The 72,089-nt window shown below is 41.1% G+C and overlaps 3 protein-coding genes and 1 long non-coding RNA gene across 5 annotated transcripts; 1 reads left to right on the top strand and 3 right to left on the bottom strand.

Annotated features, from left to right (window-relative positions):
• Nucleotides 1-21,822: 21,822 nt before the first annotated feature.
• LOC123723337 lies at nt 21,823-23,527 on the bottom strand. The gene is made up of 3 exons (XM_045685916.1): nt 23,372-23,527; nt 22,943-23,067; nt 21,823-22,633 (listed from the first exon to the last, which is right to left on the bottom strand). Exons 1-3 carry the CDS (start codon nt 23,525-23,527, stop codon nt 21,823-21,825), a joined length of 1,092 nt encoding a protein of 363 aa, XP_045541872.1.
• A 16,560-nt stretch (nt 23,528-40,087) lies between these two features.
• On the bottom strand, nt 40,088-40,501 carry LOC123723336. Its single transcript, XM_045685915.1, has one exon. It carries the CDS (start codon nt 40,499-40,501, stop codon nt 40,088-40,090), a length of 414 nt encoding a protein of 137 aa, XP_045541871.1.
• Nucleotides 40,502-41,023: 522 nt separating this feature from the next.
• Nucleotides 41,024-42,950, top strand: LOC123723267 (putative nuclease HARBI1). 2 transcript variants are annotated; one of them, XM_045685844.1, is made up of 6 exons: nt 41,024-41,358; nt 41,440-41,681; nt 41,812-41,996; nt 42,080-42,212; nt 42,284-42,404; nt 42,500-42,949. In XM_045685844.1, the coding sequence occupies exons 2-6, from the start codon at nt 41,442-41,444 to the stop codon at nt 42,628-42,630; spliced, it is 810 nt and encodes a 269-aa protein (XP_045541800.1). In that variant the 5' UTR covers nt 41,024-41,358; nt 41,440-41,441; the 3' UTR covers nt 42,631-42,949. The 2 variants fall into 2 exon arrangements, with proteins under 2 accessions (XP_045541800.1, XP_045541799.1); XM_045685843.1 differs by lacking the exon at nt 41,024-41,358 and having other exon boundaries at nt 41,365-41,681; nt 42,500-42,950.
• A 107-nt stretch (nt 42,951-43,057) lies between these two features.
• LOC123723317 lies at nt 43,058-44,209 on the bottom strand. Its single transcript, XR_006756713.1, has 3 exons — nt 43,750-44,209; nt 43,453-43,539; nt 43,058-43,206 (listed from the first exon to the last, which is right to left on the bottom strand). It is a non-coding gene; the product is annotated as an uncharacterized LOC123723317 (long non-coding RNA).
• Nucleotides 44,210-72,089: the final 27,880 nt, after the last annotated feature.

Genomic DNA, 72,089 nt, shown 5'->3' with positions numbered 1-72,089 from the left:
CGCGATGTTTTGACTGTATCGAATTTAAATCTACTATTTATACGAAAATGCGCTTTATAACTAATTAGTATGTAATATGTGCTCTGTTAACTTATTACGTTGCCTAAACTATGTTTGTATTGCTCTGTAAGCAATCGTAGTACGTTGACGTTTATCGTTGACTCCTACTTGGAGTGCACACTTGTTAAATAGGCTGCCGGTCTTCATTAAACCGATTGTTTATTTACTTTTTATCGTTTGCATTGTTATATCAGTCAGTCAGTCAGTCAGTCACTTTTTTTAGTAAGCATTACAATAAAATTTTATTTTATAGCGTCCTCAACGCATACATAATTTTATAAACGTGTTTATACCCTTACGTGCTAAGAGCGTACTTACCAAAAGTACTTAGTAGCTAAGTGATTTTAAGTTACAAATCGCCCACTTATCTCTATATATTGAGAAAATATACTTACATGTGCTCAGGCTGTCTTCTAATTGAAGATGGATGTCTATAATTGAGGATAGGTGAATTCTTATACAGGCTAGTAACGTCATACACATTATAAGTGTGATTTTCCTAAAATACCTTGAGAAAAAAGGAAAAAAAGTTACGTTTAGTTGTACATCTGCTACAATTTATAACCGTAAATCTATTCACACGAGACAGCATCAATTACTAACGATACAAACCCTACACCAATATTGAATTAGACTCATCATTATTACAAATGATTTTAACACTACAACATGTCCTTATGTCTCTGGTGGGCTCTCTTCTCTCGCTTTCTCTCTGCCTACGTCGTTACTGATGGGCTTACATATATTCAATAAACCAAAACGCCTGCAGAGCGATCCTCAATGAGAATAACGACTGCCAAAAACCTTACATCTCATACTTACAATGCATATTTTAACCCCTGGAAACACTTACTTAGCAACCAACGTTTGTTCACATTCCTGCAGTTATACAAATATTTATTAATAATATTATGAATATAACACATACAGTGACATGCATCTTACGAAGCACGTTTTAATACAGGTTAACCGAGCTAAGGAGCTAAGACAATGTTGATGCCGTAATCATTTTAAGTAAACAAAACCACTCTGTATTATTATTACTATTTTCATACTACACTTCAACTGTTGAACATTTTTAACACAATAAGCCCTTTTTCATGGTCTCCTTTGCATTATCATTTCCTCTTTTTTTTTTTTTTTTATTATTACCAAATACATATATACCAAACGAGGAGCCCTCTTTAATGAACTACATATATCGTTAAATCTAATACTCGTAGATACAATAGACCTATGTCACAAGACAAGCCAACTCAAGATAATTTGGAAATTATATTTGTAAAGGTAGACTGATATGTACTGTAACACTTCATATTAACATGTAAGCTGCGTGAGTATAAAATCCTTTATACCATACTAGTTATCGCCCGCGACAGTGTCCGCGCGAACACCTTAATAGGAGTATGAAAGAATGGATAGCAGCCGATTATAAGACCTACTGAATATGCATATAACATTTACTAAATAAATCGGTCAAGCCGCTTTTGAGAAATATTGTAACTAACATTATGATTCTAGAATTTTATATATAAGATGATAAAATGATGATCATCACCGACTTTAAGGACGGCTGGTAACTAGTTTCTTTATGCATCAATTATTAATTCATACTCGGTGCATATTTAACTCAATTAACCGAGTATATTCTGAATAAACATTTCTCATTGGTTTTGAGTCATAAAATTAGCTTAATTTTTTTTTTTTTTTTACCTTATATTCCTAATAAGCACTTTGATGGTACTTGAACGTAGTTTAGTATAACCAAGCGTCAACCTTACTAACCGTGACTATCCCCGCGCTCGGAATATGGCAACACATGGTTATTGTAAATTTATTATGTGTAGGCTTGCAAAATGCAACCTTGACCTATATATAGTAGTGTAAGTACTTTATACCAAGGGCAATGTGGCGATACATACTTATTGGTGAACCATAACAAGTACATTGATGACTATGATATCAATTAGTCCCAGAATAATTGTTTAGACACATGTTTGCTTAAATAGTGTCTCGTTGTCTTTTTTTTTTATCAGAAAAGGTATTTTACGTTTGAATATAATCATTTGATTAAAACACTGAGGTTGCAGTCGATCGACGTTTTATCTGACATAAGCAAATTTTTAACACAATTTGCTATATTATTTGCGCCTCAGCAAATTACCGCGCAAAGTACGTATATAATCTTAACCAATTACTCCATAAAGCAACTTATTTATTTATTTTCATTTATACATTATACTTCCAATACAGCTATAATGAAATAACTAATTTATAAGGTTTCTGCGATACTAAATTCTTTCAACTAATTAGTCATTTGTTGGGTCTTTAACAAAACGCCCATAATAACTACCCCCGAATATATTTCATGAGCAGTTATTACACGATTACAATATTATAAAGCAATTATTGCTGTGCACATGTATTATTAATATTACGACGCTAAACTTGGTCTAACATTATTTTTAATTGACCGAGGTGTTAGGTAATGTGTAAGGTACTTACCTCGACAATTCCGGTTGGCGTCGTCTTGCTTGCCTTATGGAATCTGCGACTGTACCTTGGACGCCGTTCGTTTTACTCGAAGGACCAACATGTACATCCTAAATCGGCCCCGGGTAGGGGACTGACTGCGGATATACAGCAACTCGCACGGGAGGTGCACCGGCAATAATCAACGGTGCACCCCCAATGCGGAGCACGGGGAAATAAAACCACCTAATGCTGGTAACGGAAGAGGTTTATTTGATGTGTATTTCGCCTTATATATGTTCTTAGATGCCTGACCAAGCATGAGCATTTACACGATCTTCATAGGTGTGTGTGTGTGTTACGTGCGCCCCAATCTTTTAGACTTCCTGCTACATATCACGTATGCTCTACATATTTTTATCGTTGCTGTGGAATCTTCCGTTACTATGGGCAGGCTCTGCTCTAGCCATGGTCGTTGATACGAACAAAAAGAAAATAAAACCTAAAGATCACTAATATAATTAAAACTAAGGACACGAAAAGTAATGTACATAAAAAAAAAAAATAATAAACAAATTATAACTAAGCGTTGCAATGCAGAACAGATAGGGCCTTTGCTCAGCTGTATGTTTCTTTGCCATGGGGGCAGAAACACTGATATTCTGCAAAAGCCTTGAACTCCGCAGCACGTCAGTTACAGCAGGTGATAAAATAAGTGAAGTATAAATATTCCTTTACAATTTAAAGAGCAGGCTAATGTTTTTAGGATAAATTCCGAGACCAACCTATAATCATGATAGTATGTACATCTGCTAATACTGCTAAATAAAATAATAATAAAAAAAAATAAAAAACAATATAATAACGTAAAAAAAATGTATTTCCATTTATCATAATAAAAATTGGAAGCAAAAAAAAATAAAAAAAGAGATTCCATGGAGGTTTTACAATAAGTACTCGTAATTTAGTTATCCGCATTTTAATTAATAAGTTATTGTTATTTACTTTTTTGTATCTCCATGAGAAAGCATTTAAATTTATTTTTAGCCGACTTCAAAAAGAAGGAGGTTATCAATTCGTCTGTATTTTTTTTTTTTTTATGTGTGTTACCGCGATACTCCGCCCCTGGTGGTCCGATTTTGATGAAAAATATTTTAATCGAAAGGAAGTGCTTGCAGGTGGGTCCCATTTTTTTGTTTTTTTTTTTAAATAACTATAAGACTAGTAGATTTTGAATATAGCTTCAAAATTTGTTGCGAAGATTAGGGACATTTTTGCTTTCAGCGCTTACGTAGGCTAAACTATAGGACCTACATAAAAATTATGTATGGCAAATTGTAGCTCTTTAAATGTGCTAAATAAAAGTCCGCGATAGCATATATCTATCTTTTATAGTTTTCTCACAATAACCATTTTTTTCTTCAGAAACATCAATTAAATTCATGCCCTATTTCCGACGCTATTATTCGAGTTCAGTATTAACCCTTACGTAAATAAACATGTTCATTATCAAGAGAATTTAATGTAGATTATATTTGCAATTGAAACTATATCATTCTGTCTAATAGTTTAGGAGATATCGTAAGAATAAAATTACGCGGAAACGAAAAATGCTACATGAAAAGCACAATTTTGCTTTCTGGGCTTACGTAGGTCAAACTATATGACTTACATAAAAATGATGTCTGGAGTAATTATAGATCCTTAAATTTGCTAAATAAAAGTCTTGGGTGGCATATATCTATCATCTATGGATGTCTCACAAAAACCATGTTATTGTGAACAAACTTCGATTAAAATGGACACGAAAAACAGCGCCGTAAGCTTACGACGCTATTATATTATATTCGATATGAATCCTTATCCAAATAAATATGTTTTATGGCAAGAGTATTAAATGCAGATTACATTAGCCTTTAAACTATGTAATTCTGATCAATAGTTTGGGAGATATTAAATAATTAAAAACTACGCGCATTCGAAAAATGCTAGTGCGGCGCGCGGCTGGACCAAATTAAAGGTACGCTACGATGTATTAGTTCGGTAATTTTCAATTTGTATACCGATTTTGATAATTATTTCATTGTTTAGAGGATAAGTGGTTATCTGCTGCATTCTAAATTAGTTTTTGAATTGAAGTACACACATATCAAATAGGAAAGTCCTTTTCTTTATTTGTCTTATTTATGTCTTTATACGTATTAACGAAATTTGTAATTGAACTTCAAATTCACTAAAAATTGTGAAATAAAACAAAAATTTTAAGAAAAAAAAATAGCCGACTTCAAAAAAAAACAATCTCAAACAAAATGCACTGAAAAGTAACCTAAAAAAACCAATTTCAAACAAAATACACTCAAAAGTAACATAAAAAAACAATTTCAAACAAAATGCACTCAAAAGTAACCTAAAAAAAACCAATTTCAAACAAAATGCATTCAAAAGTAACATAAAAAAACAATTTCAAACAAAATTCACTAAAAAGAAACAAAATAATGTCATGAAAACTCTCTAAACTCTAGTAGTTGCTCTCGTTGCGCTCTCTAATAGTAGGGGCTCAGTTTTCCGCAACTCCACGACAAGCGCGTATTTTGCGTGTCTCTAAACTCTAAAGAAAGTTCTCTTCTTTCTTGTAACATGTCTATATTGTATAATTATTGTTATTTTGGAGTCGGTTTCGGCCTAAGTAGGGACATAAACGTAAGTATGTCTCATACATCTCAAATATAAAATATATAATATTATATTTACTTTGGCCGACACCGACTGCGAAATAACAATAATTATACAATATAGACATGTTACAAGAAAGAAGAGAACTTTCTTTAGAGTTTAGAGACACGCAAAATACGCGCTTGTCGTGGAGTTGCGGAAAACTGAGCCCCTACTATTAGAGAGCGCAACGAGAGCAACTACTAGAGTTTAGAGAGTTTTCATGACATTATTTTGTTTCTTTTTAGTGAATTTTGTTTGAAATTGTTTTTTTATGTTACTTTTGAATGCATTTTGTTTGAAATTGGTTTTTTTTAGGTTACTTTTGAGTGCATTTTGTTTGAAATTGTTTTTTTATGTTACTTTTGAGTGTATTTTGTTTGAAATTGGTTTTTTTAGGTTACTTTTCAGTGCATTTTGTTTGAGATTGTTTTTTTTTTAAAAGTTAATTTTGTTTGCGCGCTCTTGACTGGCGGCGGAATGTTATTCCAGCACCGGGTAGCAGCGTAGCGGAAACTACCTCGGAACGCCGTAGATTTGTGTCGCTGCGTGCTGAGCTGCAGGAACCGCTGCTTTCGCTCAGCGCATCTACCTTTTGCCCACTTTAGTTTAGAGAACAGATATTTAGGGGCCTGCGACTTTATAACCTGAAAAAGTAGACACGCCAAGTGTAGTTTTCTGCGATATTCGATTTTTAGAATATTGTGCTCATTTAAAAAGGGCGTAACGTGACTTCTAGGCGGTATAGAAAAAAAAAACAATCTCAAACAAAATGCACTCAAAAGTAACCTAAAAAAACCAATTTCAAACAAAATGCACTCAAAAGTAACATAAAAAAACAATTTTAAACAAAATGCATTCAAAAGTACCATAAAAAACAATCTCAAACAAAATGCACTAAAAAGAAACAAAATAATGACATGAAAACTTCTTTCTTTCTTTCTTCTCTCTTTCAAAAACCCTCTAAACTCTAAAGAAAGTTCTCTTCTTTCTTGTAACATGTCTATATTGTATAATTATTGTTATTTCGCAGTCGGTGTCGGCCGAAGTAAATATAATATTATACATTTTATATTTGAGATGTATGAGACATACTTACGTTTATGTCCCTACTTAGGCCGAAACCGACTCCAAAATAACAATAATTATACAATATAGACATGTTACAAGAAAGAAGAGAACTTTCTTTAGAGTTTAGAGGGTTTTTGAAAGAGAGAAGAAAGAAAGAAAGAAGTTTTCATGTCATTATTTTGTTTCTTTTTAGTGCATTTTGTTTGAGATTGTTTTTTATGGTACTTTTGAATGCATTTTGTTTAAAATTGTTTTTTTATGTTACTTTTGAGTGCATTTTGTTTGAAATTGGTTTTTTTAGGTTACTTTTGAGTGCATTTTGTTTGAGATTGTTTTTTTTTTTGAAGTCGGCTATTTTTTTTTCTTAAAATTTTTGTTTTATTTCACAATTTTTAGTGAATTTGAAGTTCAATTACAAATTTCCTTAATACATACAAAGACATAAATAAGACAAATAAAGAAAAGGACTTTCCTATTTGATATGTGTGTACTTCAATTCAAAAACTAATTTAGAATGCAGCAGATAACCACTTATCCTTTAAACAATGAAATAATTATCAAAATCGGTATACAAATTGAAAATTAACGAACTAATACATCGTAGCGTGCCTTTAATTTTGTCCAGCCGCGCGCCGCACTAGCATTTTTCAAATGCGCGTAGTTTTTAATTATTTAATATCTCCCAAACTATTGATCAGAATTACATAGTTTAAAGGCTAATGTAATCTGCATTTAATACTCTAGCCATCAAACATATTTATTTGGATAAGGATTCATATCGAATGTAATATAATAGCGCCGTAAGCTTACGACGCTGTTTTTCGTGTGCATTTTAATCGAAGTTTGTTCACAATAACATGGTTTTTGTGAGACATCCATAGATGATAGATATATGCCACCTAAGACTGTTATTTAGCAAATTTAAGGATCTATAATTACTCCATACATGATTTTTATGTAAGTCATATAGTTTGATCTACGTAAGCCCAGAAAGCAAAATTGTGCTTTTCGTGTAGCATTTTTCGTTTCCGCGTAATTTTATTCTTACGATATCTCCTAAACTATTAGACAGAATGATATAGTTTCAATTGCAAATATAATCTACATTAAATTCTCTTGATAATGAACATGTTTATTTACATAAGGGTTAATACTGAACTCGAATAATAGCGTCGGAAATAGGGCATGAATTTAATTGATGTTTCTGAAGAAAAAAATGGTTATTGTGAGAAAACTATAAAAGATAGATATATGCTATCGCTGACTTTTATTTAGCACATTTAAAGAGCTACAATTCGCCATACATCATTTTTATGTAGGTCCTATAGTTTAGCCTACGTAAGCGCTGAAAGCAAAAATGTCCCTAATTTTCGCAACAAATTTTGAAGCTATATTCAAAATCTACTAGTCTTCTAGTTATTTAAAAAAAAAAACAAAAAAATGGGACCCACCTGCAAGCACTTCCTTTCGATTAAAATAATTTTCATCAAAATCGGACCACCAGGGGCGGAGTTTCGCGGTAACACACATAAAAAAAAAAAAAAAAAAATATACAGTCGAATTGATAACCTCCTTCTTTTTGAAGTCGGCTAAAAACCGGGCGCATGCTTTTTGTACCCTCTGAATTAACTTCCCGGTCTTAGCGTATAAACAAGGGCCGTACACTGTATCAGCATAATTCAGTTTAGACAGTACCAGCGATTCAACCAGTTGTATGCGAAGTTGTTCATTGAGGTATTTCCGAACTTTGTACAGCACTTTTAACCTATAGAAGCAGCTCCTAATGACTCCGGAAATATACTTTTCATAGCGCAGGTTTGGATCAAGGTACAATCCCAAGCTTCTGGCTTCGTAAACACGCTGGATGCTCTCGGACCCTAACTTAACCTGACAGTCTGTAGGTACACTATTTAACTGATACTTAGATCCAAAAACGATATATTTAGTCTTAGCGGGATTGAGGACGAGGCAGTTGTTTTGGGACCAGTTCTGTATTCTCTCAAGGTCTTCGTTAAGTGATCGTATGGTGGAGGCCCATTCGCTGGCTTTAAATGAAATATAAATTTGTAGATCGTCAGCGTATAGGTGATATTTACAATTTCGTATGCACTTAACTATGTCTGTTGTATATAAAGTAAAAAGAAGAGGAGAGAGGATTGTTCCCTGAGGTGCACCTCTTTCAAGGGTACTATGAGCAGAACGCTGCGTCCGACCCTCTTCCTGCACTATTTCGACGCACACACTACGGCCAGTGAGGAAGCTTTGGAACCAACTGACCGTATCTGGTTCGAATCCATAATAGGCCATTTTAGATAGAAGCAGGGATAAGTCTATACAATCAAAGGCCCTTGAAAAATCTAGAAGCACCAAGATTGTACACATTCCGTTATCCTGAGCAGTGATAATGTTGTCACTAACATCCAAGAGAGCCGTGGTTGTACTATGGCCTTTCCTAAACCCAGATTGGAGTTCAGGTAGTATATTTTTATTTTCTAAATATTCTGTAAGTTGAAACCAAACTACTTTTTCTACAATTTTTGATATACACGGCAGTACACTAATTGGACGAAGATCTTTAAATTCTTGCGGGTTGGGTATTTTGGGTAAAGGTCGGATTAGGGCGGTTTTCCAGAGTTTTGGAAAGGTGGATGTTGTTATTGAACAATTAACGATGGAAACTATTGCTTTAAGGGAGTGTGGCAATGTCATAAGTAACATTTTAAGCGAAATACCGTCAATGCCAAGTGCATTCGACTTAAGGTTAGTGATAATTTTGGAAATCATCAGCTCATTGACAGGTTGAAGGGAAAAGGATGCACCAATAGCGTAGCGATTTGCGTCGAAATAGTTCAGGTACGATTGATCAATACATGGATGCCCAGGCAAGTTTAAAAAATGTTTATTAATTTTATCGGGGTCTGTCAAATGCGAAGGTAAATAAGTATCTTGCCTCGGTGGCAGCACAGTCGACTTTAAAGTGTGCCATAATAATTTTGGTCTTTTAATATTATTATTAACGTTGTGATTGAAATATGCCGTTTTTTCATTGTGTATGGAGTGGGTAACTAAGGTTTTCAAGGTTTTATAATATGTTTTATGTGATTCTAACTTTGTTTTCAAATAACGTTTATGGGCCGCATTCCGAAGTCTCATCATTATTTTAATTGTATTGGTTATCCACGGCTGGTTTTGTTCTTTAAACACACAAGTCTTCGTTGGGGCGAATATATCAAAAACAGACGTGACGTAGGAATTGAAGAGACATACCTTATGATCTACGTCCGGAGTAAGGACTATTTTTTCCCAATTTACAGAATCTAAAAATAAATCAAGTTCTTGCAAGGGTATGTCTTTAAGAGGTCTGTAATTAATTTTTTTTGCATGTATTTTCGACTTTTCGCTTAGTAGTTCGCAAGTTAACAGGGCGTGATTGCTCAGGGGGGCGACCGGTTCTATCTCAATATGCCTTACTCTGATATTAGTACAGATAACATCTATAAGAGTTTGGCTATGATCCGTGAAGTGTGTCGGGAACGCTACCAATTGCACTAAGTCCAAACAGTTTAAAAATGTATTGAATTTGTTAACTTTCGCATCATTAGGACGGAGCATAATATCAATGTTAAAATCTCCAAGCAATATGATACTGTCACAAAACGCTAATGAGTTTATCGAAATGGTGACTGCGTCAAAAAATGAATCGACGTCAAGCCACGGTGGGCGGTATGCGATAGCAAGCATCTTGTTGTTCATCTTAAGCGTTAGCCACATTTGTTCTACGAAAATGAGCGATGGTTCGACGGGGTGAGCAAAGACGTGAGCGTTGATACCGCGCTTTATGTAAAAACCAACCCCCCACCCCGGCCTCCGCGCACAACGCGCGGGCGCGACGCGTGCAGCAACCGGTAGCCGGCGGGGCGCGGGGCGCTGCCCTCCTCACCCGCACGTAGCCACGTCTCGCCCACTGCCATAACATCTATATCATGGCGCTCCACGACCGCAACAAAATCTTCACAGTAGGTGTTCAGTGAGCCGAGGTTGAGAAAACCGAGCTTTAAAGATGACTTAAGGCCGACTAATACATTTGCTCAAATTTAATGTAAAATGGTAAAAGATAAACGAGAAAATCAATAAAACTATACCTAAAAATAATTAAAAAAAAAATAACGTTCATAATTCCAATTTGACTAGTATCATAAAATAATAAAGTTGTTCGCTCACTTAAATATTTATTTAAGTACTTACATAGATAGTACTTCAAATGAACAATGAAAACACAACAAAGACCCCACCGGACTGCATTGCCACAATAACACAAACTATAACATAACAGCGAGACCAAAATAAAGACAACATTAGCAATATACACATTATATGAAAGAAACCAGTAAAATTTGATTTTGAATAAATCGTCTTCACATAGATTAGTTAGGTTAATTTTGTGGTGGTTAGTATAATATTTCTCCACAATGCAACAATAACAATCAATATTAGGCCTTTGCAAATTAAAACGTATAGATGCATGAATAATTACATATGGATCGTCGGCGCTTACGTTGTTTAATATTACTATTATAATATTGCACCGTAGTAAAGAGTTGTGAAACAAAAATAAAATAAACTATAACTTATTAGTAAAATGAAAGACCAATGTATACTTGGTGAAAAATTTAGCAAGGAATAGGCAAAAATTAATTATGATTAAATCGGCGGCACGCAGACTAATCAGTTTAAAAAAATGATAATTAAAAAGAAAATTGAAATAGTATATAAGAAAAAATAAATCTATTGTAAGCCTAATATAATCTACGTATCTGAATAATGAGTAATAACTACTAGTTTTGAATAAATGTATAAAATAAATGTAATAAATGCCTGATAATTTATAAGAGATACGTGTTGTGATATTATAATTTATTATAGCGTTGCTTATAGCCAAACTAATTATTGAACAAAAATTTTGTTTATATCTCCTTCGGTGCGAATGCGTTCTACAACCTTACCATCCTTCCTTGTAAATACCTGTCCACCTTTTGTCCACACGTACCTCCATTGTGATAAAACTGTTTTAATTCACTTTAAGCAAATTGGGAAGATTAAAAAGCTTGAAAGGGGTACCTCACGAATTGACTGAAGCAAACCGGCAAACGCGCGTCGACTGTTGCGTTATATTACTAAACCGGCACAATAATGAAGGTATTTTAAACCGAATCATTACCTGTGATGAAAAATGGGTTCTTTACGATAATCGGAAGCGCTCAGCGCAATGGTTGGATCCTGGCCAGCCAGCCAAATCTTGCCCCAAGCGAAAATTAACCCCAAAAAAGTTACTTGTAAGCGTTTGGTGGACTAGTGCCGGTATTGTTCATTACAGTTTTCTCAAATCTGGCCAGACTATTACGGCTGATGTCTATTGTCAGCAATTGCAAACCATGATGGAAAAGCTAGCGGCTAAACAACCTAGGCTGGTCAATCGCTCCACGCCACTGCTGCTTCACGACAACGCTAGACCACACACTGCGCAACAGACGGCTACTAAATTAGAAGAGCTTCAATTGGAAAGTCTAAGACATCCTCCGTACTCCCCGGACCTTGCTCCAACAGATTCCTATTTTTTTCGAAATTTGGATAACTTCTTACAAGGGAAAAAATTCAACTCCGATGGGGCAGTCCAAATCGCCTTCAAAGATTTTATTGATTCCCGTCCGACTGGTTTTTTTAGTAAAGGGATCAATGAACTACCTATGAGATGGCAAAAGTGCATAGAAAATAATGGTTCATACTTTGATTAATTAAATATATTATATAAAAAAATATTCGACTTTTTGTTCTTCCCATACAAAACGCCAATTTCATATGTAAGGACCTAATATTTAGATTGCAATAATAATATAGATGAATAGTCAATCCCGTACTGGCCACCGAGAATCCCGTAGACAAGTATAAATAAAAATGTGAACACCGTCAGTTAAAAAAGTGCAAGATGTGAAGCAACAATGTAACAACGTTTTATAGTGATAATGCAATTTTGTTAACGATTATAAATAGTTAATTTGTTAACAACAATATAAAGAAGAATTTATCAATGATACTAGTTTACATTTAAACATGGTCCAAACGAGCCGGATTCGGTGAGAGCACTTTTTATTAAATAGTATCATCAGATGAGAAGCACCGTATAATCGGAAGAGTGTCATAACAAATTGCATTTAATAAAACGTCTTGGCTAATCAACCCGACATAATAAAAGAAAGAAGAAAGAAAGAAAGAAAGAAAGAAAGAAAGAAAGAAAGAAAGAAAGAAACTCGTTTATTACCACACAAGTACAAGAGAAAAAAAAAATTCACACCACATATTTATGAAAATAATTTAGTGAAATGTGGTAAAAGGGGCCAACTCAGCGTATGCAGAGACGGCCTAAAGCAGTCCCTGCGCTGGTTTTCAGTTGGCTCCTTTACATCCACCTGAATAATTACATAACATGGAGGGATAACTCAGTCTATTATATTATATAACATCTACTTCAATGACCATACAAAAGAACATGCAAATGACACGTAAAGAAAAACAAAAAAAAAATAATAATAAGGTAACCTAACATGAAAAATACACATTAAGAACTAGTAACATTTCATTTCATTTCATTTCAATGACAAGAACACACAATGAAAAAAAAAATCAACATTACATGATTGATTTGGTACTATTAAAACACCATATCTGAAGTATATTAAAACAAGTACTACTGTTAAATAATAATAAAAAGGATATAATGAGGTTAAAAAAAAAATTACGACAAACCGCTTTATGATATTAATATAAAACATGCATACTAAATTATTGATTTATTTGTGACTCTATTAAGTGTTTTTTGAACTTTTTAGCAAAAACTGGATGTGACGAAACTTGGTAAAGTGGTGGCGGGAGATCATTCCAAACTTTCGCGGCTGCGAATTTAAAACCACCTCTAACGCCGATAGTTTTATGCTTTGGGATGACCAATTTATTTTGTACGGTGGTTCTTGTAAAATGAGTCGTAGCGTCTTTCCTCCATTGTAATGTATCGAAAAGATATTTAGGGCGATGCGAGTTTACAACTTTATGCACCATATTAGTAAGGTGTAGTACGCGGCGCCCGGACATTTTCAATACACAATATTTATTATAATATGGAGTAATATGTTCATGGCGTGGTATATCAAAACAAAAAGGCAAGCATGCGTTTTGCATGCGTTGTATGGCCCGTTGAGTTTTTTAAAATAGACGGGGTCCGTAGACTACGTCACAGTAATTAAAACGCGACAATATTAAAGACTCTACAAGCCTCAGCCGGACATTTTCTGTCAGATACCGTCTTACCCCGTAGAGAACTTTCAGTCGATAGAAAGCGTTTCTTATAGCCATATTGATATGTTCACCAAAGCGCAGATCATTGTCCATGTGCAGACCTAGATTTTTAGCTACGGAGACCCTTTCCAAGCACTTGTTTTTGAGTATTAATTGTGGCTTATGACGTTCAACTACCTGAATTTGCTTTTTGGTGCCTACAATCATATATTTGCATTTTGAGGGGTTCAAAACTAAAGTATTCTTTTTTGCCCATTCTTCTATATTTTTCAAATCTATATTAATTTTTTGTATTGCTATGTTGGTTTCTTTAGGGTTAAACGAAAAATAAAGTTGTGTGTCATCGGCGTATAAGTGGACGTTACAATGTTGAATTTGATTTTTTAGGTCCGCAGTGTAAATCGCAAATAACATTGGGCTCAAAATTGACCCCTGAGGAGTTCCTGGGGGCACATCTTGCTCTTCTGAACGGACTGGTCTACCTTCATCATTTAAACACTCGACGAATTGTTTCCTACTTAAAAGAAAGGACGAGAACCATTGGCAAGCTTCTCTAGTAAATCCGTAGTAAGATAATTTGGCTAGTAATAACTTTTTATTAATACAATCAAAGGCCCTGGGGAAGTCGAGCAAGATAATAATACTGCCCTTTCCCTCCTCGCTAGCAGACAGGAGATCGTCGGTTACATGCGATAAGGCTGAGGCAGTACTGAATCCCTTTTGAAACCCTGACTGTATGTCTGGGAGTATAAGTTTTTCTTCGAGGTAAACCGTTACTTGATTGCAGACTATCTTCTCCAGAACCTTTGACAGAGTGGGTAAGACGCTAATGGGCCGTAAGTCTTTGTAGTCAAGTATTGTCGTTGATTTCGGTAAGGGTTTTACTTTAGCTATTTTCCAAGGGTCTGGGAAGGTGAAAGATGTAAATGACTTGTAAACTATATCTTTAATAATAGAAAAAGTGGCAGGTAATGTCATACGGATCATCTCTATAGTTAGTGTGTCGTTTCCAGCAGCATTGGTCTTAATATCCGTTAAAATTTTCAAAATTTGATTATCCGTTGGTGGTTTTAGTGTAAAAACATTTACAGGGTCATACTTATTGTTTTGAAAAAAGGTTAGAGTATCATTATCGCAATCTAAGTCACCGGGTAAGTTAAGAAAAAAGTCGTTTATATTATTTGGGTCATTTAAATTGGATGGTATGTCAGGAAGAACAGTGCTGCCGAAAACAGATGACCGTTTTAAATAATTCCACATCATTTTCGAGTCTTTAAAATTTTTATTTATGTAATATGTAAAAAACGCTACTTTTTCTCTATGAATTGCACCCGTTACTAAATTCTTTAGATTCTTATAATAAACATGGTGAGCTGCTAAGTTTGTTTTGCGAGCTCGTTTTAATGCAGCATTTCGAAGAGATATCATCCGTTTTACTGTATCTGTTAGCCATGGACGCTGTTTCGCCTTAACTTGTATTTTACGTAACGGGGCGTGTTTTTCGAAAGCCTTTAACATTATTGCAATTAATATGGACACTAATTCGTTAATATCTATTCTATGTGGGTCTGGTATATCTTTAAGCTCAATGAGGATGTCAAAACACAATTTATTGTTATCTACAGAATGCAATGATCGTCTTATAATAGATTTCGTAATTTCTTTATTGCGCTTTATTTTAAATTTAGAAATAATAACAGCGTGATCACTTAGCGAAGGATTGTGTTTAACCACTGTGCTATCATGGATCGCTGGGGTATCGGTAATAATTAAGTCAATGAGAGTTCTAGATACTTCGGTTGTACGCGTTGGTTCTTGAACCAATTGATACAAGTTACGCTGTTTTAAGAAGGTTAAAAATTTAGTTGTATTAGGTTTATTAGGTTGCAACAGGTCAACGTTAAAATCTGTCATAATTATAATGTATTTGCAATGATTAAACACATTAAATGATTCGCTCAGAGCATCTAGAGCTTTGTCCACCGTGAGTGCTGACTCGGCTCTGTATGCCGTTCCTACGGCTACTTTAATTCCACCTAATAAAGATATTTCGAGCCACATCTGTTCGAGCTCCGAGGTTGGGTGCGGACAGGTACGCGCGTTTATACCGGATCGTACATAAAATCCTACTCCACCCCCACGATGTCCGGTGCGTCTAGGAATATGTCGTAAATGGTAATTGGGTATATTAGGAATATAATTTTCTTGTCCTTCATGAATCCAAGTCTCGTTTAAAGCCAGTATGTCAGGTTTCTGTTCATGCATCAATATTAATAGTTCGTCAAATCCAGTATTAAGCGATCTAATATTTAAGAGTCCAAGTTTTAAATACTTAAATTTACAGTTAGCCATTGCCTAAAGTGAAATAGACAGTGTACACCGATTTAAATATAATAGTGTTTATGAGACATGTCATAATACTCATAAAGCAGCTTGATATGTGATAGTACCGAACAATACATGATAAAAACGCTAATTCTAAAATTAATGGTGTTTTAGAAGACGATAATACAAATAATATAAGGAAAAGATTGAAAAATAACGTACAAGGCGGCAAAAAATTAATAATTAAGACAAGTTTAGGTGGGATATTGCAGCAGAGACTGTTATTATGAATTGTTATCTTAAGAATATACATCGTATGAGGTTGAACTATACAGGATCCGTGTAAAAAATAAAAAATATACAACCTTGAGCCAGCACTTTTTAGTCTACTGCATTTGCGTCTAAAAAAAGTTTTGAAATATCACTTTCCCTTCTTATACGACGCACTGCACTGGAATCCTTCTTCCTTGCCAGGATATGGCCATTATTTATCCAGACGAACTTCCACTTGGCCTTTTTTGCTTCTTGCTTTGCAATATACAGTATATTTCTATTGTACTTTGTCAGCCTCTCATTAATATAAATAGGTTTCGAATGTCCTGAAATGTTTAAATCAGCCGCGGTAAGAGTTCTGCGCACTCTCACCGCTCGTAGTAGTCGGTCCCGTACAGTACGCCGCGCACATTGTACTATTATTGGACGAGCACGGTTCTCCCTGCCATCTTCGGAGGCAGCCCCTCCTGAATGTACTGGTTGAGTACGGCTAACTCGGTACGCCGCAACGATATCTTGTTGATCTAGTGACTCACCAATTTTAGATGCTATTAACTGTGTAATATGATGTATGTTCTCGCTCTTCTGCTCAGGTATACCAATAATCTCAATGTCATTCAGTAACGCGTCTTGTTCCTTTTCGTTTAATTCTTCCTTCAACTTTTCTATCTCTTTCGACATTTCTTGGCTGTCTCCATGAACACATTTTGTACTCTCCAGCGTTAGAATACGATCTTCGAGCTCCCCGATCCGGGTTGACATTTTTTCCATATTGTTTTTACAGTACTTCACTTCTTGTAGCAATTCCTTTATATCGTGGTGATACTTTGATATGTCTTCTTTAATTTCCTTCCGTATACTCTTCATCTCTAAAAACATTAAATCGACTTTGCCTGTTAAATCCAAGACCGTATCACTATTACTCGGGGATCCCTCGCTCTGTTCTGGAGTGGTGCACGGAGATGTGTCGCCACGCTCTTTTCCACGGCTGCCCGCACTATCATCTTGCTGAACCGTGATAGGTTTGCAACAGTTAATGCACAACCAGTTTTTTGGCACCGCGCACTTCCCTAACGATACACATTGTTTGTGGTATACACATTTGCACTTGGCGCACACCGCTCCGCTGCCGCCGGCCTGCGACATAAACTTGCCGCACCCGTTGCACTTACTCATTATTCTCACCAAAAAACTTATAAACTGTTAAAAAAAAAACAATTTAGATTTAAGTGTATGTCACTTGCGGGTAGTTCGGATGATTGTCAATATTGTTAATGTTTCACTTGAAAAACAGTCACTTTTTGCACTAAAACTTTGTTAATTTTCGAGACTTTATTTGTATAAGTACAGCAACTTCTCACGATACTATTAAACTATACACACCGGCACAATTAGCGGAACACAAAAAAAAGCAAGATTTTAAAATCTTTTACTTGAGGAACTGGCCAGTTATTATATTTTTTTAATTTATCGTCAAATTTGAAAATAGAAAATTAGATGACATCCACTTTTTCCATTCATTTGTTTTATTTTCCCGAACAATACGTTTTGTCAACTTGTTCGAGTAATAACTACGTAATTGTAATTTTTTTGAAAAATTGCACTTAATGGTTTTTTATAAATTTGTTATTCTATAGGCAATTTTGTTTATTAAAAGCTCTTTATTATGCCTGACTTAACATCACTGGAAATCATTAAGGCCGATGAAATGAGAAGAAATGGCCATACCTATAGATCGATTGCCTCAAGGCTTCGTCGACCAGTATCAACGATTCATCGCAGCATCCTGCGGTACAGATCGTCTAATTCTCTTGTGCGGAGGAGGGGTCAAGGTAGAAAAAGATGTACATCGAGGCGAGATGACAGTTTTTTACAACTTGGAGTTCGTAGGAATACGCGATTAACAGCTGTACAAGCTCGAAATGAACTGAAAGACGTTCGAGGAGTACGAGTAAGTGAGCGTACAGTTCGCAGGAGATTTGAAGAAGTTGGTTTAGGGTCGTATATACCTGCCAAAGGCCCAAAACTTGAGAGACGTCACCGCGTAAACCGATTAAGCTATGCGCGAGAACATCGTCATTGGGATTTGAACGAATGGCAGCAGGTTCTCTTTACTGATGAGTGCAGAGGTCTTTTAAAACAGATCGATGGGAGACACCGAATATGGAGACGCAAAGGAGAACGCCACATACAGTCTAATTTTGAACACACAGTGGCTTATGGTGGCGGCTCGATTATGGTTTGGGGAGGGATATGTTTCGGAGCTCGCACGGAGTTAGTGATAGTCACAGGAGGGACCATGACAGCAGATCGATACATCAGAGACATTTTAGAAGAACATGTTGTACCATTTGCCCCATTTATTGGTGACGACTTTATTCTAATGCAAGATAATGCTCGTGGTCATAGTGCACAATCGGTACAGGCATATCTAAGCCACGTAAGTATACCGGTGATGCAGTGGCCAGCAAATTCCCCCGATATGAATCCGATAGAGCATGTCTGGGACTTGCTAAAAAGAAGGGTTAAATCCAGAATGCCACCCCCCCAACAATCTGAATGAACTTGGAAACGCATTACTTGAGGAGTGGGAGCGGTTGCCTCAAGAAATCATCGATAACATAATCTGTAGCATGCCCAGACGAATGGAAACCGTAATCAGAGCAAGAGGGGGAAACACTCGTTATTAATTTTGCTTTAATTTTATTGTTAAATCATTTAATGCTTACTTTTTTTACTTTTTGTGATGGTTCATAATCATCTAAAAATTTCACTTATTTCAAATTTCTTTATTTTTCAATAAAAAATAACGAAGACTTTTCAAAGTCGTTGTTAAAAGATGTTAATCAATTTGTTATTTTGTGTCTAATTACATTTTCGTTAAATATATGCGTTATTATCTCATAATCTCACTTTTTTTTCTGTTCCGCTAATTGTGCCGGTGTGTATATAATCACTGCGTAAGTATAACAGTTTAATATTTTTTATTGACGAGAAACACGGAGCTGTTGTTGTCAGTTGCAGTTACCCTCCCACTCCTCAGAAGAAGAGAAGAAGAGTCAGGCGCATAGAAACAAATCGCTGCGCCATAATATCAATGGTCCGGGAGCCAGCGACAGATTTTCATGACCAATCCCCTCCCAATCGAAAATTCGTAAAATGCATAAAGGACTTATACTATGAATACTCGCGACCGTCAGCTGCGACTCCGTGGGTGGGGTGGGCAGTGGCAACCTCCCAAACATGGACAAAAAAAAATTTTTTTCAGTCATTTCCTCTCATTTGAAAATTTATCAGAGTATAGTTTATGTAGTATTTTGAAAGAAAAACATAGTCAGCTGACCATAACACGGTGGATTATACGTCAGCAGGCTCCTTAACATGAAAAAAAATTTTTTTTTCAGTGATTTCCTCTCAAATAAAAATTTACCTGGTGATCGTTTATATGCTACTATGAATGAAAATTAATGTCAGCTTGCTGTACCTCCGTGGAAAGTTTGTCAGCTGGCACCTTGAAATGGTCCGGAAGCCAGGCACAGATTTTTATGACCAAGTCCCTCCCAATCGAAAATTCGTAAATTGCATAAGGGACTTATACTATGAATACTCGCGACCGTCAGCTGCGACTCCGTGGGTGGGGTGGGCAGTGGCAGCCTCCCAAACATGCAGAAAAAAATTTTTTTTTCAGTCATTTCCTCTCATTTGAAAATTTATCAGAGTATAGTTTAAGTAGTATTTTGAAAGAAAAACATAGTCAGCTGACCATAACACGGTGGATTATACGTCAGCCGGCTCCTTAACATGAAAAAAAAATTTTTTTTCAGTGATTTCCTCTCAACTAAAAATTTACCTGGTGATCGTTTATATGCTACTATTAATGAAAATTAATGTCAGCTTGCTGTATCTCGGTGGAAAGTTTGTCAGCTGGCACCTTGAAAGGTGTAACGCAACAGCATCTATGACCCACTGAATCTTATTAGCTGACGACTTTTCCCTTGACTTACAGCTAGCTGATTTTTTTTATTATTTACTAGAGTATTTTAACAATTATATTTTAAAGGCAAAAGTGCAGACAACATTCCCTTAACAAAGAATTACAGATTATCTATAGCCATAAAAGATTTAATGTCTATGGCACACCGCGGGACCAGATGTTTTTAAGAAATTATATTATGCGTAATGTAGTGAAATTAATATGTAAATATGTGTCGTGTATCGCCAAAGTGTCCGTGCTAGTGCAATGTAAAGTGTGTCGTCACAATATCCGCGCTAGTATATACAATATACTTAAGAAACGTTATTTCCTCCTGGATGAAAATTTATCAGAGAATTGTTAAAATACTCTAGTAAATAATAAAAAAAATCAGCTAGCTGTAAGTCAAGGGAAAAGTCGTCAGCTGATAAGTTTCAGTAGGTCATAGATGCTGTTGCGTTCCACCTTTCAAGGTACCAGCTGACAAACTTTCTACCGAGGTACAGCAAGCTGACATTAATTTTCATTCATAATAGCATATAAACGATCACCAGGTAAATTTTTATTTGAGAGGAAATGACTGAAAAAATATTTTTTTTCCACATGTTTGGGAGACTGCCATTGCCCACCCCACCCACGTAGTCGCAGCTAACGGTCGCGAGTATTCATAGTATATGTCCCTTATGCAGTTTACGAAGTTTCGCTCGAGAGGAAATAATTGACCGAAAATGCACCTGGCTCCCGGACCATCAACGGGGTCTCGGGTCTCGGCGATCGCGAGGCACATCATCGGAGTCCATAAGGAGGCGAGGGAAGCGGAGGAGTACGGGCGACGCACGCAGCGCGTGTGACGTCATCAGAGCGTTCGCGCCGTTTTGTGTCAGAGAATTGTAAACGAATTTGAAAAACGTGAGTGATATAATTTTAGGATAACACATGAAAATCAGTTTTATTTTATTTGAACTTTAAGATTTAATTGAGTATAGTGTTTTAGTTTGTATTGTTTTGTTTATTGTATAATATATGAGCCGCTTATTTTGAAAGTAGCCTAACTCCATTTATCTTCAAATCGAGATATTGAAAGTTTTGCGTTTGTATGAATTTAAAAATATACGTATAAGATACTAAGGAGTCATACTGCTTAAGCGTATCTAAGGATGTTAAATTTAAATTTCCTGTTAAAATAGTGGCAATTATTAAGTAAATAACGTGCATTTTCTTATCAAGAATGGAGTTGGGCCACTTTCAAAATTAACAGCCAGATTAATTATAAAATTTGAAGGTGCCCAAGTCCATTCAACATAATTTAAGATGTTTCAAATTGAAAAAAAAAAAAGAATACGGAATTTTTTTTATTTTTTTTATTTATTTATTTATTTAAAAACAACTGCATAGCATCCTAACAGTACGCAACCAATTTGACACTATACATACTAGTTTACACGATAACATTTATAATAACAGTAAAAACACATAACAATGGCAAATAAAAAAACAAAAAAAATACATAGATCAACAGTGCAAGAATATATCAACGCGTAAGTAACTACACATCAATATTATTAATCAATAATCAATAAATTTAATATTCAGACGTCTTCCACACATCTGTAGGCAGCCTCTGTGAATTTCGGCTCGCTGCAACTAAATATATCTATATCCCTCGATACGATATTAAGAAGCCGTATAGCCCGCACTATAGGAGCATTTTCCAATAGATTCGTCCTAGCGGTGGGCTCGAGAAACAATGGCGGGCGGCGGCGCACCTGAACCACGCAGTCAGGGACACGCAGGCGCAGCGCTGCTAGCACGGCTGGCCGGCATACCGCGCCGCGCAGGACGCGCCACACGCTGCGCACGAGGGCCACGTCCCGACGCACTCGCAACGTGCTGTATCCGACCATACCATTCACAAATAAACTCGGATACATTTGCGGGAAGCAAGGATAAACTCCGTACTGCTTGTAATACAGGAACCGCGTAAACTTATTTTGAATTCTTTCTCCCATCAGACTGTATTTTTTTTCATGGGGACTCCAAATGGAACTACTCGTTTCTAGATGACTCCTAACTAATGCGTTATATAAAGTTTTTATTACCAGCGCATTTTCAAAATTCTTACATTGTCTAATAATAAAACCGAGATTTCTAAACGATTTCCTACAGATATTCGCAATGTGGTTTCGGAAGTTCAATTCCTCGACCATCTCGACTCCCAAATCACGGACGTGGGATACGCGCGGGACGAGGCTCGTATCCAGCACGTAGGGGTGGTGCAGTGGCGCACGCGCGCGGCTATACGATATCACACAGCACTTGTTCACGTTGAAGAACAACTTGTTGTCCTTACTCCATTGCAACACGCTGTCGATGTCCCGTTGCAATCGCAAGCAGTCGTCACTATTTTTTATAACTAAAAAAAGTTTTAAATCGTCCGCATACAATAAACATTGTGCGTGACTTACTATTGACGGAAGATCATTAATCATTAAAATAAACTCCAACGGCCCGAGATTACTGCCTTGACTTATTCCGGAATAAGTATAATATGGCGCAGAAACGTAACCCTCGTAATCGACGTACTGTCTGCGCTCTTTTAGGTAATTAGCAAAAAAGTTTAATAGACTGGGAGTGAACCCTAACGCAGCAAATTTAATTAATAATATGTCGTTGTCTACGGTATCAAAAGCGCGGCGAAAATCAAAATACGCAGTGTCGACCTGTCTTCCGGCGTCCACGGCAGGCGCTAGTTCCGATACGAAGGACAACAAGTTACTCTCCGTGTTTCGACCCTTACGGAAGCCGTGCTGCGCGTCAGAGAGCCGGGAATTGACCTGCGGACAAATGCTGCTGTGTATTACCGTCTCGAATACTTTGGCAACCGCCGATAGTATCGCTACAGGTCTATGATCGCTTAGTTCCGTTCCTGATCCTTTTTTTTGGAACCGGAATCACGCGGGTAATTTTCCATCTATCCGTATAACGTTCCTCTTTTAAGTATAAATTAAAAATATGCCAAAGGGGCATCTCAAATGCTACGCGACAATCTTTAATAATGAAAGGCGGAACGCCGTCCGGGCCTACTGATTGTTTGGGCTTGAGGCGGGCGAGCGCTGCGCGCACATCGCGCTCGCTCACCTGGCCTATATGCACGCGCGCCGAGTCCGCGCCGGACAGCACCCGCGCCGCCGTCCGCTCAGCCGATCGTGGGTCTAAGTTCGGCGGCTTGGAGCTATACACCGAAAGAAAGTACTCCGCAAAATATTCCGCACAGTCTTCTTTTTTCACTTCCATCCCCCCTTTAGTAACTCGACTGTTGATAGAATTAATCCGTTTATTTTTAACGAAGTTCCAAAACGATTTTGGATCATTTTTTAAATTTAGTTGCAGATTTTGCAGATATAATTTATACGCGCCTTCGATCATATTTTTTACTAAAGCCCGATAGTGCGAAAATACTCGATAGTCCGCTTGCGATTTAGTTCTTTTGTATATTTTATGTAACCTCCACTTTTTTTCAATATGTTTTATTAATTCGGCTGTGTACCATGTCGGATAATTAAATTTTGAATTTCTTTTACCCCGATTACAACGTTTTCTCGGTGTAGACGAGTCAATCATTTGGTTTACCACATTGTAGAAATATGTTAACGCGACGTCGGCATCGTTTATTTCATATAACGGACTCCAATCAAACTTTTCGAATAGACTATATAATTGAAAGAAATTACATTTATTAAAATTCCATCTAATATTTTCAACTGAACCGTTATTATTTGAATTGCATTCGGCGTCTCCAAGCCCAGGGCCAGAGCGGTGGGTGCGCTCCCCCCTCTGGCGCAATTCCAGCAGCAGAGAGGGGTGCTGCACGTCCACGTCTACCACGGGATCGTCGCACAAAAATACTTTCAAATCACATTCGGAAAGTGTCGTCAATACCAAATCCAAAGTTCTATCGTTAATGTTAATGAAATTATTTACCTGCCGGAATCCACAATAGGCTGCAACATACTCACAATGATGCTGTATTTCTTGTGTGGAAGACGGCATGTTAAAATCTCCAATCACTACCACTTTATCGTATTCCGAACATTTAGATTCAAGTATATGAAACAAATGACTATATTCTTGCACACTCGATTTAGGGGGAATATACACAACACAACACAAAAACAAAAATTTTTGACGATATGATACGGTAGCACAAACTATTTCAAATAAGGCCGTATCCACACTATCGACTTGAACACGTTTTAGTTCCAACCGCGACTGTAGTGTTTGTGTCTATGGAATAGATACAATTCACTGTCTCATGTACCACACTGGAGGGGACAGCTGTCTCTGGGTAGTTGAGTGACGAACGCGGTACGAAGCGGACGTGCGCCTGCGCTCCAGTGTGGTAGTGGTGAGCCAGTGTCTGTTCTTAATCATCTTTAGGGACCCTATGGTCCTACAAATGGCGACGAGGTGAAAAAAAAAAAAAAAAAAAACAAAATAGAAAATTGGTAACTATGTCCGTATTTTGCGCCCTAAGTAATAAAATACTTGTGTGTAAATTAAAACATTGCAATCAAGATATTTAATTTTATGCCTAAAAGTGGTGTACAATTATTATAGATTTCATAATAGAAGAAAGATGGAAAGATATGATATGGGGAACATTAGTTTACAGTATTTATTATCCGATTTTATAAGTTGTATACGTGTAAAATAGTAATGATGATTTATTGCAAGCATGCGATATCACTTCCGCCGTCGTTATCTATTTATTATGATGAGTAGGAATATTTGTCTATTAAAGTTTAGTTCACAAAAATTTTAATTGTCAATAATATTTACAAATTATTACAGCTAACTGTAAAAAATTAATTGTAAAAAAAAGCGATTGAAATTATTGTAAATTATTATACCTTCGAGTACTTACAATATCAATCTTCATAAGTGTAAGGAACGTCAATAAAAGGCGGGGTCAACGGGTGGCCTGATTTATTTGTAAAGATGTTTTAAATCTGTTATATTAATCTACTCACTATTTGGTCATCAAATATTCTCTGTAACGAGACACATCAAATGCTACAATAAGTATCAACTGACATATTTATTTTGTTCAGAAATAATTATATTTCTGGCAAAGGTATTTGTGAATCTTCTTCAACGAACCGTTCTAGGATCTAAGACAGTTGCATACGAAATATGGGTCTATTATCTATTAACTGCAACTAAGTAGTTCACGTAAAATGACAGGTACAGGCCGTATTTTGAAAATCGGCTATCATTTTAACTAAAACTAGCTTTTACCCGCGACTTTGTCCACGCGGAATAAAAGGATAGAAAACGGGGTAGAGGTAGTCCTATGTCCGTTTCCTGGTTCTGAGCTGCCTGCCCACCAATTTTCGGTCAAATCGATTCGGCCGTTCTTGAGTTGTAGATGGTGTAACAGATACGGCTTTCTTTTATATATATAGATAATACAGATATGTAGTGCTCTGGATTTCCATTAAATTGGAGATATATCTTCGTCTATTTTGGATATCCATTAAATTGGATATATGAATGCGTAAATAGGTAAACCTAATAAGGTACCTTCGGAGTATTGAAAAGTATACATTTATAATTTGGGTTTCTATTAAATTAGAGATATTCTAAACTATTTTATTACATTGTACAAAATGAAATTCATTAGATTGAATTTAATGTGTCTCGGACTTCTTTTAAATAAGAAGTATTAGTAAAAACAAAAGAACTTTCATTAAATTGAAGGTATTTTAGATTTTAGATTTAAATCGAACATTTTCAGTAGGAAGCAGCTGATATTGCAACGACTGCTAAAAAGAGAGGTACATTATTACAATAGCGAAGATAATTTGTTTGTTTACAAAAAAAAATATACGCTAAAACGAGAAAAAATGAAGAAAGAGATAGAATAATCGTGTTAGTGTAATTATGATTTTTGCGTATATTGAAAGATTGTTTTCAAATAAATCGAATGTCGTTGAAAATAAGTCAAAACATATTCTTACTAACTGACTATAACGATTTTATAGGTGATAAGAAAGATAGAAGACATCACCCGCAATCGGTTGTTTTCGTTATATCGTGGTCGTGTGACGTACACTCTGTACACTGAGAGCAATTTAACTTTATTTAACATATAACATTAGATCCGACGATATATCATTAGATGCTAGAAGTTATCGATGGCATCTCAGTTGTATAGTTTGATGTGTTGAGATGTATCACTGGATTGGTTATATAGTTTATTTATCAATGTTATAATAAGTTTCCTCTGATGTTAAGAAGTTTTATTGATAAACCTATGTTAATAAATAAAAAAGTAGTTAATACTAAAGTCTGTTCGTGGGTCCTTAGCAAATATATATATATATATTACCAAATTATACGTAAAATTAAATGTTCAATTGTGGGAGCATGAGCAAATGAATATACGTGTGCAAATAGTAACAGATACATGTAAATACTGCACAAAAGTTTTGATTGTTTTCTTTTGAATATTACCAGGTCTCACAGTTTAATAGAAAATTTGTGTTGTCTAAATTTAGTTAACTCTCTAATTCCGTGACGCCGGAATGTCGATAAAAAAAAAAATGACTGAAAAGGTCATTTGTCCATCATTGTCAGTGTAGTATACAAGTGTGTGTAACTAGTGCACGCTGTCATGTGTATTGTACAGGCAGTAGTACATCGGCCCAATCGTCTAAGTTTTATTTGAATTTAAAATATAACTAAACTATAGATAGGTTTAGCGTTCGTCCGTGATTTCGTAAGCGCGGAAAAAATATAGCCTAGGTTCTATTGATAGTCTCGACAAAATCGGTCCATGCGATTCGGAGATTATTCATATGGCCATTTGCCTGATTGTCCCTTATAATATTAACAAAAATTAACTTTAACTGTCAACTTTAACTTGCGTTAAATTTTCATTAATTAAAGGCTTTAACGAATAACGAAGTTACATTTTTATTTAACGAATTAAAGATTAATGAAGTTAACTTTTGATTAACTGTGCCCACCTGTGACCAGGACCATAACAGGTTCACAAATTATTAACATCCTGAAGGAACTCTTTAGTCGACTGGGCTATCCACATTCAATCACTGCAGATAATGGCCAGCAGTTTGTAAATGAAGAGTTTAAAACTTTTTGTGAAGATTGCAACATTAAACTTTTAGTACTGTTCCATATTGGCCGCAAATGAATGGGGAAGTTGAGCTTCAAAATAGGGATATCTTAAAGTGCCTTAGAATAAGTGCAAGCGAAAAAAGAGACACGAATATAAGAGAAACATTATATTAGTATTTTATGATGTATAACTCTACTCCTCACTCTGTAACAGGAAAGACCCCTTCAGAACTTTTCTTTAAACGAAAAAATAGGGATAAGATTCGATGCTACACGATATTATTATTATTCGGGTTAGTTTCGACATACAACATTTTTCAATTATTATTTAATTCAATACTTAATTTTGACATTAAGCTTGAGTGTTGTTGATACGCCGGCTTGATAATACATCATGGCGTCGGCCGGAACGCTGAGTGATTAGTGAATTGATACATATTTAAACCAATGATCTTATGACTTATGATAACATTGATACTTAGTAAAGCAACAACTGCAATTTTTTTTAAAAAAAAAAAAGGAAATGGATTAGCTAAGTGTGCATTTGAATAATGCATAATTATCGTGATTAAATAGTAAATACTTTATTGGCATAGCCGTTTGGTTTATATGAAATTTATGCATAATAATACAAATACAAATACAAATATACTTTATTGTGCACTATCATGGAGTTACAAAAAAGAAAGTACAACAGGATTTTCACAAAAGGCGGTCTTATCGCTAAGCAGCGATCTCTGCCAGACAACCTTAGACAAATAATGCATATTATTATGCAAAATAATGAAAAAAAATTTAGATTTCAACTTAATTTAAGGTTAATCTATATACTTTTCTTCGTACTATTCATGGCGATCATAGTATATCTTCGAGGGGGAGTTCATTGCAGCCACTGATAGTGACAATGACTCACACTTTTGTTTTGTTTTGTATTTTCTGTACTACAAAATATATCTAAATTATACGTAAAATGTTTGTTAGCAACAAGACCTACCGTTCTCCTATATCAGTTGTTAATTATTGCAGATATCCATGAAGTTGGTTGCACAGTCACATGCACGGAAATGTAAACATTGTTCTTGTTATGACGACATGACTTCTGATGGCGTTGTTCGATGTGTACATCATTTAATCAGATGATGTAAATTTCTTTTACTACCATTAGGTTTAGGTTTAAAGATCTTTATTTTTCAAAAAAAAAAAAAAAAAAAGGAGTAGATATGTTCGGAACCGTACCGCCGTGCGTAAACAACTTCTGTAAATCCGTGCTCGTAATTTTATTTTAAAAAATAGTTATGAGTAATTGCACTTATCTAAAGTAATAGATATATTTTTTCTGTGCGTTGTAAGGAAGGTGTAAGTTTAAAGTGTTTGCTATAAACAAATGTTATATTATAAACAAATGTTTTGTGAAGTTTTTAAATGTTATTAAACTATGCTGAACAATTATTGATATACCCGAAAAATAAATATGTATATCATACAGGCTTGCGGGTTAATACGTAATATAGATACAGAATACAGGATGAATATAAAGCAAAATAAACCTTAACACAACTATAGAAGAGAATCTAACTTGACAGAAATGACAAAGTTATATATGTAGAAAATATTGAGAGATTATTACAGTTCAGCGATGATATATGATTTAAGTTTATTTTTGAAAGCATTAATACTGTTACAATTCTTTATCTCGTCTGACAGTTGTTAAACATTTGAACGCCTTCGAACGAAATAGTTTTATTCCATAGATAGTTCGCGGAGTAATAGATTTTAATTTGTGTTTGTTACGTAAGTTATGTTTGTTATCTCTTTTTTCAAGTTTAATGTTAGACTTAATGTTTTTATTTGTTATGTTCATTATGAGAATACAAGTCTTAAATTTAAACATTTGAGTGACATTAAGTAATTTTGTTTGTTATAAAGTTCATTAGTTGGAGTTCGGTAATCAAAAAATTAAATTGGTGGTAATGATTTTCAGTAGATGTGAATACATTAAATTGGATTAATACAGTGTCAATGAACACAGAGAATTCCATTCAATTGGAATTGAGGTTACCATTAAATTGGAAACACTTAGGTTACCATTAAATTGGAACACAGAGAATTCCATTCAATTGGAATTGAGGTTACCATTAAATTGGAAACACTTAGGTTACCATTAAATTGGAAACACTTAGGTTACCATTAAATTGGAAACACTTAGGTTACCATTAAATTGGAAACACTTAGATTACCATTTAATTGGAAACAGTTAGGTTACCATTAAATTGGAAACAGTTAGGTTACCACTAAATTGGAAACACTTAGGTTACCATTAAATTGGAAACACTTAGATTACCATTAAATTGGAAACAGTTAGGTTACCATTAAATTGGAAACACTTAGATTACCATTAAATTGGAAACAGTTAGGTTACCATTAAATTGGAAACAGTTAGGTTACCATTAAATTGGAAACACTTAGATTACCATTAAATTGGAAACACTTAGATTACCATTAAATTGGAAACACTTAGATTACCATTTAATTGGAAACAGTTAGGTTACCATTAAATTGGAAACACTTAGGTTACCATTAAATTGGAAACACTTAGATTACCATTAAATTGGAAACAGTTAGGTTACCATTAAATTGGAAACACTTAGATTACCATTAAATTGGAAACACTTCGGTTACCATTAAATTGGAAACACTTAGATTACTATTAAATTGGAAACACTTAGATTACCATTAAATTGGAAACACTTAGATTACCATTAAATTGGAAACACTTAGATTACCATTAAATTGGAAACACTTAGGTTACCATATTTAATTGGAAACACTCAGGTTACCATTTAATTGGAAACACCTCGGTTACCATTAAATTGGAAACACTTCTATTGCTGACTACAGAGAATTCCATTCAATTGGAATTGAGGTTGCCCCAAAGGACTCGAAAATTATGTTAAAGAATTAGATACGACAAACAAACTTGCAAGTACATTTATCTCTACGCCTCATGTAGTCGGAAAAACTACATGTCAAGGTAAGGAATGAAGAAACTGGACAAATACTAAGAATGAACGTTACACATCTAAAAAGAGTGGAAGGGGAATGGAAATGTAATGGAAATTTAAATGAAGATACATCAAACATTAATGAATGAAACAATCTGGTTGGATATTATTAATTTATAATTACAGTAAAAAATATATATAAGATGTTGATTGAGTTGAAAATAATAATAAAATAAAACTTGTTAACAAGGAAGGGATGTAGTGTTTGTGTCTATGGAATAGATACAATTCACTGTCTCATGTACCACACTGGAGGGGACAGCTGTCTCTGGGTAGTTGAGTGACGAACGCGGTACGAAGCGGACGTGCGCCTGCGCTCCAGTGTGGTAGTGGTGAGCCAGTGTCTGTTCTTAATCATCTTTAGGGACCCTATGGTCCTACAGCGACGATGCAGCAATCAGGGTTCCTCCTTGTTTCCGACCATCGACTCGATCGCATCTTAACACTGTGTAACCTGCGGGAAAAATTTCTCCATCTGCTATGGAGCCATTTAGACCCGTCTCTGTTATAGTAAACAAGTCACACGAACTGTTCAAAATATTCGTGTAAAATGTTGACGTTTTCGTTCGGAGTCCTCTCACGTTTTGATAGTACAGGGTGGGCCATAAATTTTTGCACTTTTGAAACATGTGTAGAAATAAAAGTACAAATGCTATTTTGTTTATGATTTATTTACCGTAATTATCATTTATTAAAATTTATTTTTTAAAAATTACATCGTCAAGATGTGCTCCATCTCGCCGTTGGCACTCCTGTAATCGACTACGTAAACTTTGGAAAACTCGTTGACACATGCTGCGAGGAATCGCGGCTGTCTCCTCGTGGATGTTTTCTTTTAATTGGGATATGGTCGTCGCTTTATTAAGGTATACTCGACTCTTCTGATATCCCCACAAGAAAAAATCGCAAGTTGTAAGGTCCGGGCTTCTGGGAGGCCATGGGATATCACCTCTGCGAGAAATCAATTTGTTAGGAAACAATTCTACGTTGCGTTGAATGTAATCGTTTTGTTTCATCTCCTGTACAATTTGAAGCTTATATGGGTGTAGTTTAAGATCCAAATGCAAAATTCGACGCAGACTAGTTCTTGGTATAGCAAGAGCCGCCGACCGCTTACGCGTAGATGATTCTGGATCGTCCCTTACAGAAATTTCAACCTCCCGAATGTTCTCTTCGCTTCTTATTGAACGTGGTCGCCAAGTTTGTTTAATATTCGCTGTCGATCCCGTTAGCTCGAACTTCTTAGCCCAAGCTTTAATTAAATTAACACTTGGACACTCACTTACACGTTGTAATCCGTATTCAACTCTAAAGAGGCGTCGTACAGTAACGTAGGAATCGTTGTTTTTGTAAAATAGTTTTACGCAAAAAGCACGCTGTTGTCCCGTGAAGCGCTCCATCGTGACTAAAATTGCATTAAACGACGCACAATTCCCCGCCACCCGCGTGCCCCTTACTCTCACGGTTTTGGAGAAATCAAGTGTTGCTATTTGCAAAAATTTTTGGCCCACCCTGTATATTAATATCGAATTATTTTTGGTTACTCTCCTTTCCCGTAGATCTTTGTTGGTTTCGAAACCACACCCATTCATTGAACTTGGCATTAACTGGCCAGCAGTCACAACAATTGATTTTTCCGTACAATGATTCCGGAACTCCAACCTTGAAAGACGCATAATCTCTTTTAGTTCTTGGTATTATCTTCTCAACTTTTATATCTTTCGAGCCGCATACAGTTTCAACATGTTCGATTATGGCCTCACTCGTTGTGTCTGGATGAAGAGACCAGATATGCAAAAATTTCTTTTTTTCGACCGCTAGAATAGAAGACATCACTCTATTACCACCCTGTTGAACAATTTTGGTTTGCAAATTTTTTGATGATGTCTTCTTAGAAACTGTCTGCCATTCCGAAACTATTGGCGATTGATTACTATTTAATTCATCCGTAGATTTATCCTTGGGAGCATCCGCATTATTTAATCGCTTCGGCTCCTGCGCGCACGATGTGGTCAGGCCCTTAGATTCAATGCGCTGCGCAGCGCGGCGAGCGCGGGTTATCGGCCCCGCCTCCCCCGCGCCCGCAGCTGTCTCTGTTGCGCTCGGCGACGTTGTTGCACTGGACGGCGCTGCTGTCCCCTTCTTCGTGCCATCCGCGGCCGCAACAAGCTTGTCCACTTTAATTACTAAATTACCGATTACCCTCTTCTGTTCACTAATTATTACAATTTTTTTTTCGATCAGCTGGTTTTGATCGTCTATTTTCTTAGTTTGCGCTTTAATCACGACTGCTTGCTCGTTGATTTTTGTCACCAGCGTTGCCACTGTCTTCGATAAATCGCGTAAAGTAGCTTGCAAGTCGGAAGAAGACATTTTTCCTGAAAAACCGAATAAAATAAACGGACGCAAGTGAATCGTGCTTGCGCGCGCGCGGTAATTTGTTTTGCATATGTTGAAAACACTTCGGAAACATAATTTATGCGATTCAAAACATTTTTTAATTACAGAACATAGAAAATTACAAACATAAATTTATTACAAAACAATTTACTAGACTACCCCGACGTCAGATAAATTCAGAACTTTAAAATTTTCATTTTCATTTATGGATGTCTTATAAAAAAATTTATATGGTTTATTTCTGACAAAACGCATCCAACATATTCTTAACCAGTTTACTGATTCTCCATCAGAATTTTTTACTCTTTTAAAAATTGCGTCTTCTAATAATTTTGTTGCTACAAAATCTTCCTGTCTCATTTCATTTAGAATAAAATTATTACCCTTCCGACACTTTTTATTAATCTTGTAATAATCTTGGGGAACGTACAGTAAATTATTTTTTTAATGCCATTTCTACCACGGCAAAATCTCTATCAATTGGTAAAAACGAATGTCCTGATATTAAAAAATGATGATCTATAATTTCTACATTATTATCCAAAGCTTGGACAATTTTCAACCACAATATAGCTACTTTAATGTTTCTATTTTGCCCGGTGCACATGTCACTGTAAGCTATGATGTGTTTTTCACTTCTTAATTTTTTAGCCGACTTCAAAAAGAAGGAGGTTATCAATTCGACTGTATTTTTTTTTTTTTTTTTTTTTTTTTATGTGTGTTACCGCGAAACTCCGCCCCTGGTGGTCCGATTTTTATGAAAAATATTTTAATCGAAAGGAAGTGCTTGCAGGTGGGTCCCATTTTTTTGTTTTTTTTTTTAAATAACTAGAAGACTAGTAGATTTCGAATATAGCTTCAAAATTTGTTGCGAACGTTAGGGACATTTTTGCTTTCAGCGCTTACGTAGGCTAAACTATAGGACCTACATAAAAATGATGTATGGTGAATTGTAGCTCTTTAAATGTGCTAAATAAAAGTCCGCGATAGCATATATCTATCTTTTATAGTTTTTTCACAATAACCATTTTTTTCTTCAGAAACATCAAAATAAATTAATGCCCTATTTCCGACGCTATTATTCGAGTTCAGTATTAACCCTTATGTAAATAAACATGTTCATTATCAAGAGAATTTAATGTAGATTATATTTGCAATTGAAACTATATCATTCTGTCTAATAGTTTAGGAGATATCGTAAGAATAAAATTACGCGGAAACGAAAAATGCTACACGAAAAGCACAATTTTGCTTTCTGGGCTTACGTAGGTCAAACTATATGACTTACATAAAAATGATGTATGGAGTAATTATAGATCCTTAAATTTGCTAAATAAAAGTCTTCGGTGGCATATATCTATCATCTATGGATGTCTCACAAAAACCATGTTATTGTGAACAAACTTCGATTAAAATGCACACGAAAAACAGCGTCGTAAACTTACGGCGCTATTATATTATATTCGATATGAATCCTTATCCAAATAAATATGTTTTATGGCTAGAGTATTAAATGCAGATTACATTAGCCTTTAAACTATGTAATTCTGATCAATAGTTTGGAAGATATTAAATTATTAAAAACTACGCGCATTCGAAAAATGCTACTGCGGCGCGCGGCTGGACAAAATTAAAGGCACGCTACGATGTATTAGTTCGTTAATTTTCAATTTGTTTACCGATTTTGATAATTATTTCATTGATTAAAGGATAAGTGGTTATCTGGTGTATTCTAAATTAGTTTTTGAATTGAAGTACACACATATTAAATAGGAAAGTCCTTTTCTTTATTTGTCTTATTTATGTCCTTATACGTATTAAGGAAATTTGTAATTAAACTTCAAATTCACTAAAAATTGTGAAATAAAACAAACATTTTAAGAAAAAAAAATAGCCGACTTCAAAACAAAAACAATCTCAAACAAAATGCACTCAAAAGTAACCTAAAAAAACCAATTTCAAACAAAATGCACTCAAAAGTAACATAAAAATAAACAATTTCAAACAAAATGCACTCAAAAGTAACCTAAAAAAACCAATTTAGAACAAAATGCACTCAAAAGTAACATAAAAAAACAATTTCAAACAAAATGCACTAAAAAGAAACAAAATAATGTCATGAAAACTCTCTAAACTCTAGTAGTTAGAAGTAGGGGCTCAGTTTTCCGCAACTCCACGATAAGCGCGTATTTTGCGTGTCTCTAAACTCTAAAGAAAGTTCTCTTCTTTCTTGTAACATGTCTATATTGTATAATTATTGTTATTTTGGAGTCGGTTTCGGCCTAAGTAGGGACATAAACGTAAGTATGTCTAATACATCTCAAATATAAAATGTCACCTATTTACTTCGGCCGACACCGACTGCGAAATAACAATAATTATACAATATAGACATGTTACAAGAAAGAAGAGAACTTTCTTTAGAGTTTAGAGACACGCAAAATACGCGCTTATCGTGGAGTTGCGGAAAACTGAGCCCCTACTTCTAACTACTAGAGTTTAGAGAGTTTTCATGACATTATTTTGTTTCTTTTTAGTGCATTTTGTTTGAAATTGTTTTTTTATGTTACTTTTGAGTGCATTTTGTTCTAAATTGGTTTTTTTAGGTTACTTTTGAGTGCATTTTGTTTGAAATTGTTTATTTTTATGTTACTTTTGAGTGCATTTTGTTTGAAATTGGTTTTTTTAGGTTACTTTTGAGTGCATTTTGTTTGAGATTGTTTTTGTTTTTAATATGTTTTAAGATGCATGAAACAATAACTTGATATAACTATAAATGGAGTTGGGCCACTTTCAAACTACACGGCTCAGTTGTTCAATTAATTCGGAAAACTTATGCGTAAAAAATGTATCGTATTTTCTCTGAATATAAGCAATCTGAAGTGCTTCACTGATAAATAACATGAAGTTGTATATGTAACAATGGTAACCGGCAAAAAACTGAAAAACGGAGTTAGGTCACTTTCAAAATAAACGGCTCATATTATTCATAATGTTTTTACCTGCGTTGATAAGAATACAATTAAGCTATAAAGCTAGTATAGAAAAGGCATTTGATAAGTTTAAAAGGTCACCACAAGAACGTTTATGTAAAGAGTCATTTTTGCTTTGTATGTTAGATTTAATAAATGAAAAATGGCAGACATTTAATGACACACACAAAAAAATAGTAATAGATTTTTCTGATCAATATTTAGAAACCGAATACAATAAAGAAAATATTTTTGAGAATGTCCAGGAATTATATATTGACTTAAAATCGGATATACGCGAAGCATTATCTCAGGTAAAGGATTCTCATAGTGAAGGGAGTTCACAGTATCATATAACGCCAAAGGTAGAAGGTAATGTAAAGCTACCAAAGATAAGCATCCCTACGTTTTCAGGGTACTATGCAGAATGGACCACATTTAGAGAGTTATTTGTATCATTGATTCATAAAAATACTTCAATGGACGACATACAAAAGATGCACTATTTAAAGAGTTATCTTTCGGGAGAAGCAGAACAACTTCTTAGACATGTACCCATAACATCGGATAATTATCAAGAGTCGTGGTTGAAATTAAACAAGAGGTATAACAACAAGAAATATTTAGCAAATAGTCTATTGAAGCGTTTTATGAATCAACCTAGTGTAGTTAAGGAGTCGAGCAAAGCAATTCGAAACATGTTGGATGTTACCAATGATACTTTACATGGTTTGGAAAATTTAGAAGTAAATGCCGGTTCATGGGGTGCAATCATTATTTATGTAATTAGCTCTAAGTTAGATTCGGAATCTAGAAAGGGTTGGGAGTTTAAGATAAGTGCCAACATTAAATGACTTGCGCGAGTTTTTAGAAACACGATCCCGGTCACTTAAGTTTATTAGTCTAAGATCCCGCTGCAGGATTGGTGTGCTCATCGACTTTTTGTTTAAAACCAAATTTTATGTCTATTTATAGTTAAGAGAATATATATTTACTAGGGTGCCTATCAAAATTTGGCCGCCATTATTTTTTTTTAAATTATTTTTAATTGATTTTTGGTAAAAAATTTCGTTTATTTATTTTTTAAATAAAATAACGTCTACATAACGGTAATTAATATCAAGATTCTAAAAAATCACGGTTGCCGTTTCGCACCTGGCCGCACCTCTTTGCAACCAGGTGTAAACAGGTATGATTTCGATAAATTTATACGTTTATAACCTATTTTTATTAATTATATGTCAAATTAAAGCTATTTTTTTTCTATTAATTATCATATAAAGTTGCTTAATTAAATCTGGCCGCAAATAAGGGTTACTGGCTGTTAAAGATAATAAATATTTAAGGTAGAGTGAAAGAGAGTTAGCGCGTAACATCATTTGTCAGACGAGGACAGCGATTGCCGGCTGTGCGACGCTTTTAAGCCATTGCACATGCGTCGAACGTTAGTGTTCTCAACCACCGGGGAGTAATAGAGACGACTTATAATAAATACTCCAAAAATATGTAATTTTTTTAAAAATGACAAATTTAAAAATTGCAACAATAAATTAATATTGATTTGATATATCGACGGTCTAGTTAGGAATTTGTCTAACTCTAATTTTTTAGAGGGTGATTTTTTTAACATTTTGATGAAGCAATAATCCAATTACAAATTATTTGAATGATTCAAACTTAAATATTATATCTCTATTAGATATAAATAATTTTAAATGGTTTTTTAAAATGATAATAAATTTTGAAGTAATTGTTTTTTTCGTACAAATAAAAGATTCTCTAAAAAGGAGTTAGATAATTTGCTAATTAGAACGTCGATATTTAATATTAATTTAAAAAATAAAACCAAGGTGACTTAAGTAAAAGAAAATTTTATTGGGAAAGTATTATTCAAAAATTTTATTAGATTTTATTCAAGTATTTAATTGTCCTTGTCCAGCGGCCGGCGCTTTGGCCGGCACTCCCCCGTGGGAGATAGAAGCGGGTGTGCTGGCCGAAGCGTACCGGAAGCGGGCCAAGCAAAGAGCTCGGGGCGAAGCCCCGGCTCCAGAGGAGCTCGCCCGCTCCCGGGCGAGGAGAAAGCGAACGACCATAGAGCTGTGGGCTGCTGGCCTAGCGGACGCGAAATACGGCGCCCGCACCATAGAGGCCATAAGCCCACGGCTCTCGGACTGGTGCGGGAGGCGCCACGGCGCAATAACATACAGAATTTCCCAAATACTTACAGGTCACGGGTGCTTCGCGCGATACCTTCATCGCATCAGAAGAGAGGAGACGACGTCGTGCCACGAGTGCGGCGCTGATGAGGACACCGCGCAACACACCCTTCAGGTTTGTACAGCGTGGTCCGAAGAGCGCCGCACTCTGGTAGCGGCGATTGGAGATGACCTCTCACTCCCAGGCGTAATTCGCGCCATGCTGGGCAGTGAGGGGTCATGGGAGGCGGTTTCCTCCTTCTGCGTAATTACTATTTCGCAGAAGGAGGAAAGGGAGCGAGAGCGCGAGGATAACCCCCTCGCGCCCCCGCTCAGACGCAGGAGAGTGGGGAGAAGGAGGCGGGATTTCGCCGCCGTACTTCTCCCCACAAACCATGCGTGAGAGGGAGGCCCCTTCAGGGCGATAACGCAGGTGGGGTCACGGAAGAAAGCTAAAGCGTTCCCGTGGCGCCCGCCATAATGCGTTAGAGGGCAGTCAGGTTTTAGTGGGTATCCCGGTCACCTTCTGTGGCCGGCGAGTCCCACACTCCCTACGCCATTGCACAGCCCGGCGTAGGCGTGCGTAAACGCATTTCCTGACTATAAAAAAAAAAAAAAGGTACGCCTTCGCCTCCTGCAGAAAACCGCTGTGGGCTCCGGGTCGCCTTATGCGGCCTCTTGTCGCCGTGGACACTTTGGTGACCGGGACCGCTGCCTCTCCCTCTTTCAGTGCCCTCTTTTTCCCTTTTCTCGCTGTCCCGATTGGGATTTTGAGGGCAATCCTCGGGGCTGTCGGGGCGGCTTTTTTGTCCGGCAATCCCTCCACCGTGCTCTCCGAGTCAGAGGTCGACATCTCCGACACTTGCTCCGCGTCGCTCTCACTGTCTGCCTGCGCTTCCCTACTCGTCAAATCCAGTCCGCTTGCCTCTTTCTTTATCCATTGTCCTTGCTGTGGTCGTTGATTGGCATTCTTTGGCCCCCCAGAGTACGTGGGCCGGCCAGAGGTCAAAATGACCTCTCGGAGGGATTCTCCACTGGTATGACCAGTGGTACACTCCTGGGGTAATAATTTCTTGAAGTCTGCCATTGTAATGTTATCCAGTGTTGTCGGACACCGGAAACCGTCTTTTTAATGCAGGGTAAGGTCCCCTAGCCATGAAGCGCGGCCTTGAAGGCCGCCATACACCGACCGAAGTCCACTGCCTTTTTTCGTGCTGCCTCACGCCCTCAACCCTGACCCTACAGGTCACCAATGTTCCGCGGGCCTGCCCGGTATGGGTAGCCCTATCCGGTATAGCCCCGCGAAACATCCCCGGGTGATTTTTTATAGAGGTTTTCTTCCTCACGGCCCCACGCTAGGCGCAGAGCCCCCGCTTCCGCTCAGTGCGGACTTACGGGTTTCCCGACGGTGGCCGAAGCCAGCGCCCACCGACCATGAAGGCCGGCAGGTCCGCCGCGTTGGTGTTTGGTTCGCGGGGCAAAAAAAAAAAAAGCCCTACCCCAGCAATATGCCGGGGCGTTCCCCTATCCACCACCCGGGGACGCGCCACGTCGGAGTTCACCTCTCCGCCCACTCGGACAATCGAGCAGGTCTGTGGGACCCGGCGTGACCAGGCCAAACATTGAATAATATATGCGAACAACACCGCCGTCGCGGTGCAGCCACGCGCAACACGACCTCCGACATCTTCTTTCTTATTGGGGTCGCTAGCCGCCAACCCAGCCTAACCTCGCCGTTTTCATTTAGTTAAGTCCGCACCCTGGGAGCCCTGACCACGTCATACTAATTACTTGTAACGTCCGTGTGACAGACCTACCAAGTAGGCGTTGGACCCACGCCTACCCACTAAAACCCCTCGGGCCCTCCACGTCGCCTTGCGGCTGGGACACGGGAACACCCGCGCAATCTTCCGCGACCCAGCCGGCGACCGTCCGCTACCGCAGACTCACATCCTCACGGGGGCAGGGAGTACCCCCCACAACGCGCGTCATAAGGCGCACCCATAACACCGGGAGCGCCTAGCACCCAAAAAGGTATGCGGCGGACGATGGGGCAACGGGCCGCCCATCGCCCGGAGCTCTCCGCTAAGGAGGTAGACGGCGGGTGTGCGCCTGCCGCCTGCGTCCATCGCGACGTCGGCGAAGAGGGTCCGCGGCTGCGTCCTCCTCTCGCCATCGTTCTGCCGCCTCCTTCAGCGCCATCACCTCCTCGCAAAAGGAGGCGACAGCGTTCCAGGAACTCTCGCTACCCACCATCGCGTTGACGACAGCGGGCAGCGAGAGGTCCCTCCCTATTTCTGCCGCGAGTGCGGCGCGCTGGTCCGACCAGTGCCCACAGAACTCCAGCGTGTGCTGGGCCGTGTCCTCAGCATGGCCACACTCGTGGCACCTCGCACTGGGCTCTCGCCGCGCAATCCGGCACAGATACGCCCCGAAACAACCGTGCCCCGAGAGTACCTGCACCAGACGGAACGTGAGAGCCCCGTGCTTCCGACCCATCCAGAGCTCGAGGACGGGCCGGATCGCCTCAATCGTGTGTTGGCCTGCGGACGCCGTGAGCAGCCGCTCCCGCCAGACAGCGATGAGCTGCGCCTCCGCCGCCCGCCGCCACGCACCCTCCTCGACCGCGGGAGGAGGCTCCCCACGGGTAAAAATACATGGCCTCAGACTTGTGCAATGCAACCTCCAAACCCAGACGGCGGATTCTGGCCACCATAATGGCCAAGCCAGCCGTAGCCCTGCATCGGGCCTCCCTGTGAGTGCTGCCCCGCGCCGTCACCAAGGTGTCGTCTGCGTAACACACGACTTCAACGCCACCCGGGAGGGGCAGGCGCAGCACCCAGTCGTACCCGATGTTCCAAGCAGCACGAGAACCGACCCCTGCGGAACACCACACGACGTTGCCCGCTGCGACCAGCCGACGCTGGTTGGGTACGCGACCGAGCGTACGGAGAGGTAGGCCGCGACAATCCTCCGAAGGTACGGCTGGAAACCGTGGTATCCCAGCGCCTCCCTCGGGGTTAGGCAGTAAAAAACAAAAACGAAACGAAAGCGACTGTCGTTCGATTGTGATTGGTTGAGAGACTGACGTCTGACGTCACGCGTTAAAACCGTAGGCAGTAACACGCACGAAAGACGAAAGACGAAGCGTCGTCTATCGTCTATCGTTTTTCGACCAATTCCTTTGAAATTCTTAGGCAGTAACACGAAATGACATTTCCAATCGTTTTAAAAGCGACACGATCGTTCGTTTTTGAGACGATCGACAAAGGTGTCTCGTTTTGCCGCGAAGTCAACCGAATCAACTTTAGTTAAATATCTTAAACTATTATTAAATATTAAATAAAACTTCTAAGGTGAGAAATCAATTTGGTATTATGTTATAAATGATTTGTTAGTTGAATAAAGTAAACAATTTATGATTTGGCATATTATAGATATGTCTCGCATGTGGACCGCCTTGATGTTAGAAGCTGCAGATGCCGAAGCTAAAAAGATGTCTCGGCAGCGTATGCTTCTACAAAGATTAAAGAATCGCGAACGGTTACTCCAAAAAATTCCGGAGTGGCAGTTAAGAGCTCATTACAGGCTGAATAAGGAAGAGTTCCACTCGTTGTGTGACGAGCTCATGCACAATACCAGTTTAAAAGGTTCGAAAACAACTTCACTGGAACTTAAGGTAAATTGATTTCTTATGATATATGTTTTTTTTTAATATATGTGTGTTAAAAGGTGATTATGTATTTAATATGATTAATGTTAACTTTAGTCACTTTGAGTCTTATACTGACACAATTATTATATTTTAGGTGCTGACAGCATTGAACTTTTATGCCATGGGTTCATATCAGAAAGGTGTTGCTAATGAGGTACATATGAATCAAAAAAGTGTAAGTCGGTGTATCAGAGAGGTGACAAAAGCTCTGAATGAGATTTCAAATAAATGGATACAATTCCCACAAACAAGCACACAAAGAACTAAAATTAAGCAAGGGTAGGGGTTACTATATATAACTTCCGTCATTTTATTTTTATTACCTTGAGCACATACAACTACTTACAAATATTATTTTACAGATTTTATACTAAGTTTAATTTTCCTGGTATAATTGGTGCCATTGATTGCACCCATGTGGCCATAGTTCGTCCAGCTGCAGATGTACCTTGTTTTTATAACAGAAAAGGCTTTCATTCTCTTAATGTCCAAATGGTATGAACCTTTTTATGTTTGTTATAATAATTATAAGATAATTAAAGATTAATCTCAATTAAATATTTTAGGTATGTGACAGTGATCTCAGAATCACTAATGTTAATGCCAAGTTTGGTGGTGCAAGTCACAACAGTCATATCTGGGCAAGTAGCAGACTGCAAAGCCATATGGAGGCTCTGCAACTATCTGGCAAGTGAATTGCATTTTTAGTAGAAAAATATTTAACAGGTGATGTTCTATGTTAAATATTATTTGTAACTTTAATATTACTTATAACATTTTAGGTGACAGTGGTTACCCTCAAAGGATCTACCTTATGACACCTATTCTGAATGCAGAACCAGGATCTAGAGGAGAGAACTACACTAGAGTGCATGTCAAGGCCCGAAACTGCATAGAAAGGGCATTTGGTTAAATATAGATTTTGATATTTGTTAGGTCAGCGTATCCTTTATTATCACCCTGATTATGCAGCAGAAATTGTTATTGCACGTGTGGTACTGCATAACATGCTCATAGATTCAAGAGGAACTCCTACAGATGATGCAGAAGTACTTTTGTCCACTGCTCTTACACAACCAACTGTTGTTGAAAACGGGCTGGATGTGATTGTGGGGCGGGCTGTTAGGAATAGACTAATTATTGGCAGTTTTTAGTTTGGTTGAAGAAGCCCACACAATAATGTCTAAAAGTGTATTTTTAAGAAGAAATATGATGAAGATGAATGTTTTACAAATTAAAAATAAACTTTATTTATATACAATTATTTTTTATTTCAATATTCACTTAAACATTAATTACACAAGTTACAACCAAGACCAATGTAAATGTTACATGTTTTTGCATTTGAGACTGCATCTCAAAGCATAAGCATTACATTAATAAGCCAGTGAGTGAGGGTCCTGGATGCCATTTCCCTCTCCTTTGAACTGATGATGGGGCAGCTATACTCTTGAAGAGGAGGCAACATATATATCATTTTGTTCATCATCTGAAATATCATGATAAAGTTAGTAAATATTAATGTTTAAACTGTATATAATAAGATAAAACTAAACATTAAATTGTATCAATTGATTTTAGTTAATTTATTTTACCCAAATGATTAAACAGAAACATGGGCAAATAAATTGAGGTAGGTACTAATTAAATATTTTTCTATTAATACAGTTACCAACTGAAGAATAGATTTGCATATCTGTTTTCTAAATGAAATAACAGGATTGTAATAAATTACTGTCAGTGATCTGCTCCAAAATTTGTATTTGGATAGATGGTTCCTCAACTGGAGGCTCCTCATTTGACTGTTCCTCTACTGGTAGTCCTAAAATATAAAGTTTGGGTGATGAAATGTGATATTCGTAGCTAGGAAAATGGCAACTACAAAACTATTGTTATTAAATACATGATTCAATAGCAAGGGCACTTGCAAAGAATAAGTAAAATAAAAAGGATGTGTCTGCCAGCATAACAAACATGCTTCAGAATGAATGTCTTGTTTTATGTTTACAATCATTATTACATTAGAACCAACCTTGATCCATTGCTCCATAGACTTGTCAGGATCACTACCTGCCTTACCCAGCAACATCTTTAATAGTTGGCAAAGTTCCTGGCGCCTCACTCTTCCCTGCGGGGTGTTTACCATTTTAAATACGTTATTGACGTACCTTTCCATAAATTCCACCATTATGGCGATTTGCTCATTGCTTGCGTTTTAAGAATTCATTTTACAAAACGTAAATTGAAACATAAACACTTCACTAAACTTTTGTATTTTTACCGCGAGAATATTTGACCTTTATACGTCAAATTCAAATGACACAATGTTGATCGTCAAGTATAGACAATAATTTGTTTTTTTTGACGATTCACCTTCGTCTGCACGAAAGCGACTGTCGTCTGTTACTGCCTAGCCTTACACGGAAAAACGAGAGACGCTATCGCTTAGACGAAACGATCGATCGTTTCGTTTTTAGTTTTTTACTGCCTAACCCCGCCTGATGGTTTCCCAGGTCAAGGTGTTGAAGGCGTTGGAGATGTCGAAAGACACCACCAACAGCACTTCGCCCCGGGACTCCGCATCTTCCGCAAGGTCCCTCACCCGCGCTATGGCGTCCAGGGTGGACCTGCCAGTGCGGAAGCCGAAATGGTTGGCGCTGAGATTAGGCCCCACACTCTCCAGGTGCTGGACGAGACGAGCGGCAATCACCCGCTCAAAGAGCTTGCTGATTTCGTCCAGCAGAACTATCGGTCGGTACGCCGACGGCTCGAGGGCCGGACGGCCGTCCTTTTTGAGAAGGACCAGTTTCCCCCTCTTCCACTCACTCGGGAACTGGCCCCGCTCCAAACAGACCTGGAATAATGCCCGTATCCACGGTCCGAGCGGCTCCAGCGCTAGGACCCAGGCGCGGCCGGGCACACCGTCGGGGCCGGGAGCAGTGTTTTTGGCGCGCATGTGCACCACCGCCGCCCTCAGCTCATCCTCCGTTACCGGCGGTGCTCCTGGATCTCCTCCCTCCCCAGTGGATTCAGCCATATCAGGCGCCTTGAAACCGGCAGCTGCCGGCGGGAACAGGCCGGCGACCACCGCGTCGACGTCATGTGGCTGAAGACTCTGGGTGATGGGAGGGCCCCTAGACCGGAGCTTTCGCCGCACGGCCTTGTAGGGCCTCCCGAATGGATCACTATCCAGAGCCCTCAGCATCTCATCGTCCGCCTGGTCCTTCGCCGCGCCGATAGCCACCCGAAGGGCCTTGACCGCACTCCTGTAGAGGGAGTAGAGCCGCTCTTCCTCCATAGCGTCCCGGCGCCTCCGCCGACGGCAGCGGGTATACCGGCGTCTCGCCGCCACGCAAGTACTGCGCAGCAGCGTGAGCTCGCCTGTCCACCAGTACACCGGCCGTCTGGAGGGGACGGATCGGACCCTGGGCATAGCCCCGTCACAAACCCGCGCCATGGCCGCACCCAATCGTGCCGCCTCTTCACCGACCTCGTCGACACGCTCCCGGGGCGAAGAAAACCACGCCTCGACGAGAGCGGCCTCGACCAAAAAGTCCCGGTCCATCCGTGACAAAGACCACCGTGGACCCTCCCCGCTCAGGGGCCGATCTGGGCCACTCAGGTTGGACGGGGACGCGGATATGCCGAACCTCACGTAACGGTGGTCCGAAAGCGTCTCCACGTCCTCGACCACGTGCCAGCCACAAACACGGCGTGCCAGGACGGCATCGGCGAAGGTGACATCAACAATGGAGCCGCCTTGACGCCGCACGCACGTGTTGACCGACCCCCGGTTGAGGACCATGAGTCCGGTCTCCGTCGCCCAATCTTCCAACTCCTTTTGATTGATTTGGCGTTGAGGTCCCCCGCGACGACCACTCGGGTGGATCGACTTCTGCCTATCAGGACGCCGATCTCAGAGATAAATGCCTCGAAGTCGGCGAGACTCCGATTCGGCGAGAAGTACACCCCGACCACCAAGATGTCCCCGACGAGGGCCGCCACGTATCCCTGACCTCGGACTACGTCCGCGAAGGCCGGAGAGCCTGTGACGGACTGGGACGTTAAGGCCACCAGCCCATCTGTGTCCCCCACCCAATCGTCCCCAGACGGGACCCGGTAGGGCTCGGCCACCACCGCCACATGTATTCTCCACTCCGCCATGCTCTGGAACAGAAGGTCCTGAGCTCTGGCGGAGTGATTGATATTGGCCTGGACCCACATTGGGTTGGACCCACGCCTGTCTTAAGTTTTTTACTATTCCGATGATTTATATTAACAGCAGGTTGTAATATTAGTAACCAGTTTATTATTATTATTATTTTTTTTTAATTATACATCATATGGTAACTGTTGTTGTTGTTTTTTTTTATGACATTTACCTAACAATTTCGGAATATTTTTTTATTTTTATTTTTTTTATTTTTGCACGGGCTTACCCCGTAGCAACACCTTCCAAAAGTGTTGTACTTTTTGAATACATTGTTTCCAGAAATTTAGTCTATTACAGTTTACTTGAGTGTAGTCCATCTCAGGAAATGAATTTAGTGGCCGCCTATTAAAAAGTGCCCAGGCGTCAAGCAAGTGAAGTCTAACGGGTCCTGTGTAACCGGGGTTAGCGGCCTTGAATTCAGGACACCCACTACCTGCGTTATGATTGTATTGAACTCTTCATAGGTAAAAACTGATCTTCCCATGACACGCTTGAAAAGATGTTACGCACTTTTTACTCCCGCTTCCCATAATCGACCAAAAGTGGGAGAGTAACTGGGAATGAAATTAAATTTTACACCTTGCATGGCAAAATAGTTAGTTACTTTAGAAATATGTTCGTTATTTTGATTAAATTTATACAAACTTTCAAGCTAGGTTTAAAGAATTTATTCTCAAAAAATGCACTCAAAAGTAACCTAAAAAAACCAATTTCAAACAAAATGCACTCAAAAGTAACATAAAAAACAATCTCAAACAAAATGCACTAAAAAGAAACAAAATAATGACATGAAAACTTCTTTCTTTCTTTCTTCTCTCTTTCAATAACCCTCTAAACTCTAAAGAAAGTTCTCTTCTTTCTTGTAACATGTCTATATTGTATAATTATTGTTATTTCGCAGTCGGTGTCGGCCGAAGTAAATATAATATTATACATTTTATATTTGAGATGTATGAGACATACTTACGTTTATGTCCCTACTTAGGCCGAAACCGACTCCAAAATAACAATAATTATACAATATAGACATGTTACAAGAAAGAAGAGAACTTTCTTTAGAGTTTAGAGGGTTATTGAAAGAGAGAAGAAAGAAAGAAAGAAGTTTTCATGTCATTATTTTGTTTCTTTTTAGTGCATTTTGTTTGAGATTGTTTTTTATGTTACTTTTGAGTGCATTTTGTTTGAAATTGGTTTTTTTAGGTTACTTTTGAGTGCATTTTGTTTGAAATTGTTTTTTTTTAGGTTACTTTTGAATGCATTTTGTTTGAGATTTTTTTTTTTTTTTGAAGTCGGCTATTTTTTTTTCTTAAAATTTTTGTTTTATTTCTCAATTTTTAGTGAATTTGAAGTTCAATTACAAATTTCCTTAATACATATAAAGACATAATTAAGACAAATAAAGAAAAGGACTTTCCTATTTGATATGTGTGTACTTCAATTCAAAAACTAATTTAGAATGCAGCAGATAACCACTTATCCTTTAAACAATGAAATAATTATCAAAATCGGTATACAAATTGAATATTAACGAACTAATACATCGTAGCGTGCCTTTAATTTTGTCCAGCCGCGCGCCGCACTAGCATTTTTCGAATGCGCGTAGTTTTTAATTATTTAATATCTACCAAACTATTGATCAGAATTACATAGTTTAAAGGCTAATGTAATCTGCATTTAATACTCTAGCCATCAAACATATTTATTTGGATAAGGATTCATATCGAATATAATATAATAGCGCCGTAAGCTTACGACGCTGTTTTTCGTGTGCATTTTAATCGAAGTTTGTTCACAATAACATGGTTTTTGTGAGACATCCATAGATGATAGATATATGCCACCGAAGACTGTTATTTAGCAAATTTAAGGATCTATAATTACTCCATACATCATTTTTATTTAAGTCATATAGTTTGACCTACGTAAGCCCAGAAAGCAAAATTGTGCTTTTCGTGTAGCAGTTTTCGTTTCCGCGTAATTTTATTCTTACGATATCTCCTAAACTATTAGACAGAATGATATAGTTTCGATTGCAAATATAATCTACATTAAATTCTCTTGATAATGAGCATGTTTATTTACATAAGGGTTAATACTGAACTCGAATAATAGCGTCGGAAATAGGGCATGAATTTAATTGATGTTTCTGAAGAAAAAAAATGGTTATTGTGAGAAAACTATAAAAGATAGATATATGCTATTGCTGACTTTTATTTAGCACATTTAAAGAGCTACAATTCGCCATACATCATTTTTATGTAGGTCCTATAGTTTAGCCTACGTAAGCGCTGAAAGCAAAAATGTCCCTAATTTTGGCAACAAATTTTGAAGCTATATTCAAAATCTACTAGTCTTCTAGTTATTTAAAAAAAAAACAAAAAATGGGACCCACCTGCAAGCACTTCCTTTCGATTAAAATATTTTTCATCAAAATCGGACCACCAGGGGCGGAGATTCGCGGTAACACACATAAAAAAAAAAAAAAATACAGTCGAATTGATAACCTCCTTCTTTTTGAAGTCGGCTAAAAAGCTGATTACAGGCACTGTTCCGTACTACTTCACCGCCGGCGGATGAGCCGCGCGGGGGGCCCTTTCAGACCTCACCCGCCGCCCCGTGCGCCCTCGCACCGTGCCCTTCAGTTGCGCTTCAGCACTCCGCGCGTCGACATACTTATCATCTTTGACATATATTTTGTACCAACTTTCTTATTAAAAGTCATCATCATCAAACCAGTCTTTCATTCATTCAACATACAGTCCACACGCTCAACATATGGTCCATCAACCGGCAAAAAAGGAATCATCATCATAATCAAAGAAGAAGGCAACATTAATTGTGAGTCCGTTCCATATTCCTTTCTTTTTATTTCCGTTTTTTTGGCACCTTTGTACGAGACAAACATTTTCATGTTCATTTTTTACATTCCGTGTTATAATTTTTTTTTTGCATGCGGTAGTTATTGTCGCATAGTCGGCGCGCGCGCACCCATTGCTCATTCATGCGACCTTTGGACCCTTGCAATATTTCAATATACCGAACCCAAGGTATTTTTTTAGATAACATCTTCTTTTCCCTTTATTACAAAGACACGAAACAAATATTAAATAAACATTTAAATTCAATGAAACCCATTTTTACAAAATTTAATCTTATTTACATAACATACATAGTCTACATAATGTTTTTTCATAACTTTCAGACGGAGCTGGAAATGTTGTCTGACGATCCCGATCAATTGATTTCGGAACTTGGAGGATTCAAAAACAAATATTTCTCATTAGTACCCAATGCGACAGCGCGCGATGTCCATGTCCGAGTCGAGCGATGGGGGCGTAGGCAGAGAGGTGACAAGTCGCGACTTCGTATTGCTTCCCAAGATTGTCATCTCGCAATTTTCAGAGAAGTTTCGAGAAAAGCTTATCTATAAAGCTAGCTATAAAGTCATACTTACATTTTCATCAAACATTTTTCAACAAACACATATTTATACAATATACATATATACATTCTTACATTTTCATCATACATCAGTTACACAATTATTCAATATCAACAGACATATCTACAACCTTATATTTCCATCACACATTATTTCAAACTTACAATTATTTTGGTTAATCAACATTGAATGTCTTATTAAATTCTGAGATTAATCAAAACAAGTTTTGTCATGCTTTAAAAATTTAGTAACATAAATACAAAGTCCATACAACCGCCTCTTAGAGCGGTCAGCCGACCTCTTCTCACATTTCGACACCGCTATTCATATTAGTCGGTGCGGATGTGTCCTGGGATGTCGTATTCCAGGTTGGGTGAGCAACATCAAGTTGCAACATATTTCTCGGTTGGCTTGTATCTGGTACGGTTATGGATCATAATACTTCTGCCTCTTAGATCGGTTAGCCGACCTCTTCTCACATTTCGACACCGCTATTCAGATTAGTTGGTGCGGATGTGTCCTGGGATGTCATCTATTCCAGGTTGGGTGAGCAACATCAAGTTGCAACATATTTCTCGGTTAGCTTGTATCTGACACAGTTTTTACATACACATAAACATACATACATACAAACATACAACACACAAACATACAATACATCATACATATTCATACATAAAATCACTCTTATTATCAATACAAATTCACAAACAGAAATCATCTTTCATACATACAAAAAACTACCTATTATCTAGTATTTACAAATGACATAATTTAAAATAAAATGCTTCTTACAAAAAAAATCTTATCTTACATTTAACATCTCATTAATCTCATTTTTTGTTAAACACATATACATAGCGGAGGGGGGAGGAACCTCGCTACAAGCGTGGTGCATATCTTCTGCCTGAAACTTGTCACCTTTCTTCTACTTTTCCAAGAATTGCCTACATCGGTGACGTCAGACAATATGCCCATCTTATGTAGAACATTTTAACTATAGATCTATTTGTACCGTACAAAGGTTTTCCTTAACTCCTATCTTTAAATTTCATTGTCCACGTACTCCTCTCACCTCTCCTTTCTTAAAACCCATCACTTCCTAGATGGACGATAACTCACTTAAAGAAGCATTATTGGACTTGATTTTTCCCTTATTCATTTCAACATCAAAGCAACGAACGCCTGCTCTTGAGATCTTGACGATATGCAAGTGGAACCAGCCGCCAGTCTGCACCCATGACTAGATGACATCGTTCAAATGACTAACATCAAGGTGCAAAAGGACAATCTTTGCGGGGCGTACATCAACATCTATAATCTTCAGATCCAGATCTTCAGCCTGGCCCTGGCAGTATGTTCCGTACTACTTCACCGCCGGCGGATGAGCCGCGCGGGGGGCCCTTTCAGACCTCACCCGCCGCCCCGTGCGCCCTCGCACCGTGCCCTTCAGTTGCGCTTCAGCACTCCGCGCGTCGACATACTTATCATCTTTGACATATATTTTGTATCAACTTTTTTATTACAAGTCATCATCATCAAACCAGTCTTTCATTCATTCAACATACAGTCCACACGCTCAACAGGCACCTTTGAAAGTAGTGGCATTGTCACAATATATCTGATCTGGTAGGCCTCTTAGTGAAATAAAGCGTTTTAACGCGGCTAAGAAGGTATCTGTGCTCATATCGGAAACAAGCTCCATGTGTATGGCTTTCGTTAAAAAGCATACAAACAATGCAACATATCCTTTTGTTATTAAAGGCTTTCGTATCCTACTTTGCTTTATGTCAAATGGACCACAATAGTCTATGCCTACTGTTTGGAAAAGAGATCCTGCTTGCAGTCTACTTGTGGGGAGAGACCCCATCATTTGTGTAGCCGCTTCAGCCTTGAGTTTAAAGCATTGAATACATTTATGAATGTTTTTCTTTACCTCACGTATACCATTGATCAGCCAGTATTTTTGTGATAAACTGAACAATGTAAGTTTGGGCCCAGCATGTAGCAAGTTTAAATGCTCACGCTGTATAATGAGATTGGTTATGTGACATGATTTTGGAAGCAACAGTGGGTGCTTTTGATTGTATGGCACATTGGCATTATTGATTCTGCCACCTACTCTTAGGGACCCATGTCCATCAATGAAAGGACTAAGTGACAAAATGTGAGACTTGATAGGTAAATTATTTTTTAAACAATGTATTTCTTTTTGAAAGTAAATAGATTGAATGCAGTTTATAATTTTTACTAGCTGTGCCCGCGACTTCGTCCGCGTGAAATACTATTTTGGGTAGCATTTTTTTTGGGCTAATTATTTTATTTAACCAACGTGCTATGCTTTGATGTATGTAGAAGAACATAGAAAGAGGTATGCCCGGACCGCGCCAAATGTAGGTCCTGGGTCTCTGCCTACCCCTCTGGGTTACGGGTCGTGAATTATGTTGTTGTTGTGGTTTTTACTTAAACTTATAAAAAATGCCAAAAAATATTAAACTTACAAAATATTCACATAAACATCTTCCCATACCAACTTTAATCCCCTATTCCGTTTTGTTACATTGCAACCTTGAGGGTAAAACTTTTACAAATTTCAAATGTCATATTTATTTATATCAAATCAGCCTAAAAAATAAGTTTAAAGCTTCTAACTGTAAAAATGACGATACTTCCATATAAATTTCCACCCTTACTTTCAGCCTCTTATAACCCTTTTTTCGCGTTAAAAAGTAGGCTTTGTCCTTCCTCAGGCTCTAGACTAAATATTGGTAAGGGTAACATCAAAACATATTAAACAAAACATTCACCAAAACCTTACATATTACGTAACAAAATTTCATCCCTTATTGTTATTTAGCACTCTTGGGGGCAAAATTTTAACAAAAGTTTAATTTCCTTTTTATTTATATAGAATTAGCAACCTCAAAAATAAGTTTCAAGCTTCTAACTGTAAAAATGACGATACTTTCATACAAATTTCCACCCTAACTTTCAACCCCTTACAAACCCTTTTTCGCGTTGTAAAGTAGTCTTTATCCTTTCTGGGGCTCTAAACTAAATATTTGTAAAGGTAACAGCAAAACATATTGAACAAAACATTCAACAAAATCTAAAATATTCCCAAACAAAATTTCATCCCTAATTGTTATTTAGCACCCTTAAGAGTAAACTTTTTTCAAATATTGAATATTAATTTCTTTATATCAAATTAGCAGCCACAAAAATAAGTTTCAAGCTTCTAACCATAAAAAAGACGATACTTCCATACAATTTTCCACCCCCTTTTTTTTTTTTTTCCAAGGAGGAATGCTTAATGCATACTCCGTGCCTCGGGGAAGACACGCGAGTTATGTGAGATTCTCTCCCCGAATGGGAGCATACCCACTAAACCTCCTTGTTCCCTCATGGCCATAATGTGGGGCGCCACGGGATCGCGTGAGCTTGCCACCGCGACGCCCCACTGACCGCCCCGGGAGGGGCCCTCTCTGCGCCCCCAAAGGGGCGCTGCACCCTTAGGCGCTCCTTGAAGACGACACCGTGCAATGCAGGTTCGGAATCCCCGCCTCCCCCGCTGGTGCCGCCTAGGGTTTATAGAGACCCCGCCTCTTGGCCCCCGTCTTGATCAAGACAGGGGCCCGCGGTCCCGGTGATGGCCACCGGGATTACGCGATGGGACGCAGGATCACACGCCATCGCATAACAGCTCAGCAACTCCACCTCATCGTTGACCGCCTCTCCTTCCTCCTCCGCCGGCAAGGCAGACCCTACCCGGTGCGGAAAGAGAGCCCCGACGACCTCCTCTGCCAACTGTGGCTCCATCGTAGTTGTTATGGGTGGAGCCCAGGGTCGAAGCTTCTTCCGCACCGCTCGGTACGGCCTGCCCCACGGGTCCTCCTCCAGCGTTTGGAGCCACTCCTCCCACACTCCCTGCTTGGCCTTCGTAATGGCGACCTGGAGAGCGAGGCAGTCGGCTCTATACGCCTGGTACAGCTCCTCCTCCATCCTCTGATCCCGGACTCGACGCCTTCGGCAGCGAGTGTATCGGCGGCGCGACGCCACACACGCCCGTCGCAACTCGCGTAGCTCGGGACGCCACCAGTACGCCCGCCGACGCGGACGGAACGGTTGGGCCCTCGGCATGGACGAGTCACAGACGTTGGCCAGCAATTCGCCCAGCCTGTCCGCTTCCGCGTCCACGTCCTCGGCGGAATCAACGGGATCAGAGTCGGCCGTCCAGCTTGCGACTATGGCCGCCTCCTTTGCCATCTCTCGATCCAGGCGCCCCAGCACCCAGCGCGGGCCGTCCCCGGCCGTGGTGCGTGGCGAGTTCGTCGTGACCGAGGCGGAAGTGGAGAGATCGAATCGAATATAACGATGATCCGACAACGTCTCCACATCCACCTCGACCTTCCATCCACAGATTTTGGGCACCAAGACCGAGGACGCAAAGGAGAGGTCCACGATGGACCCCCCCTGTTGGCGCACGCAGGTCAGCTCCCTTCCTCGGTTGAGGAGCATCAGCCCCGACGCGGCCGCCCAGTCCTCCAGCTCTTCCCCCCTCGGGCTCGTCGCGGGGGATCCCCAAGCCGTTGATTTGGCGTTGAAGTCCCCCGCGACGATCACGGGGAGGTGGGAGACCCGCGCCGTGAGCGCCTGCACCTCTGCGAGGGCGCGCTCGAAGTCGGCGAGGGGCCAGCTGGGTGGGAAATACACCCCCACTATGGCCACTCCCCCGACGACCACGAGCACGCTTCCCGTGCCTCTCGCCACCTTTCGGAGAGGGGGGGAACCGTCGCGGGCCGGAGCGGAGATGGCCACCAGGTTGCCGACATCACCCGCCCAGTCGTCCCGAGAGGGGATGACGTACGGGTCGGCAACCACCACTACATTTATCAACCACTGCGCCATGGTTTGGGCCAGCAGGTCCTGAGCTCGGGCGCAGTGGTTGATGTTACATTGTAGGATTCGAATGGTGTCCATTTACGAACTGGTGTCCATCCGCTCCACTCCGGCCTTCTTGGCCTTGCGCCGAGGCCATCGCTTAGGCGCACCTCTCTCTTTTCTCTTCGCCGGCTTCTGCCCGGCGGTGACGCAGCCGTCGCCGCCGATCGTGTGGCCCGCCGGTTTGCCCGCCGCCTCACAGACGGGGCAGTTCGGGTCTGCCAAACAGTCCCGTGCCCGGTTATCTGGCTTTCCGCAGCGGAAGCATAGCTTGCTGCGGTCGACCTCACACTGGCACTTGGCACCCATGTGCCCCGTCTCGAGGCAGTGGAAGCACCGCATCGGCCGCGGGGCGAGCAGCACCACTCTGGCTGAGGTCCAGCCAACCCTCACGCGACCGGCGTCGGTCACCATTTTGGCGGCCGCCACTGGCACGCTCAGCCATAGGGAACCATCCCCCCCTCGGGCCGAAGGCGAGCTTGCCCGACCTTATAGCTTCGGCCGCGCAGCCACCCTCTCTGGCCACCGACTCCACGACCTCGGCCGCGGTGACAGAGTCGTCGAGGCCAGTGATGCGCACTTCGGCGCATTTCACCGGCCGGCCGATCCTGACCTTCTCCGGGCCGAGCACCTCCCTGAGCTTAGCGGCCAGAGAGTCGGCCTTTTCCGTGGCTGCTTCGCCCCCCACCTCCAATATTCGGGCGCCCGTGGCCGCCCTGCGGAACTTGACGGCGGCGATGCCGAGTTCCGCGAGGTTTATGCGGCTCTTCGCCTCGGCTAAGACCGTGGCATACGTAGCGCCGCTCTCCTCTGCTCCCGGAGCGAGAGTGAGAGTGACCGCCGCGGTCTTTGGGGCCCGTAGTTTGGTCTTCGGTCTTTCGGGAGGGCGAGTCTTGTCCGGCCCCTTGGACGCCTTCTTGGCCGCTTTCTTGGCCCCGCGGGTCACTACCGTAGTCCACGGGGCTTCGGCGGGCGTAGGGGCAGACTTGTCCCTTGCCTGTGCGGCCTCTTTAGCGGCCAGGCTCGGCTGCTTCTTCTTCTTTTTGCCTTTCTTTTTGTTTTGGGGCGGAGCCTCGCCTGGGGCAGCCGCCGAGGTTGACGCCCGATCCTGAGCCCCGGTGCCCTATGTTGTGGGCAGGGGCTCTTTGGCTGGTCCCTTCTTCTTCGCCCCCTGTTTCGCCTTAGGGAGCGAAGCGGGGGGCGGTGTTATCTTCCGCTCTCCTGTCCGCCGCCAGCGGAGGCCGGCGCCGCGGTTCAGGGAGGAGACGATCCTCTAGTCCTGCCAGCCTGGCGTTGAGTATGGTGCCAAACGTTTCCACGTTGGCACGCGATACTTCATCCAGCAGCTGCCGGATATCTGTTTCGTCAGGCTGGGCAGGTCGACGCTTGTCAATGTCTTTCAGTTCGCGCCGTAGCTCCTCCATGTCCCTTTGGAGGCGCGCGTTTGCTGCTTCCAGCCGCGCCACCTCCTCCGATATCGTCCGCTCTCTTAGCTGAGACACGGCGGCCTTGATGTTTGCCGCCGCCTCCTTCAGCGCTTTCACCAACGTCCCCTTTATATTGGTGGACTTGGTTGCCACATCCAGAATCGTTTTGAGTGATGCCTCAACGCACTTGTTGAGGGCAGCACTTGTCTTGTCTTCTTCGGTTTCCACCAGCGAGAGGTGAGCCGGGCCGGATGGTATAGAGGCCCTTGCCTCTCTCGCTGTGTGTAGTGACGCGGCCACCTCGGCCTCGGCTAACTCCTTATTGAGGGGCCGGCCCCGTCCTCGTTTTGATTTGTGGGCCGCCCCCTTGGCGGGAGCAGCACCATTTGTCTCCTCCGGGTCAGAAGAGCCCCGTCCTCTTTTGAGGTAGGCCCTTCTGTTGGACTCTCCAGACACGACCGACATGTAGCTGGCGGCCGAAGAGTCCGAGTCTAAATCGGTGTTGGACGCCGTAGCGCCCCTGTCCAATAAAAGCGAGTCGCAGCGCGTCAGCATGACCCTCAGCGTGCGCCCACTGTTTGCGAGAGACTCTAGCAACTGACCTCTCCCGCTCTGCGTCGGTGTGCTCGAGCCCCCGCTACCCTCCTCCCTTAAAACTGTGTTCCTTTCGCTTGCTTCAATGTCCATGTCCGTTGCCAAGGTCGTCGTGTATCCATAGCACTCTTTGCCCCCCCCAGAATACGCGGGGCAGCCCGCGGCCGAGGCTGCGGGGAGGGATTCTCCTCCGGCAGTGCCGGAGGTAAATCCCGGTATGTCTGTTTTTAAAGTTGCCATTTCATACCGTTTTGTTTTCCAGTGTTGTCGGACACCGGAAACCGCCTTTAATACGGGGTGTGGTCCCCATGACGCGCGGCCTACAAGGCCGCCATCCTCCGACCCCTGAGGGTCCCCTGGTGTTCCCCGCGGGCCTGTCCGGTATGGGAGGCCCTGTCCGGCATAGCCCCGCGGGAAAACACCCCTCCACTCCGCACGGCGGCACCTCGGTGCACGTCGCGCCCAGCACCGCCCGGTGGGCGTGCTTGGACCCCGTCCAGGGCCTGCGCTTAACGCAGGGCCCGGCAAGAGCCCCATAGTGTCCGCGGGCCTTCCCGGTATGGGTAGCCCTGTCCGGTTTAGCCCCGCAGACCCTATCTCCCTCCCGGCCAGTTGTTAGCCTCCCCACATAAGGTGGGAAGTTTCCAGGGTGCACCACGAGGAGGTCACCGGCCACCGCACCCCAGGTCCGTGGCCCCTCTTTCAACCCCTTACAACCCCCTTTTTGCGTTAAAATGTAGCCTACGTCTTTCCTCAGGCTCTAGACTAAATATTGGCAAGGATAACAACAAAACATTCACCAAAACCGAGCATATTGCCAATCAAAATTTCATCCCCTATTGTTATTTAGCACCCTTGGGGGTAAATTTTTTACAAAAATTTAATTTCATATTTATTTATATAGAATTAGCAACCTCAAAATAAGTTTCAAGCTTCCAACAGTTAAAATGACGATAATTCCATACAAACTTTCACCCCCACTTTCAACCCCTTACAACCCCTTTTTCGCGTTAAAATGTAGCCTATGTCCATCCTCAGGCTCTAGACTAAATATTGGTAAGGGTTACAGCAAAGCATATTAAACAAAACATTCACCAAAACCGAATATATTGCCAAACAAAATTTCATCCCCTATTGTTATTTAGCACCCTTGGGGGTAAATTTTTTCCAAAAATTTAATTTCAAATTTATCTTTATTAAATTAGCCTTGAAAATAAGTTTCAACCTTCTACCTGTAAAAATGACGATAATTCCATACAAACTTTCACCCCCACTTTCAACCCCTTACAACCCCTTTTTCGCGTTAAAATGTAGCCTATGTCCATCCTCAGGCTCTAAACTATCTGTGTACAAAATTTCATTTAAATCGGTTCAGTAGTTTTTGCGTGAAAGCGAGACAGACAGACAGACAGACAGACAGACAGACAGAGTTACTTTCGCATTTATAATATCGACGGCAGAAAGCGGAAATGTCGTATCTCAAAATATCTAGTTTTACACCAGAGCCAAAAAGTTATTTCAAAAAAATCACAACTCCTAAATTAATTAAGATAGAAAGTTGAACTTTGGAACGTATTTCTATCAATCTAAGCGTTATTTGATACCGTTAATTGGTATGTCCTAAAGTTACTAATCCATTGATTATTTTTACTAGTTACAGCAATTGAAGGGGCAACTTATTTGGGCCAATTTTCGAGATACGACATTTCCGCTTTCTGCCGTCGATATTAGTAAGGATTAATGCAAAATTTAATTCTGTTGGATTGACTGTATCAAGACTGACATTACTGGGAACTTCTTTTGATTGAGATTTAACAGTTATACTTGTTAAGTATCGGGTGTGAAAGGAAAGACGGTATAGATGCGACTGATTTTTATTGATATAACATACCGCAGTTAGCGGCGCACGGTACAATTTATATTTTCTAATTGCGGGTACATAACACCTTTCCCCCTTAAATCTAACAAATATAAACAAACAATAAAAAGAAAACACTATAAACAAAAACATTGATATACTAATTCTTGTGGTTATAATTATTGTCTAAATTTTTCACGCGCACGTAGTGCAGCTTGCCTGTGCGGGCGACTATCATCCGAGGCCCACGCGGGCGACGCGGGCGGAGAGGCGGTGTACGTCTCCGCCTCTTCCCCTGCCTCCTCTGGAGGTCTTGCTGCGTCAGCCGCCCCCGGGGGCGCCTGGTTCTCTGCGCTCGCGACGTCAGACACGCGACCTACCGCTTGACTAAGCGAATACCGTGACTTTCTCGACACAATTTGATCGACGTGTCTCTTGTGACTTCTTCCGTCGCTAGTTCTAACGGCATACGACACGGGTCCTACTTGTTCGCTCACCACTCCGTCCGTCCACTTACCCCCTGATTTAGTGTAGTTCCTTATCATGACCGGTTCGTCCCGTGAATGAACTCTTAGAGGTGCCGCACGACGGTCCTCCTCCCGCAGCTGACGCGCGCGCACTCGCTCCGCGGCGTCAGGCCACAACAGGTCGAGGCGGCCACGAAGCCGGCGCCCGAACATAGCTACCGCAGGCTCGCGTCCTGTCGTGCTCTGTTCTGTGTTTCGATACATAAATAAAAATTTGCTCAAAGCCCTATTTACGTCGACTCGTTCTAACTCTGCTTTTTTAAGCACCCGTTTTACCGTGCGAACAGCATTTTCCGCTGCCCCATTACTCGCCGGGTGATAAGGCGGCGTCAACGTGTGTTTAATACCGTTGCATTCGAGATATTTTGCGAAGGCGGCGGAGGAAAACGGTGGGCCATTGTCGCTAACGATGCGTTTAGGTAGCCCGAAGCGCGAAAACAAACGCCGAAGACAGTCGCAAACTACTCCCGCGGAAATGGAACTTACGTGTTCGACTTCTATCCACTTGGAGTGCGCGTCAATTACAACGAGATAGTACTTACCGTTGAAGGGGCCGAGGAAGTCCATGTGCAAACGCTCCCAGGGCTCCGCGGGCCAAGGCCAGGAATGCAGCGGTGCGGCGGGGGGTGCGGGGCGGGCTTCGCCGCACGCAGCGCACTCCCGTGTCGCCCGCTCCAACTCGCGGTCTATATCCTCCCACCACACATAATTACGTGCGATCTGTTTCATTTTGACTATACCGGGATGACCGTCATGTAACTCTCTAAGAATTGCAGCCCTTAAGGCACTCGGTATGACTATACGATAACCCCAAATTAAACAACCTTGATCAATATGCAAACTGTCTCTTTTACTATAATATTTTTTTTCTGTATCGCTATAATTATAATGTGTTGGCCAACCGTGCAAAACAAAACCGTATATCTTGCTCAATAATGCATCTCTCATTGTTTCGACCCGAACCTCTTTAAAACTGATAGGAAAGTTTTCCTGTACGAAATTAAGATAGCTACTGGTATTTTTGCTCTTTATATAATTTGTTGGCTTATCGCAATATTTTAAAGGAAGGCGCGATAAGGCGTCTGCGAAACAATTTTTTGTAGAAGTAACAAATTCAATACCGAAATTATAAGCGGCTAATTTTACGGCATATCGTTGTATTCGACTAGCGGCGGTTACTGGCAGCCCTTTGTTTTTACCGAAAATATAACTGAGCGGGCGATGGTCGCTGCGTATAGTAAAATACCGGCCGTATAAATAATTATGATGTTTGGTGACGCCGAACACGATCGCGAGCGCCTCCTTATCGAGCTGCGAGTAGTTGAGCTCGGCCGCATTGAGAGTGCGCGAGGCGCAGCACAGAGGGCGCTCGCGGCCCTCCGCGTCGCGCTGCGTCAACACCGCGCCTAGCCCGTACGCGCTGCTGTCCACTGAAAGTATTAAATCTAAACTCGGATCATAATGCGCGAGCACAGGACTACTGCTGAGAACATTTTTAATTTTTCTAAAGGCACTATCACATTCGGATGTCCAATTCCACTTAATTTCTTTTTTTAGTAAATTGTACATGGGTCTTAAAATGTCACTCATATTAACAATAAACTTAGAATAAAAGTTGACTAACCCCATAAAACTTTTTAGTTGGCTTACATTGGTAGGAGGCGGCGCTGCTACAATGGCTTCGATTTTTTTTTCATCGGTATGCAATCCAAACTTGTCGATTTTATAGCCTAAATAAGTAACACTATCTTGAAAAAATTTACATTTACTAAAATTTATTCTTAAGCCATTTTCGCTAAGCCGTTGTAGCACCGCTCTTAAATTTGCCAAATGAGTCTTTTTATCTCGCCCAGTGACGCAAATATCATCGGCAAATACAGCGGTCGAGGACAGTCCACTCAATGTTTCCTCCATTATCTTTTGAAAATTTTCAGGAATACATTTGATACCAAAAGGCACTCGCTTATATACAAAAGTGCCGACATGAGTAGTGATGGCCGTCATCGCTTGAGAATCTTTATGTAACAAACATTGCTGAAAAGCATTAGACAAGTCTAATTTAGTGTATTGCTCACCTCCTCCCAGAGCGGCGAAGAGGTCCTCGATACGTGGCAGCGGGTAATGATAATCCTTTAATAGTGGATTTATTGTTATTTTGTAATCGCCGCAAAGACGTATGTTACCATTGCTCTTAATGACCGGCACAATAGGTGTACCGTAATCGGAGCGCTCCACCTTGTAGATGACGTCATCCCGCTGCAAACGCTCGAGCTCCTCTTCGACCGGCTTTCGCAATGCAATAGGGATCGAACGTGCTTTAACAAAAACAGGTGTATCATTCTTTAGATAAAGTTTAAATTCCCTCTTAAATGTACCTAATCCTTCAGCAAAAACCTCCGGAAATTCTCGACGTAACGAGGTTGCCATCGAATCCTCGGATAAATTATGACAATCAATATTTAACTTGAGGCGATTGATCCATGTGCGGCCCATTAGAGGCGGGCCGCCATTTTTAATTACATGCAAATGCAATAATTCGTTCTTATCACCGCAGCGAACGTTAACTAAAATATAACCAATAGTCTCGATGATATCCCCCGTGTACGACTTGAGGCATAGTTGTTTTTGTCGCAACGGTAACTTTGAAAATTTTTTATCGTAATCATTTTTTGAAATTACAGATAGCTTGCTCCCCGTATCTATCTCTAATTTACATAAAATATTCTCAACCTTCAACATTGCAAAATAAGGCCCATCACCCTCGCTACTTATAACTAAATTATAAAAATTACAACTTTCTTTGTCACTGTCTGAATCATTAAAAAAAAATTGATTTTTACATGAATTCTTTTCGACATTTTTGACCGTTCTACCTTTTGTACAAACCGATTTAATATGGCCTCTCTTACCACACGAATCACAATTATAATATTTAAAACGACACTTGCCTTCCCAATGCCCCGATTTACCGCATCGAAAACATGCGCCTTGTTGCGCCGACCGGGGGCGCGGTGTCGCACCCGCCGAGCCCGCTGAGCCAGCTGCGCCCGAGGCGCCCGCGGCGCCGAGCCGACGCAAACTGTCGCCGTCGCCGTCGCCGTGCGCGTGGCAGCCCGGCCTTGCCGCGGCGGCGCCTGCCGCGCCCGGCGCGCACGCCGTGGCCGCGTGCCTGTCCGCCTCTTCCAGAGCGAGCGCCAGCTCCACCGCACGCTTATAATCGACCTGCCTCTCCGTGAAGATCCTAGATCTCATATCCTCATTGCACAACCCCGACACGAATTGATCGCGTAAATTTTCTTCTAACTTATCGCCGAAATTACATGTTTTTGCTAAATGTTTTAATGCTTGGAGATATTCGCGAACACTTTCACTTGAACGCTGTGTCCTCTGCCGAAATATGTGTCTCTCTGCGATCTCCGATCGGTCCGGTTCCAGGTGTTCTTTCACCAAATCAACTAACTCGGAGAAGGTTCTAGATTCCGGAGTGTCGGGCGAACAAAGGTCACACATAAGTTCATAACATTCGCCACCAACAACGGTCACTAATGTCGCCACTTGGAGTTCCGCAGAAATGTTATTCAATGCCATAAATTGTTGTACACGGCGCACGTAAGCGTCCCAATTATTGCTTGAGAAACTGTATGGTTCGATATGACCGATAGGCATTTTTAATAATTAATACGCGCGGAGTTAACAAAAAACCATCCTCGTCGCCAATGTTAAGTATCGGGTGTGAAAGGAAAGACGGTATAGATGCGACTGATTTTTATTGATATAACATACCGCAGTTAGCGGCGCACGGTACAATTTATATTTTCTAATTGCGGGTACATAACAATACTCTTTTTGCAATTGTTAAAAAATCTGTATATGTAAGCAATGATGCGCTGCATTTTTGAAATACTTGAGCAATTGTCTAGAATAGGAAGCTTACTTTCTATTAACGTTGGTATGGCAATGGAAGATCGGGAATGGGCGAATGTGCAGACTGTAAATTAAACACGCTCTGGCATCTTGCGACGATTTATTATCATAATAAATGTGAAAATGCTTTACATTTAATAAGATTATTATTATTATAGAAGATTAGAAAAATCACATTTTTTTTTTTTTTTATAAGAGAAGGGGGCAAACGAGCAGCGGGAACACCAAGGTGTTCATCGACGCCCATGGACATCTGCAATACCAGAGGAATCGCAAATGCGTTGCCGACCTTTGAGATGGTGATACGCTCGCTTCTTGAAGGACCCTAAGTCGTAGTGGTTTGGAAATACCGCCGAGGACAGACCATTCCACAACGCGGCCGTGCGCGGCAAGAAATTTCGCGAGAACCGCACTGTTGTGGAATGCCAGTCGTCCAGATGGTATGGATGGTACCTGGCGGTCTGTCGGGTCGTCCGATGACGAAACTCGGCGGCAGGAATCGTTCCAAACAGTTCTTCGGAACACTCCCCGTGGTACAAACGATAAAAAATGCAGAGGGAACTGACGTCCCTCCGCAAGGCCAGAGTATCAAGCCGATCGGTAAGAGCTCGGTCGTTGACGATTCGAGTCGCTCTCCGTTGAATGCGGTCAAATGGAAGAAGCTGGTATTGGGGTGCTCCCGCCCAGAAGTGCGAGCAGTATTCCATGTGGGGCCGAACTTGCGCCTTGTACAGTTGTAGGCGGTGGCCCGGCTGGAAATACTGCTTCGCCCTACTGAGCACACCCAGCTTTTTGGAGGCCAGCTTGGCCTTGTCTTCCAAGTGACCGCGAAACTGAACGTCACTCGATATGTCAACGCCGAGAATACCGATACTGGCTGAGGCAACCAGGGGAGTGCCCTCAAAACGAAGATCTACGACAAAGGGTTGTTTTTTAGCGGTAATGGCGCACACTTGTGTCTTTTTGGGATTGAATTCAACGAGATTTCGTCGACCCCAATCCGAAACTTCACCCAGTAGGGTCTCCAGTTCAGACACAAGTTTGGTCCGGTTTTCATCGGCAGTAGCCCGAGAAACATTGGCACGGGCCGTATACAGTGCGTCACACGTGCTATCGTCTGCATAACAATGAATGTTGCTAAATTGCAGCATGTCATTGATATGCAGAAGAAACAAGGTGGGCGACAGTACACAGCCCTGTGGGACACCAGCGTTGATTGGTTTCGGGTCAGAGCACGCACCGTCAACAACGACCTTGATGCTCCGACCCTCCAAGAAGCTAGAAATCCAGGCGCATAGTTTCTCGGGCAGCCCGTAGGAAGGCAACTTCGCAAGAAGTGCTTTGTGCCACACCCGATCAAAGGATTTGGCCACATCCAAACTAACCGCCAGGGCCTCCCCCTTGCCCTCGATAGCCTCCGACCATCGATGCGTGAGGTACGCAAGAAGATCACCAGCTGAGCGACGTTGTCGGAAACCGTACTGACGATCGCTAATCAGCTGATGCTCCTCAAGGTACCTCATAAGTTGGCAATTGATGGTCGTTTCCATAAACTTCGAGAGCAAGGTGGTAATGGCGATCGGCCTGTAGTTGGACGGATCTGAGCCATCGCCTTTTTTTGGGATCGGGTGGATTATGGCAGTCTTCCATGATTTCGGGACAACGCCTAAGGAGTAGGAGAACCGGAACAGGCGCGTTAAAACCGGTGCCAACTCAGGAGCGCAAGTCTTAAGCACGATGGGGGGTATCCCGTCAGGCCCACTCGACTTGTGGATATCCAGAGATTGCAGCGATTTCCGCACTGATCTCTGGATAAACTGGATTTCGGACATAGAGGTCCCGCCGCATGGGATTTTCGGCGGCGAGTTACCTTTGTCATCCAGAGTCGAGTTGGCCGCGAAAAGAGAGCCCAGAAGATCGGCTTTCTCTTTTGCGGTGTGGGCCAACGAGTCATCCCCCCTGCGCAGGGATGGTAAGGACGGCATACAGAAGTTCCCCTGCACAGCCTTGACAAGAGACCAGAAAGCACGAGTTCCCGAAGGAAGGTGCACTAGCCTCTCACCAATGCTGGCCACGTGTTCGGACTTTGCCTTGGCAATCACTCTTTTGAAGGACCTGGAGGCAGAGTTATACTTCTTTTTTAACTGGCTGGTATTTACATCCCTAGCTGCTGACGCCTCAGCCCAGGCTCGATAACAATCCTGCTTGTAGCGCGCTGCTAATTTGCAGGATTTACCAAACCAGGGCCGAGAATTGCCCCCGATGGGCACAACTGAAGACGGAATGCAAAGATCCATCCCCTGAAGCACCACATCAGCGACAGAATCAGCAACAGCGTCGGGATCATCCAGCCTGAAGCAAACTCTCTCCCATGGGTAGGATGCAAAAAAGGACCGCATCTCATCCCAGTCTGCTGACCTATAGTGCCATACTCGGCGAAAGCCATTCGGTTTAAACCGTGGGCGACGCGAGATGGGCACTGTGGTCCGGATCAGGCAGTGGTCCGACGAGCCTAAAGGGGCTTCAACGGAAACCTTATAGCTGTCCGGATGTGAGGTCAGCAGAAGGTCCAACAGGGAAGGTGTATGATCTTCGACATCTGGGATTCGCGTGGGCGATGTGACCAGCTGCGTCAGATCAAAAGACAAGGCAAGTCGTGGACAGATCTCCCCGCATGATCGGTGGTACGAGAGCCAAGCCAATCGGCATGGTGGGCGTTGAAGTCGCCTAGTACCACGATTTCAGCGGAAGGGATCTGTGCCAGAAGGGAATCTGTAGCCGTTTGGACTTGCTCCATGAGTCGGTCTGTTTCGGCATTACCGCTATGGGACCTATAAAGGCACGCATAGACCCGCGGATGGTCATCGCCATCTACGCGCAGCCACAAAAGCGATAGGTCCCTACCTTCAAGAAGGCTGAGGCGACGAGAACAGATATCCTCTCTGACGTACACGCATACCCCAGCCCGGGGCAAAAAGGACTGTTCTAATTTGTATCCGGGGCAGGACAGATACGAGGTGTCCGCCGGAGAGGATATCTGCGTCTCAGTTAGAAAAAGCAAGGCCGGCTTGGCCGTCCGGAGATGGTAGTGGACGGCCTCCAAGTTCGAATGGAGCCCCCTGATATTGCAGAGGTCCACGGCGTAGGTGTCAGGGGGAGCTGAAAGTGCCTTGCTTCGTTTGCCCCGACCTTTACAAGCGAGCGGAATGGTGCCCCCCCCAGAATACGCTGGGCGGCCCACGCGCTTACCCCCAGACTCCGAGCGGGAGTTCAAGCGTAAGCGCGCGGAGGGGGATTCTCCAATACCAGGGGTATTGGTACCCCCCTGGGGTATTTCCTCTTTCGATCCCACTGCCATGCTGTATTAAGGGGGGGGGGGGTGTTAGGCCTCCGGCACCACACTCATCAGACGAAACGCAGAATTGCTTCCACTTCACGCCTGTCTTCTGTGTGGTCGTGGTATTTCACCGGGCGAGCCGGCCAATTCGTGCAACTGATGTTGTTGTTGCTGACGTCTACCACTGTTAATTTTATGACTTACATGTTCATTGCAAAGGAAAGTGACAGACGACATATTTGACGGACACAGACAGTGTTAATTACTTTGACATTAGATGACGCTGATGTCTTTTAGATTATACAGATTATACAATATAAATTATTAATAATAATGGAATGAATAGAATAGAATAAATAATATTTCTATCACTTCCCCTTATTCATTACATTCTTTAAACAAAAGAAAAAATGATAAGGACGTCACAGTTTTAAACAGAAAATAAAACTACATGCACATACATATCATAGTCTGCAAACGGTCTCTACATCTTTAACACTTATCCCATTTATAAAATTTTTATGCTTCATGGAACTTAAAGGCTTAGTTAATATATCTGCCACCATTTCTTGTGTTGATAAATACTTAACAGCAGCAAATCTTGTATTTATTATAGTCTTTTATATAATGGTATCTTAAATCAATGTGTTTTGTTCGTTTGTGGCAATACTCTTTACATTCCAACAGCTTTTGTGCACTTTGATTATCGTTATACACTACAATAGAAGGTGATTTATCAATTATTTCATTCAGAAAATTTTTAACAAAACACAAATCTTTACACACATCACAAATTGCTAAATATTCGGCCTCTGTGCTTGATAGAGCCACACATTTTTGCTTACGGGCTTCCCAATTAATTATATTATTCCTTAGTTTTATCAGAAACCCTGTGTATGACTTTCTGTCGACAATATCGTTAGCCCAGTCGGCGTCAGTATATGCAGTTATATTTAAGTTACCAGTCTTATAAAAACATAAACCGTAACTTAAGGTTCCCGCTAAATACCTTAAAACACGTTTAGCCGCAAGCCAATGTGACATATTGAAGCCACAACAGAACTGACTCAGCTGACTACATACAAAAGCGATGTCAGGCCGAGTACATACAGCTAGGTACATTAGACTTCCAATTAATTCCCTATATGGGTATACATTTTCATCTAGACAATCACCATTTGGTTTATCTAATTTATTGTTAAGCATCATGGGAGTTGAGACTGGATTTCATTTTTCCATTCCAAAACGCAACAAAAGTTTCTCTATATAACCTTTTTGATTCAGAGTTAAAATACCTTTAGATTTGTTACGAAAGACATTAATACCTAAACAGGTTTTCAGAATGCCCAGATCTTTAACAATAAATTCCTGTTGCAACAATTTTAACAATTTATTTTTAATTATAGAGCAATTTCCTAGAACATAGAAGTCATCTACATATAAGGCTATTATGGTTAAACTTTTATCACTCTTATTTATATAGACGCAAGGTTCACATTTGCTCTGTTTAAAACCATTATTAGATAACAGCTGATGTACTTTTTGATTCCACATGCGACTAGCTTGCTTAAGACCATATATACTTTTTAATAGGTAACATACTTTATTATCATCTGAATTAAAACTTTCCGGTAGTTCCATGAAGATATGCTCGTTTAGATCACTATTTAGAAACGCGGTCTCTACATCAAAATGACTGATATCTAAATCATATTCATTAGCTAAAGCAAACAAAGTTCTAAGTGTACTGTGTCTAACGACAGGTGAAAAGGTATCACTGTAGTCGATGCCTTGCTTCTGAGAAAACCCACGCGCTACTAAACGAGCTCTAAATCTATCCTTACCTTCGCAATTTTGTCTGACCTTGTAGACCCACTTACATTTTATTACATTTTTATTCTGTGGTCGATCTACAAGTTTCCAGACAGCATTTTTGAGGAGAGCATTATACTCCTTCTCCATTGCACGTCGCCATTCTTCCTTGTCTGGCGACGACATAGCCTCTTTATAAGAGAGAGGCTCTATCTCATTGTGAACCAGCAGAGAGAGATCCCATGAAAAATCATAATCTCCATACCTGAGTGGTGGCTTTCCACGAGTACTACGTACAGGGCGCGCAGCATCAGTTACCGAACCAGGATCCTGAAGGCCAGCACTAGACATCGCTTCCCCTTGACGTGACGACGGGTCATGCTTTGACGAGTTGCAGTCCAAGTCAGCATGACTTGGACTAGCAGCGGTCTCTGCTCCCTCGTCTCCAGTACAGTACTCCGAGTCAGCACCTGAGATTATAGTAGTATTAATATCATTCTGACTTGATTCACTATTATCATTATCATTTAAGCTAATATCACAGTCAATTGCATCATTATTTAAAATATTATTATCATCTATTTCATTATTTTGTACAATAGTATTATTTAAGTTAGAATTCTGACTAGATACATCAACAAAGTGATCAGCAATGTTTTTATTTTTACAATGAACACAAGGATTATCATCCATGTCCTTCAAAAACTTGTGCTCGAGAAATGTCACATTCCTAGCATAAATAATTCGCCTTGGATTTTGTGGATCTGTCAACCTATATCCTTTAGTTGAATCACTGTAGCCAACAAAAATATATCTTTTAGATTTAGGGTCTAATTTAGAACGTTTCTGCTCAGGAATTAATGAGTAAGCAATGCAGCCAAAAACTCTAAGGTGACTAAGGTCTATATCTGAACCAGTCCACACTTGTTCAGGTATCAGTCCAGCAAGGGCAACTGTAGGGCTTCTATTCTTTAAGTAAACGGCCGTCATGACCGCTTCACCCCAATATTCCCGGCTAAGACCAGATTCCTGCAGCATGCATCTTGCTTTCTCTAACAAAGTCCTATTTAGCCTTTCAGATACTCCATTCTGCTGAGGGCAATATGGAACTGTTATTTGATGAATAATTCCTTGAGACTTAAGAAAAGATTTGAAGCGATCATTACAATATTCACCGCCTCCATCAGTTCTTAGACATTTTATTTTGGCTCCGGTCTGTTTCTCAACAAGGTTTCTAAAATCAATAAAACGGGACATTACCTGATTTTTCTCTTGTAGAAGATACACCCAACTCTTCCTACTGTAGTCATCTGTCAAGGTTAGCATGTACTTCGCACCGCCCCAACTTTTAATCGGCATCGGTCCACAGATGTCGGAGTGAATGAGCTCCAATCGACTAGTGGCACGCTTGGCTTCGCCAGAGGGATAAGCTTTTGAAACTTGCTTGCCCTCCAAACAAGCCACGCACCCAGAAAGCTTGTGTTTTTCATCCTGAAATATAAGAGCTTTCTTTTGTCGTAACATGCACATACCTCCATAACTCATGTGTCCCAGCCTCCTGTGCCAGAGTTCTGCTGACACTAACATTGCACTCTGTTTCTCCTGAACTCTATTCTTCAGGAGACCTGAAGAGCACCCAATTGGCTGAGAAGTATTACCTGCAGGTACGATGCTATCCAGCTTGTAAACACCATTAATATCAGCTGCATGACCACATACCATACCTGTGACCTTACAGTCCCTGTCTTTATAAAAATGACACCCTTTCTTGTCAAAAACAAGTACATAACCAGATTTAATTAGCCTACTAACGGAAAGTAAATTGATAGCTAATTTAGGAACGAGCATAGCTTCTATTTCTATATTAGAACAAGGAATAATAAATTTACCTGATCCCTCGCTATCGAGGTATGTATTATTAGCAATACAAACATGACTCTTCTTATTATTAAAATTATGAAACATATTCTTATTATTTATCATATGACTGCTACACCCACTATCAACTATGAAGTCAGTCTGTGTCACTGAATAGGCACAATCAGTCGCAATAGTAGCTTTCTCAGTCTTCTCTCTCTCAGCCTTATCTTTCTTCTGTTTCTTGAGTTTAAAGCATCTGTTACGAACATGTCCACTTTTTCCACAGAAACTACAAATTACTTTATTTTTGGCAAAATAAGCATTATCTGTTGAAGATGTATGTTCATTGCCATTTTTCCGCATTTCTTCTTGCAGTAGGCGTGTTCTAACAAGCTCGCTTGAAAGAGATGTAGTACTGATACATGCAGTTTCCAGATTGCTGACCAAAACATCGTATTCACTTGGAAGACCAGATAGTAAAATCTCCGCTACCTCGCCGTCTTCGATGCTCCGTCCTATATCTGCTAACTGTGACACTAGGGTCATAACAGTATTGATATATTCTTGCTTAATAGAATTATTTTTGTATTCTATATGGTGAAGTTGCCGGAGTAAGAGTACTCGCCTGTATAGTCCACGATCCTCGAATACCTTTTTTTTTTTTTTTTTTTTTTTAACGTTGGGAAATGTGTTAAGCATACCGCCCGCCCTTCGGGGGGGCGGGCGGTTATGTGAGGCTCCCCCGGCGCCAATAGGGGCGCCGGGTATACTCACCAAAACCCAACGGTGTTCCACCTTCTCCGCTTGTGATGGGGCCGTGGGAACGCAATAGCACACCACCACGGCCCCGTCTGCGGATTGCCCGCCACGTGGAGATGCGGCGGGCCCTGCTTCCGCGACGACGCCTTCAGCAGAAGGCGCCGTCGACCTTCGCCGAGGACTCCCCGGAACACGTGGGGAGTCCTACAGCACGGGACCCTTGCGAGGCAGGCGGCGAACCCCGATTCGCCGCCCGCGGGTCCCTCACGGCGGCGCCCTGTCTAGCGCCACAAGGTGCGCCCGACGGCGCCGCCCCGGTCTCCTGCGGCGGATCGGGAGCGAGTCGACGGCGTCTTCCCGCGCCCGCTCCGCCGCTTCTTTCAGCGTCATAACCTCGACGCTGATAGAGGAGACCGCCTTCCATACCTCCTCCCTGTCTGCCATAGCAGCTGCCATGACAGGCAGGGAGAGGTCCGTCCCAAGGACCGAGGACACGGCGACGCGCTGCTCCGCCCATGCTGGGCATGCCTCGCGCGTGTGTTGCGCCGTGTCCACCTCTCCGGTGCCGCAGTGGTGGCAGTCCGCGGTGGGCTCCCTTTTCACCACCCCACACAGATATGCCCCGAAGCATCCGTGCCCGGTGAGCATCTGAGTGAGGTGGTAGTTGGGGGCCCTGTGGCGGCACTCTACCCACTCCCGCAGGACGGGTCGGATCGCCGCCACCAACTGCCGGCTCGGTCCCGGGGACTCCAGCTCCTCCGCCCACCTCCGGAAGAGGTCGTCGCGAGCCTCCTCCCTCCACTGCTTGACCTCCGACGGATGCGGGCGGAGGTCACTCTCCTTCAATCGCCGATAGACCGCCGCGAGGACCTCGGCCTCGAGCTATCACGGCGGGCTACCGGCGATCAGGCACGTCGCCTCGTATGACGCCGTACGGTACGCCCGAGCCACTCTCAGCGCCATCACCCGCTGCGGACGTCGCAGCAGGATGCGGTTACGGGCGCTGAGGGATTCCGACCATATGGGCGCCCCGTACAGCGCCATCGACCTCACCACCCCCATATAGAGGCGGCGGCATGTCCCTCCAGGGCCGCCCAGGTTTGGAAGGACCCTTCCGAGAGCACCAGCGGCGGCTACCAGTTTCGGAGCCAAGCGCCGGAAGTGCTCCCGGAAGGCCCATCGACCATCGAGGATGAGTCCTAGGTACTTCATGGTACCTGCGATGGTGATGGGTGTCCCGGCCACCGTTATTTGGGAGCCTCGTGGCGGCCCACGTCGATGCCCATGGAATGCCAGGGCCTCAGACTTGTTGAGCGCCACCTCGAGCCCCAGCCTCCGAATTCGGTGGACCACCTGGGCGACCCCCGCTGTGGCGAGAACCATCGCCTCGCGGTGTGTGCTGCCACGAGCAGTCACGAGGGTGTCGTCGGCGTAGCATATCAGGCCGACCCCCCGCAACATGTCACCGCGCAGCACCCAGTCGTAACCGATGTTCCACAGGAACGGTCCTAAGACCGATCCCTGTGGAACACCGCACGACATGGCCCGTCGGGCCCAGCCGTCTCTCGTGGGGTACACCACAGCCCTTCCGATAAAATAGTCCCGGATCAGCCTTTGCAGGTGGCCCGGAACACGGAAGTGCTGCAGTGCTTCCATCACCGCCGTCCAGGGCAGCGTG

The sequence above is a fragment of the Papilio machaon genome, chromosome W (genome assembly GCF_912999745.1).
Source record: "Papilio machaon chromosome W, ilPapMach1.1, whole genome shotgun sequence".
NCBI lineage: Eukaryota > Metazoa > Arthropoda > Insecta > Lepidoptera > Papilionidae > Papilio > Papilio machaon.
This window is presented reverse-complemented; position numbering and strand designations above follow the sequence as displayed.

Bases quoted from the DNA above. Each gene is read 5' to 3' on its own strand.
- LOC123723337 (XM_045685916.1), bottom strand. From the start codon at position 23,527: ATGGAAGTGAAAAAAGAAGACTGTGCGGAATATTTTGCGGAGTACTTT. The intron at 23,068-23,371 runs GTGAGCGAGCGC...ATTTGTCCGCAG, and splicing joins CGCGCGTGCATATAGGCCAG to GTCAATTCCCGGCTCTCTGA. The intron at 22,634-22,942 runs GTATTTTGATTT...TATAAAAAATAG, and splicing joins GGAAGACAGGTCGACACTGC to TGACGACTGCTTGCGATTGC.
- LOC123723336 (XM_045685915.1), bottom strand. From the start codon at position 40,501: ATGGGTCGGAAGCACGGGGCTCTCACGTTCCGTCTGGTGCAGGTACTC.
- LOC123723267 (XM_045685843.1), top strand. From the start codon at position 41,421: ATGATTTGGCATATTATAGATATGTCTCGCATGTGGACCGCCTTGATG. The intron at 42,213-42,283 runs GTATGAACCTTT...TAAATATTTTAG, and splicing joins ATTCTCTTAATGTCCAAATG to GTATGTGACAGTGATCTCAG. The intron at 42,405-42,499 runs GCAAGTGAATTG...ATAACATTTTAG, and splicing joins GGAGGCTCTGCAACTATCTG to GTGACAGTGGTTACCCTCAA.